Below are 72,089 nucleotides of genomic sequence, written 5' to 3'. Positions count from 1 at the left end.
CTCTATTAGGGTACTTGTTGCTGACAAAACCTTCTGGCGGACTCATGTAAACATATTCAATCAACTTTCCATTAAGGAAAGCGGTTTTGATATCCATTTGCCAAATTTCATAGTCATGAAATGCAGCTATGGCTAACATAACCCTAATAGACTTAATCTTGGCTACTAGAGAAAAGGTCTCATCATAATCCACTCCAGGAATTTGAGATAAGCCCTTTGCAACCAGTCGAGCCTTATAAGTATGTACATTACCATCCATGTCGGTCTTCTTCTTGAAGATCCATTTGCACCCTACAGTCTTACAACCTGGTACATTCTCAACCAAGTTCCAAACTTGATTGTCATACATGGATTGTATCTCGCTATCCATAGCCTCTTTCCATTTAGCAGACTCGGGGTCTGCCATGGCTTCCTCGTAGCTGTTAGCGTCATCCAGACCTACAAGTGTCCCATCACTAATAACTGTCTCACCTTCTGCAGTAATATGGAAACCATAGTAATGCTCAGGTGCACTCCTAACTCTCGTGGAACGCCTCAGAAGTACAGATTCGTCAATTGACTCAACAGGAGTTTCCTCCTCAAGTTGAGGGCTAGCGTTTGAAGTTCCTTCACCACTTGACTCTTGAATTTCTTCAAGATCAATTTTCCTCCCACTGTCTCCTTGGCTTATAAACTCCCACTCTCTCGAAAGACTCCTCTTTAAGGCATCTCCTTAAGGCATACCCCCAATATAGGCGACAGTCTCTAAGGCATACCCCCAAAATGAGATTGGTAGCGAAGATCGACTCATCATGGAATGAACCATGTCCAACAAGGTTCGATTACGCCTCTCAGCTACACCATTCAACTGTGATGTCCTGAGAGGTGTCAATTGTGAGACAATCCCACATTCCTTAAGATAGTTGAGGAACTCTGAACTAAGATACTCACCACCTCGATCGGATCGAAGCATCTTAATGTTCATGCCCAATTGATTCTCGACTTCCTGTTTAAATTCCTTAAACCTTTCGAAAGTCTCTGACTTATGCTTGATTAAGTAGACATATCCATATCTACTGTAATCATCAGTAAAAGTCAAATAATAACTATTAGCATCCCTTGTGGCATGTTTGAATGGTCCACACACATCCGTGTGTACAAGGTCCAACAAACTTTCACCCCTCTCACAAGAACCTGTGAAGGCTGACTTTGTCATTTTTCCATGTAAGCATGATTCGCAACTATCATCTGACTTAAGGTCAAACGACTCCAAGACTCCATCCTTTTGGAGTTGGCCTATGCGTTTCTTGCTTATATGTCCAAGACGACAATGCCATAACGATGCTTTATCCAAGTTATTATTATTAACAGCATCAATACACAATACATTATTTCCTAAGTAATCAACCACAGATACTGTTTCATACACGCCATCACAAGGTAATGCTTTAAAATAAAGAACATTATTAAAGAAAGCATCAATAGAACCAACTTCATTATTAAATGAAAAGGTAAACCCTTGTTTATACAATGCATGAAAGGAAATAATATTTCTTGTCATTTCTGGCGAATAACAACATTTATTCAAATCTAAATTTAACCAACTACTTAGTGACAAAGTATAAACTCCAATCTTGGTGACATGTGTAACTTTCCTATTGCCCATGATTAAGTTTATCCTTCCTTGCTCCACATTCTCACTTCTTCTTAGTCGCTGCAAGTGACAACAAATATGAATACCACAACCGGTATCAAGGACCCAAGACTTAGAATGGGGTGAGTTATTTGAAATGATAGTGTAAATACCTGCATGGTTGGGTTTAACTTTCCCATCCTTCACATCTTGCTGGTACTTTGAGCAGTCCCGCTTCCAATGTGCCTTTTCATGGCAATAGAAGCATTCAGCCTCTTTTGGGTCAGAAGAAGGAGTGATGAAACCTTTCTTGGTTCCACTTGAAGAAGAGTCATCAAGGGTCCTAACCTTGGTACCCTTAGAAGAACTCTTTCTCTTCTTCCCTCGTCCTTTCCCGATTGCCAAGATAGGGGCGGAGTTGATAGGAGTAGGATTAGTAACAACCATCTTACCCTTAAGACCACTTTCCGTGGTCTTTAAGAGTCCTTGAAGTTTACTGAGTGTGACCGCTTCCTTGTTCATGTGGTATGTCATGCGGAATTGATCATAACATGAAGGTAAGAAGTGCAAAATTATATCTATTGCAAGCTCCTCAGGGAAGCTCACATTTAGCTTCAGCAAACGGTCCACAAATCTTTGCATTTTCTGCATGTGGCCCGTGATGGGTTCACCATCCTTCATGCGAGTTGTTATCATGGAGGAGATGATTTCATACCACTCTTGACGAGCACTTTGATGGTATTTTTCCATCAAGTCTTGGTGCATCTCATAGGGGTAGAAATCTTCATAGGATTTTTGGAGATCAGCGGTCATGGTGGCCATCATGATGCATGCCACTTTCGTGGCATCCCTTTCATGTGCCCTAAACTCAATGATCTCTTGAGGAGTGGCAACTGTCTCATCAATCTCCTTAAGCTCCTTATCGAGGACATATTCCTTGTCCTCGTAGCGAGTAATCATTCTGATGTTTCTGATGCATTCATTAAAGTTGGATCCATCAAAAGTGACTTTCCCACACAAGTTCATAAGAGAAAAAGAGCCATTAGGATTAGAGCCAGAAGCAGCAGTGTTTGCAGACATCTGAGAAGAAGAAATGTTTAGTTTAGAAATAGGAATAGTCCTTAATAAAACACCCAAATGTAGTATTAAGGCTAGGACCCAATCACAATATATTATACTTAGAAGAGGTATACCGTAATCTAAGTAATAACATATTTGAAAGGTAGGTGAGTGACGATTCACCAATTTCCACCAAAGTCAAAATATTAAAATATTTAATTTGGTTCTTAGAAACTCCTAGATTCTTTTGAGATTCAATGAACTTTTCAAAGGCATGTTTCAATCTCAAGTGTGCCCTCCAAGTTTTGTGACTGGGATGCCGAGGATCACAAAACGAGGTGTGAAGTAACCATGCAAATTACTTGGTACCCTTAATAAATTACCCCTCAATCGATGTGCCGGTTAACCACACACGCTCCATCGATACTATGATAAATATTAAGTCACCCTTTATCTACCTTTTTAAGTCCAAGTTAGTGTGTCGGTTAACCACACACGCTCCACTAACGACTTAGACAAAGTGTAAAGTGTATTTCTATGGATTAGCACATCATTCACATTTTTCCTAAAGTAACTAAGATTGGGAATTTAATAAAATATTTAGTTACTTTATAATATTCATCATACTTTTAATGAGAATTTATAAGTCCTTGTCTTACCCGTTCGGCTAACGACCCTCCACTAGTCAAGCAAGCGGTGGGTGAGAGTGAACACCCATTAAGTTGCCATTTTATAGCCAACAACCTTATACCCACCTTATAGACTAGCTTCGTGAATGAGGCGTACTAGCGGTAAGACGACTTTGATCTTATATATATATATATATATATATATATATATATATATATATATATATATATATATATATATATATATATATATATTATTAACTTATAATATTATAAGTATAAGGGTTGAATTTTAACTTTTAAAATTCTAAGGGTTGGAACTAAAGTTTAATATGACTTTACTTGTTCCAAAACTTGAGGGCAAGTTTTGTAAACTTTCAAAACTTTTCATTTCTTGTAACTTATGAGTTAAATAGAGTAATAAAAATGAAGACTCTTCATTTTTCTAACTCTTGTGTTCTTTTAATGGTTTTAATTCAAGTGTGACTCTTGGTTTTCCATAACTTGAGGACAAGTTATGGACTCCATTAAAACACATTATGATCAAGAATTAAACTACCACATAGGTTAACAATAATTCCTATGATCATCTAAACATCATAAGATCAAGAACATGAATATGAACACTTTCATGAATAAAAAAAATACACATAAAACTTTGTAATTTTGATAACAAGTTGTTGTAAATGGATTAGCAAAGACATTACACCTTCTAAAACAAGTTTTCAAGTACCAAAACAGTTTAGGGTAATGTTTCTAGTCCATTTCCAGCAACTAAAGTCGAAAATCTGCACTCTGTCACTCTTACTCGTCGAGTGCATAAACCTACTCGCCGAGTAGGTTAAAGATACACATGAACTCGGCGAGTCCCCCCATGGACTCGGCGAGTGCATCTGGCGGACAACAAGTTTTTCGACTTTTTCAACTATATTGCATCTAGTATCAAACAAGCAAGCCTAGGCTCTGATACCACTGTTGGGTTTACAGCATTCTAACACTTCCTAAGTGTACATGCAACTCTAATAAACCTTGGATCTATGTTTGTCTAAGATACATGCAAATAATTATTTTTCCAAGGTTCATATCCTAACTAGCATGGCATGGGGAACATGAATCAAATAAAGCTAGTAGAAATACTTACCTTGTAGTAGTAGTTGATTACTTGGAGTTTTAGAGCCTAGCACCAGTAGTGTGAATGCCTCAAATGGAAATCACAAATCACCACAAACTTGGAACTTTGAGAAAATTGTCACTACTATCTTGAAATTGGCCCTCACCTCAACACATGTCAACTAGTGTGATTTCAAGAACCAAAGCCTCCTTTATATAGTGTGGTGGATTAGGGTTACATCCATGTAAACCTTAATACCCATGTCTCTTCATTTCCATGAGATCCATGGGTTAAAGCTCCATGGAGTATCCATGGACTTTTCCATGCAAGTCTAGCCCATTCCAAATAAGCATTATCCCACACTATATAAATATAGAAGCCCATATTTAATTAGTAATATCTTTGATCTCTAAATTAATCCTAGATTAATTATAGATCAATATTAATTAAATAATATGATCTTATATTAATATATTAGAACTTATAATATATTAATAAATCATAACTTGTACTATTCTCAAATATTATCCATAAATTGTTCGGGTGAAGTGCAACCCAAGTGGACCATGCCGGGTCGGGTCAAGTACATACCAAATATAGTTATGGACTTAGACACTATATCCAATAGCAAGCACCTCGCAGATGGAATCTTTGCTTTGATGAAAAGGTCAAAGAATTTGGCTTTTCTAGGAGTGAAGATGAATCTTGTGTGTATGTCAATGCTAGTGGGAGCATAGTCAGCTTTTTGGTACTGTATGTGGATGACATACTACTCATAGGAAATGGCATCCCAACCCTGCAGGAAGTAAAGTCCTGGCTTGGGAAGTGTTTCGCTATGAAGGACCTTGGTGAAGCTGCCTATATCCTAGGGATAAGGATTTTGACAAACAGTAGTAAAAGACTAATTGGACTTAGTCAAAGCACCTATGTGGACAAGGTGTTAAAAAGGTTCAACATGCATAACTCCAAGAAAGGTGAGTTACCCATTCAGAGTAACGCCAGACTGAGTAAGACACAAAGCCCTAGTACTAAGGCTGAGATAGCAGAAATGAGTCGACTACCTTATGCTTTAGCTGTAGGATCGATCATGTATGCTTTGACGTGTACTCGACCTGATGTAGCCTTTGCTTTGAGCATGGTTAGCAGGTATCAGGGGAACCCTAGCAAGGAACACTGGACTGCGGTAAAGAATATCCTCAAGTACCTGCGAAGGACTAAGGACTGGGTCCTTACCTTCGGTGGGAGTGATGACTTGAGAGTGGTAGGTTATAGTGATGCTAGCTTCCAGACTGATAGGAATAATTTCCGCTCTCAGTTGGGCTGGGTCTTTACCTTAAACGGAGGAGCAATCACTTGGAAGAGTTCCAAGCAGGAGATAGTGGCTGATTCCACTTATGAATCAGAGTATATAGCAGCAAGCGAGGCAAAAAAGGAGGCTATATGGCTAAAGAACTTCATCGGAGACCTTGGAGTTGTACCAGCTATAAAGGAGCCAATGGAGATTTTCTGTGACAGCAATAGTGCGGTTGCCTTAGCCAAGGAACCAAGAGATCATAGGAGATCCAGGCATATTGACAGAAAATATCACTTCATCAGACATCGAATAGAAGAAGGAGTCCTCGTGGCAAAGAGGGTATCATCAGATGAGAACCCAACAGATCCCCTCACGAAGGGACTGAGTAGGGTTAAGCATCTCCAGCATGCTTGGAGCATAGGGCTGAAGGATGATATAAGTTTTAGTAGTTAGATAAATTATGAAATTTGTAAAGTGTAATTGACATTAGATGATGAATAAAAGGTGTTTTATTTATGATTAAAGTGTTACTATCTCTTGTCAATCGTTTACTATATTTCTTTTGCATGTTTTGTCTTCTAGAATAATTATGTTTGGTATATCATATTATTCAAACCTCCACAATCGATCATATGTCGGAAGTAGGTATGAATCAAGACTGTCATGATTGCTTCCAGAGGTCTAAGGTGTTGGACATGGCTACAACAATCATGAGTGCTCATAAGTTCTGAGCATTGGACTCAACCCACGCTCACTGGAATCACTTCATGGAATTTTATCTCGAGTGATCGTGAGACGGTAATATCATATAAGTCTTCAAACCTAGAGATATGATTTGTTACTTACGAGTTGATTATGCATTGATTGTACGAAAACGCATTGGTAACTCGATGTTATAAAACGTGCCTTTGTGTATAATTCAATGAGTGGTAAAACAAACATATGAGTCGAAGTTTATCTGTTCCTTCTAGGATTAGAAGTTGATATCTGGGCCCCTCGATGATTGTGTTTTGACCTATGTACCGGGCCCGGTCAGAACTAAATTGATGTGTTCAGTTAAGTTCTATGTCAAACAAATCGGAAATCGGGAAACAAATGCTGGACAATAAGTAAGACCATGTTCCATGTATTTGTCCGGCTGATATCTTGAGCAGAGGATTATATGATCACTTATCTAAAATGGCACGTTCTAGTTCAACAGAGTTTAAAGAGCTACGATTGCTGATCGGTTCCTGAAGTCATACTTGCAACTATAGTTATTAGACTTATCCAAGTGGGAGACTGTTGGATATAGTGTCTAAGTCCATTACTGTACTTGGTATGTACTTGACCCGACTCGGCATGGTCCATTTGGGTTGCACTTCACCCGAACAATTTATGGATAATATTTGAGAATAGTACAAGTTATGATTTATTAATATATTATAATTTCTAATATATTAATATAAGATCATATTATTTAATTAGTATTGATCTATAATTAATCTAGGATTAATTTAGAGATCAAAGATATTACTAATTAAATATGGGCTTCTATATTTATATAGTGTGGGATAATGCTTATTTGGAATGGGCTAGGCTTGCATGGAAAAGTCTATGGATACTCCATGGAGCTTTAACCCATGGATCTCATGGAATTGAAGAGACATGGGTATTAGGGTTTACATGGATGTAACCCTAATCCACCACACTATATAAACTAGGCTTTGGTTCTTGAAATCACACTAGTTGACACTTGTTGAGGTGAGGGCCGATTTCAAGATAGTAGTGACTATTTTCTCAGAGTTCCAAGTTTGTGGTGATTTGTGATTTCCATTTGAGGCATTCACACTATTGGTGCTAGGCTCTAAAACTCCAAGCAATCAACTACTACTACAAGGTAAGTATCTCTACTAGCTTTTTTTGATACATGTTCCCCATGCCATGCTAGTTAGGATATGAACCTTGGAAAAATAATTATTTGCATGTATCTTAGACAAACATAGATCCAAGGTTTATTAGCGTTGCATGTACACTTAGGAAGTGTTACAATGCTCAAAACCCATCACTAGTGGCCTCCTATAACTCCAGCAAGCTATCGCATCGTTGGGTAGCAACAAACTGATGGACATCAGTCTTTAGCATGCTCAAATAACTTGTCATCTGAGCCTGCTCAGAAGCAAACTCCGGGCAGAACGTCTCCCTCTCCGTGAACATATGGGCGATCTCTGGTACCGTCTCACCATCTTATCTCAACTCCAAGAACTCCTAAGCTAACCGCTCCTGCTCGACCCGCAGAATGTAGTGAGTGTGGAACATATCCTTGAAATGCTCCCAAGTAACCGTATTTCTCTGATCATCAATGTAAGACCCAATCATCAACCTCCACTAGTCCTTTGCCCCAGACCTTGGCAAGTTCAGGGTACATATGACCTTCTAGTCAGTAGGACATGAGGACGTGAAGAAAAAACCCTCCACGTCAGAAAGCCACCTCATGGCTCTGATCGGATCCTGAGTCCCATCAAATGTCGGTGGCTTCGCGTTATTGAAGTCCCCGTACAAAAAAGCTCGACCAACTCCTCCCCCTGTCGCCGTTACAACTATTATAACTGTTGCGGCAGCCGTCTCAGCAGGAGCTACATATCGCTCGTCAAAATACTCAACCATGGCGGTCTTAATAGACCCGAACATCTCTGGCAACTGTTCCCGGAACAAAGTAACAACCTCATCATGCAGGATCTCTCGAATCTTGGCGTCTAGCTCATCCGACTCCATCTGACCAACAACATCGGGCACTGTCGGTCCCTCCTGAACGCCATCTCCGGATCTTGATCTGAATCCAGTCACAAAGCGTCTCGTAACTACCATACTGAAATACACCAAGAAGATATCAGATAATCCAAATAAATAACAGGGAACCAACTCCCAACTAAACCCTAGGGGTTGTGACTTCCTTGATACGCGTATCGGTCCTATGTTTTTAGTAGTACGGGCTCATACTACCTTCCACACCTACCCATATTTATCTCAAGTATCATCACAAAACCCTAACAATATACATAAACATGGCGAGCGCTCAATCCCCCCTCCTAGAGGAATGCTAAATATCTCATACTGGCCTACCGACCTCACACAACCCACCCATGAAACTTCCACCAACCCTGCAGCACTCGTATATGCTAGCCATACATAATGCTAGACCCTATAGACTTTCGAATACCTAATCCTACCCTAATCCCTTCATAAAAAAAGAACAGAAAATAAGGCCAAACCAAACATTCTCAGGCTATAAGATCTTAATTATGTACGGTCGTGATGCATACACTAAGCAGCTACAATAATGATGTCAATTTCATATAAGGAAAACCCTAGCCTATCAGGCATCATATAATCAGACAATTCTATCATGAAATTCCTGGGGATCCCTAGCCTAGTACTAGCATGTTGTTCTAACATATCACAAAATCAAATAATCCGTAAGGTATTTTGGGGTCTATTTGCGAGCTCCAGCTAATCGTACATTTTCATCCTCCTTTAGTATTTTGAAAACCATTTGAAAAATCATTTTAAAATATTCTCCTTAGTTTGAGATTAGAGACACGCGAGTGTTTCCTCCAATCCACTCAAACCAAGGCTCTGATACCAACTTGTAACACCCATAAAATTCATACCAATTTAAAACTTTTTAAATCATTCAAAAACCTATAATTATTACAAACATGTTTTCAAAATGGTTTAATGTCAGAGTATCCCAAAATCAAATCATAAAAACATAAGGAGGTGCACGATCACACATTCGCCTTCCCACGATCATCAGAAGTACCTGAAACAAAATCAACAACTGTAAGCCCGTAGCTTAGTGAGTTTGTAACACCCATAAAATTCAAGCCAATTTTAAACTTTTCAAAAACATTTAAAACCAATAGTTATTACAATTTTTGTGTCCAAATTGTCTATATCAGAGTTTTCCCAGAAATCATGACAATATATGAGGAGTTGTATGATCACGCCTTCGCCTTGCCATGCTCCCCTGATGTACCTGAAACAATAACTGAGACTGTAAGCCCGAAAGCTTAGTAAGCTCCCCCAAAATACTCATACTCACAGTAATACACATAGAATCATAAACAGCATGTTATGGGTCCAGTCAACCATCGGGTTGGAATACCCCAGGCCCACAACCAATAGTTTAGAATGCCAACATACTATGGGTCCAATCATCCTCGGGATGGAATACCCCAGTCCGACAACCAACATGTTGGAATGCCCACATACTATGAGTCCAATCATCCTTTAGATGGAATACTCACTGCCCACAACCAATACGTTGGAATGTCCAGGTCTATTGGCCTCCGCACAAAGCAGGTAATCCTCAACCGCCAAACAAACATGTGCATATATATATATATATATATATATATATATATATATATATATATAACAGATAATCACATATTAGTCTATAGAAAACAACTGATCTAACGGATCATAACACATAACACATAATACCATCCTATCTACTAGGATACTGACCTAACAGATCATACCACATATTGCATAATATTATCCTACCCTCTAGGATATCGATCTAAAAAATCATTCTAGCATAGCATTCCAGATAACAATCCAAAGGGCCGGCCTTGGTGCCTTAGACCCTTAAGTATAGTGAGGATAACTCACCTTGCAACTGTCTACTGGAAATAGAAAGTTCAACTCTCGAATCACCGCCACGAACTTCACCACCTATATTCGACACATCACAAGGTTCATAAATTCCCAGATACCCCCATAAGTCAACTGGTCAACCCTTGGTCAAAGTCAAAGTTAACTGCGAGGGTCAACAGTCCATGTTGACCTGAACTCGTCAAGTGCAACCGGCCACTCGCCGAGTCACCAGAGTGACTCGTCGAGTTCCTAAGGTTCGCAGTCGAAACTCCTTGGCCACTCATCGAGTTTTCCCCTTGCAACTCGATAAGTTCACCCGCATCTAACAGTTAGGAAAAACCGTAACCGACTCGTCGAGTTACTCTACTGACTCGCCGAGTCTACGACAATCTTCATCGGACTCGCCGAGTTGTTCATCCAACTCGTTGAGTTTAGGAGCATCTTCATATGACTCGCCGATTTGACCATGCGACTCGCCGAGTCCCTTCAATCCTTCATCCATACAGATGCTTTTTAAGCCATGCAAAGACTCCATACTGCAGATTTACGCTCTTAGGGCATGTTTATCACGTAAAGTTGCAAACTTTACGTGCATGAAAGATGATAATGGCCCAAAAAAAAACTAAAGGAGTGGCTTAAGGTAAGGGAAAGGTCATATCTTGACAAAGACTGAAACTTTATGACAAAGAGGGGCTAAAGGAGTCCAAATCTGAGGTTGCAACCACAGATCTTGACCCAAATCGGAGAACCGCCACACAAAACCCTAAAAAGGGCCCTAAACCCATAAATGAAGAGATCTATCCAAAAGAGAGCCAAGGTAACAACTTGTTACCTCCAAAATGATGCCAAGACAGAGAAGAATCCAGATCTACAACATCCCCTTGCTCCAAACTTCTTGATCTCCAAGCTTTTTACTCCAAAAATCCCTCTTCCAAGCTAAGAAGCTCACAAATATTGGGAGCAAACACGAATTAGGGTTTCTGAACTCAAGGGAGGTAGTAAGAGAGGCTAAGGAGGATAAGTGATCCTTAAATAGGGTGCAAAACCCCAAAAATTAGGGTTTCATCCTCCAGCTCCTATCCGTCAAGTCTCTTCTTGGACTCGGCGAGTAGGTCACTAAAACACATGGACCAACCTGTTGCTACTCGACGAGTAGGGCAGCCAAATCATCGAGTAGAACTTAAAATCAATACAATTCTCACATAAACCAATACTTGAAGATCAGGGCGTTATAGAGTTTCCCCAAAATACCAATGCCATACAATCATAATCATATCATATAAACAAACTTCATGCATAACGAGCCATCAGCTTGATTGGACCGCCTTGCATGCCTTTAGTCTATCTGGACCGTTCTCCGAGCCTTCGGCACGTCTGGACCGCCTCTCAGGGCCCTTAGTCTATTTGGGCCTCTTGCAGGGCCTTCGGTCTAACTAATATGCCCTCTCAGGTCTGTAGTCGATCCGGTATGCCCAGGGTATGTTGACCTTCAGCACAAAGCAGGTCCGCCTCAACCCAACCCCAATCAAACAACCATGTGTACATAAATATCATATGCTAGCATGTATATAACAGTCAAACTAATATAACAGATCACTAATCATAGCAACATCCTATAACTAAGATACCAACCTAATCGGTCACTAACATAACATTATCCTATAAACCATGATACCGACCTAACTGGTCACTAACATATAGGGGTGTAAGTGAGCCGAGCTACTCGTGAGCTACTCGGAATCGACTCGTTAAAAGTTCGACTCAAACTCGATTTAAACGAGCCTGAGCTTTATTCGGGGCTCATTTATTAAACGAGCTCGAGCCCGAGCTTTTAAACCGAGCTCGACTAGGGCTCGCGAGCTTAAACGAGCCTATATAAATTATAATATAAATATATTTTTCACTCCTTATATTATATATTTATATTATTAATAATATGTTTCCTTAATTTCTTTAATCTTTATATGAATTGAAAGCAAACCAACCGTCTTTGCCGACATTCCCCTTACTCCACACACGCATACGACATATACCCTACAACTACGAGCCTAAGACGGTCGAACATGCCATTACCCATTTACCATCTAGGGCGACGATAATTAATCCATGATTTCCAATTAACGATCGATTGTAAGTACGTAACAATTGATTTCCGAATCCAGTGGATGTATCAATTGACTGATTGAGTATACGACGGTCTGAGGTCGACGTTTCCCTCCCGAATCCATCTCGTTCTCAACAGACAACACTCAACAGCCAAGAGGTATTAATAATATTTCATTCCATCACAGTTTATATTGAATCGATTGGTATCAGTAATGTGATTGAATGGATCGATTGTAAGCACTAAGCAAATAACCTGTTTGTCAATTTTTGTAATTAAAATCGGCACTCCTCAAATCAAAAGGTACCTGTTTGTAATCATATTAATTCACTTGTTTGGAAATTGCAACGTGATTGCATGTTGGATGTTTTCAATTCACATTTTTGACCCTAATGTTTGACCAAATGCTAGAAAATGACACACATATTTTTCAAATCACATTGAGTTATTTACTTTTGCATAAATATTATGTGTACTTGTTGGTGTTCATGGTGTTCCACTGAGTTGTTTATTGTTGCATAAATATTATTTCAAATTGATGTATCTATGATTTGTATTGTTTTCTTATGAATATTCAATGGATGATGGAGGGTCTACAACAAACCTATTAAGTCCAAACAAAGGAATGGGGGTTGAAACAGGTGTTGGGATTGATAATTCGTCATCACAATTAGTACATGGTATGGATCACACAACCACTCCAAATGAAGAAACAACTAGTCAAATCCCTAATGAAAATGAAAGTGTGAGAGAAAAAAATAACGAAACCGATGAAGATGAAGTACAATTAACGAGAAAACAGAAAAAAAGATCAAAAGTATGGGACGACTTTGTTGTAGTTACACTCCGGGATGGTAAGAAAAAAGTCGAATGCAAACATTGTAAGTCAAGGTTGGCTATTACTGGTTCAGGTTCTACATCATCATATAAAAGACACCTAAACAGCTGCATCCCCCATAAACAATCGCTAAAAAACCAACAAATACTAAATTTTCAGCCTAGTGGGTGTGATGTGGATTTTGTGCCACCATTGATCGGACCGGATACAAAATAAGATGAAAACAAGATGAGGGAGGCCATAGCTAATTGGATACTAAGTACTGAGCAACCGTTTGCTACTAAGATGAGGGAGGCCATAGCTAATGGGAGGCATTTGGAGAGTTCATAAAGACTGCAGATTTGGAGAGACCAGAAAAGTCAGAGCTTGATATGTATTTAGAAGAAGGTGTTTATAGGGAGAAAGGACAAACAGGAATGGAATCATTTAATGCTTTAGAGTGGTGGAATGTGCACAAGTTAAAGTACCGTGTTTTATCATTGATGGCTAGAGATGTACTTGCAATCCCAATTTCTACGATTGCATCTGAAGCAACTTTTAGTGTCGGCGGTAGAGTTATTGATCCATATCGAGCTTCATTGGGGTCCGACACGGTACAAATGTTGATTTGCGGAGGAGATTGGATTAGGCAAGTTCATGGAGTTAAGAAAATATTAAAGGTATATTTGAAAAAAATCAAAACCACATTATAATTGTTATTTTAATAGTTTAAATTATTAATTGTCAACCTTTTTATTTTGTAGAAGGAGGAGTTTCCTATTGAGGTTTTACTACCTGAGGTGAACACAACGTAATTGAAGGTAATTAGATGTGTTAAACAACAAATTCTTAATCTGAAAAATATTTCAAAAAATGATTCCTTTGTACATTTTGCAAGTTTTGTGTATCTGAGGAGTGAAGTTGCATAAAGGAAGATTTTTCTATTTCTAGTCGTTCAATAATTAGGAGTTTAACTACTATTTTTGTAATTTGAGCTTTTACTCTTTATGTTCTTTTATTTGGTTATATTTTAGACATTAAATCAATGCAAATGGAGAATCTATGAATGTCTGTTTTGAAGTTAGAATTTGGATTATTCCCTTAAATATATGATAATAAATTAAACGAGTCCCAAAACCATAAACGAGCTCGAGTCGAGCCTAAGCTCATTTAGGCTCGCATGACAAACTAAACGAGCCGAGCCGAGCTCGAGCTTCTTATTTTTCCTACGAGCCGAGCACGAGCTTTGAAATTGGGCTCGAAACGAGCCGAGCTCGAGCTCGAGCCAACATACAATCAAACAAGCTCGAGCCGAGCTTGGGTATGTTCGGGCTCGGCTCGGCTCATTTACACCCCTACGAGTAACATAACACTATCCTACATACCAGGATACCGACCTAACCAGGTCACTAAGCATATCACCATCCTAACTACCAGGATGTAAATCAATAAGCATATCATGCAATAAACCCGGATACAAATCCGAAAAGGGCCGACATTGGTGCCTTCGACCCTATTAATATAGTGAGGACAACCTACCTCACAAGTAGCTCGGAATAATAATGTCAAACTCCTCCAAATACAGCTCCAACTCTAACACCTACATCCACCAATGATCCACTCCCATAAATTCCCAAATTACTAAAATACCCCTAGAAGTCAAACTGGTCAACCCATGGTTAAAGTCAAAGTCAACAATCCATGTTGACCCAACTCGTCGAGTGCAGTTCACTGACTCGTTGAGTCCTTCCGGAACTCGAGAAATCATGAAAACCCTAGTTGACTCACCGAGTTTAAAGACAACTCATCGAGTCCATGCGTGTCCAAATGTCGGGAAAACCCTAACCGACTCGTCGAGTCGTCTCACTAACTCGCTGAGTCCATGCAGAAAACCAACAACGGCCAATCTTCATCGGACTCATCGAGTTGACCATGCAACTCGTTGAGTCCCTTCAGTCCATTTCTCATTCAGATGTTTTTAAGTTAGCGCAAAGCTCCAGATTGTAGATCTAGCTTCCTAAGGCACATATTCCACGTAAAGTTGCAAACTTTATGTGAATGAAAGGTCTTAAAGGCTTAAAACACCAAAACCAAGTCTACAATGAGGTTCAGGGGATGGTGAGAGGTCAATAAAAGGTAAAGTTGATAGCTTTATTAATTTGGGACCTATAGGAGTCCAGATCCAAAGTTACAATTTCATATCACGACCAATACCCGAAATAACTCCATAATAACCTAGAAATAGCCCTAAACCTAGCATGAAGAGATCTAGTTTAGAGAAAAGTCAAGGTAACGACTTGTTACCTTCAAAATGATGCCAAGATGAAGTAGAGTCAGATCCACAAGCTTTTCTTTACTCCAAGTTCCTTAGACTTCAAGCCTTCTTCGCCAAACCACTTTCCAAGTTTCTTAACACAAAGATGGAGTAAAATTGCGATTAGGGTTTTCTGAGCTCAATGGGGACGGTAAGGGATGCTGGTGGAGGCTAATGACCCTTTAAATAGGGTGCATAACCCTAGAAATTAGAGTTTCATTTTCCAACTCCTACTCGTCGAGACAGGGTCATCCGACTCGTCGAGTAGGTCCAATAATCCAAGCGGGCTAACCCGCCTCTACACGACGAGTTGGGCAACCAACTCGTCGAGTAGGTCCATAAACATGTATATAAGGATTTAAAACTTATACCTGGGAGTCGGGGTGTTACAGTATAAATCATATGTTATTAAATACATATAATTACATATTATATATATATATATATATATATATATATATATATATATATATATATATATATATATATATATATATATATAATCACATATTATATCTCATATATAAATGTAGCATATGATTTACAAGGACAAAGTTAACAAAAATAAATATTTTCCACATATGAATGTTATTTTATAGTTTTAATTAAAAAAAATTGTGTGGTCCAAATTTATTATCAAAATTTCTCGAAATAAGAAAGGGAAAACTGCAATAAAGTCCCTACATATTGGCTTCATAATCGATTTAGCCCTTATATATTTTTTTATTCAATTAAGTCCCAAATACCGGTAATCGTATTCAATTTAACCCTTTGACCCGGTTAACATGTCATCCAACTTTCAAAAATTACAATTTCAGCCCAGATTTCAAAATTTATTACAAATTTGGTCCAAAATTTACACTTTTTGCTCATATTTTAAATTTTTTTACAAATTTAGTCCAAAATTTACCCTTTTTGCCCAAATTTTAGGATTTTTATTATGAATTCATCCTAACTTTAGTTTTCTTTACTACTTTTTTTCTCAAAAGTTTGTTTCTAATATGTTTTTTCTTTAAAACTCATATTTATACAAAAAAAAACATATTTTCACATAAAAATCTTATTTTTTCTATATAAAAACTTTTTTGTATATGAAATATCTAATTATAAAAATAGGTTTGGATTATTTGTGTGATTTCTCTTAAAAAAATCAATTAAGAAATTAAAAGTAACCCTAAATTATACTATTAAATTATAGTTTGTCAAAAACTAGTTACACTCATTTTAATATTATTTATTTGTTCTTTAATCAAATTTATAGGAAAAGTTTAAATAATAGAAGATGCTACATATTGAAAACTTCATATTTTTTGTTTCTCGCTTAATACATATTCATACATATAGTTCATCATCACTTTTGATTTCTTTATTTAAACTTCTTTTTAAAATCGGATTCATATGTCAATTTTGTTTGTTGTAATAACAAAAAAAAAAACTATCTAGAATGGAGCAATTGTCATTTGTCGATAAGGAGGTTTTTGGCAGAAAATGGCATTTAACAAATGTAAAAAATTATTACAAACGTTGATAGTTACAACTCCTACTGAAATCAATATGGATTGTCATATATGATATCAGAACAACTTTACATACCTTTTATCACATATATGTGATCGAATGTATGATTTAATTTACGAAGATGTAACAGATTGAAAAATACATATAAACAACTATATTAAAATCTCATAGAAAAAAGAATACACACTAAATAGAACACATATTAAAATATCTATATTAATATTATAATTTAGGTTACTTTTAATTTAGGGTAACTAGTGTAACTAGTTTTTAACAAACTATAATTTAATAGTATAATTTAGGGTTACTTTTAATTTCTTAATTGATTTTTTAAGAGAAATCACACAAATAATCCAAACTTATTTTTATAATTAAATATTTCATATACAGAAAAGTTTTAAAAAAAATTTATATAGAAAAAATAAGATTTTTATGTGAAAACATGTTTTTTTTGTATAAATATGAGTTTTAAAGAAAAAACATATTAGAAAAAAACTTTTGAGAAAAAAAGTTGTAAAAAAGACTAAAGTTAGGATGAATTCATAATAAAATTCTAAAATTTGGGTAAAAAGTGTAAATTTTGGACCAAATTTATAAAAAATTTAAAATCTGGGCAAAAAATGTAAAATTTGGACCAAATTTGTAATAAATTTTGAAATCTGGGCTGAAATGTAATTTTTGAAAATTAGATGATCTGTTGACCGGGTCAAAGGGTTAAATTGAATACGATTACCGGTATTTGATTGAAGTCTCTCTCTCTCTCTCTCCTCTCTCTCTCTCTCTCTCTCTCTCTCTCTTTATATATATATATATATATATATATATATATATATATATATATATATATATATATATATATATATATATATATATATATATATATATATATATATATATATATATATATATATATATATATATATATATATATATATATAAAATAAACTTACAAAAAATTGATTTTATTAACTATATCTTCGGTTACAGAGGCATAGGGTATTGAAGAGTTTAGCATGTATGCGGCTCTTCGATTAAGTAAACAAGCTCCAACAAATAATGAAATAACGATACATCAACTTCAAATAGCAAACTAAAGTGGGGTGTCAAAACTTTTACTCAAGAATCCATTTTTTAAATTGTTTATTTAATAAACAACTTCTTATTTACGTATTTTTAACAATCTTATATTTTCATATACCGAGAATTTAGTGATTGTTGTAAATTTTGTAAATTTTTTATATTGTATGTCTTATTAAGAATAAAATTTTATTGCTAAACGAGTATCCATCGGGTTTTCCAAATCCAACCAGGATTTTTTCACTTAAAACCATCGAACATTTAGTGGGGTTGGGACGGAGATGGATATGAGGATCGGAGGTTCGGTTTGAGGACAGATATTGCATTCTCAACTAGTATTCGTCATCATAATAGTGAGAACCGAATCAAAAGTTTCTAATATATGATATCAAACATTTTAATCTACCTAATGATACTAGACTCTTATAATATACAATAAAAATTTATCATACAACCTCTAACTTGTAGATAAACAAGCTTCTAATTTACCAAACATGGCCTGCTTTAGAGGCCGTGAAGCCTAATGGATCATTGGCCCAACAATAAAAGCATGATTCGATTGAGATTCCTAATTTTCTTTGAAACGAAATCAATTTTGGGGTTTCTTTCGAAAGCAGATTTTGGTTTCGATCTCTCTTGCTCCTTGGCCATTTTCAATTTCAAACCCTGATTTTTGAAGATACTAGTTTTGATTTCATCAGATCGGAGCAATTGTAAGATGGGGAAGATTCCGGTGAAGATCAAGTCGGTTGTGTACGGCCTGTCACCGTTCCAGCAGAAGGTGATGCCTGGTCTTTGGAAGGACTTCACCGGTAAGGTTACTCACAAGGTCACCGATAACTGGCTCAACACCATCCTCCTCGTCGGCCCTGTCGTCGGCGTTTACACGTAAGTCTCAATAACAATACCAGCTTCTTCATTTCTAACCGATTTATATTCATATGTTAATGTATGTTTCTATACATTTGAATAACCTAAATCTCCAATTTATTTGCTTTAGCTTGAACGTTCTCTCCTGCTTCTGTACTTTCAGTTTATTGTAGTCTGGTGAATTTCTATGGATTTGTGATGAGTTTATTATACCATATAGCTATGTATTTGTATATGTGATGCATTTTGAATTGTACCCTTTTCCTTGGAATTGGCTAGAAATAGATTCAACTTAGCAATCTACATAATCTATACATGGTACTCATTTGCAATATGAGAAAAGGGTTAATGTCATAAATTTGTGCACAGGCAGTAGAAAATGCAACTTGCATATAAGTTAGCACGAAGTTTATATATTAAACAAATTAATTGTGTGTATTTGAATTCTAAAGAGAGAATTTTTGTATGATTTGATCAAAAATTGTCAAAAGATATACGCATCACAAGCAATGTAGATGCTTTTTTATATCGTTTAGTTAGTAAGTTTCTTGATGATAACATCAAGAAGGGATTAAAAGAAAAAAGAATCTCTTTTTTTTTTCTTAAGAATTTTCATGTCCTGGATATTGGTATTGACTATCCTATGTGGGCTTGCAGGTATGTTCAGAGTTACCAGGAAAGAGAGAAAATGCACCATAGGTACTAAACACATTCTACAATGGTGTCATCATTCTTGAAAACGAGAAAGAGAGAGAGATTAATGCCTCTTTCCATTAAATAAACGAACATAATTTCTATTGGGGATTAATAAGCTTTTTTTTTTTTTTTTAAATTGTGATGAATGGAGTCGTATTAAGCTCCTAAACAACATCTTTTGTTACTATTCAATTTGTTTTCTCTATTCCTAATTGTCATAATTGAAAAAGATTCCTTTTGCAACATGACCAAGTGTTTATGACTATATATATACAATCCTAGGGGCTGTTTGTTAAATTGCAATGAATGTTGAACTGAATGGTTCCAATCCCTTAATGGTTAAGAGAAGGTAATTTTGCTTAATTGTCCAGAAGCAGTTCCAAACTCCCTAAATGCTTACTGATTCAGATGCAACCTATGAACCGTTTCATTCAGAGGTTACCGAATGGAATTTTTCATCTTTTTGCTTCTCTTTATTCTGTTGCCCCTTGTGTGTTTGATAAAAAAACATAGAACTTACTAGATTAATTCATGTGTCCCCATTAAGTTGAATATAAACCACACTTTACAGGTAGGTTATGTTAAAGATTATTGTTCATAATCATAATAAAAATATTAATTATATAAAAAAATCAAGAAAAGCTTTGAAATGCCAGCCTGAATGTTTTGATACAGATTTGAAAAATGATATATTATGATGATGCGAACATATTATTTAACGAGTCTGTCTATTTTTGGCATTTCAATTGTTCTAAGATGATAAATGCTTATGAAAGAAAAATTCATGGAATTTTTGGGTGCATTATTTCCCTTCAAGATGAAAGAGGCACTTTAAAGGTTCATTGTCTATTTTTATTTTTGGCATCTCTATTGTTCTCTAAGATGATAAATGTTCATGAAAGAAAAATTCATGGAATTTTTGGGTGCATTATTTTCCTTCAAGATGAAAGAGGCACTTTAAAAGTTCATTGTCTATTTTTATTTTTGGCATCTCTATTGTTCTCTAAGATGATAAATGTTCATGAAAGAAAAATTCATGGAATTTTTTGGGTGCATTATTTTCCTTCAAGATGAAAGAGGCACTTTAAAAGATCATTTTCCATGTTAAAAAAATGTGAGTTAAGGGTCGTTTAATAGATGTTCTGATAGGGTCCTAAACTAGGACTCGGTCCACATTTTTCAATCATAGTTTTTGATTTGCTTCAAAACATCTTGACTCGGTCGTAACTTCTGATCTTGTCTACCACTTCTCTTCTAATTCGGTTTGGAAAAAAAAAATCAGACTTACTCTTCAATTGTGGACTCGATCCTTAGTCCAAGTGTTTGGTATACATTTTTGTTTCTGACTCTATCTAAATTTCGTGCCTCTAACTCAGTTAATTTCTAACCCAATCTGTTTTAATCATGTTAGTGCCTATCAAACAGCCATTAAACTCTATTTAGAGGTGTTTGAGATTTGTTTACTTAAACTTCTTGTTAGCATATTCGGTATCATTACTATTAGTAAGATAATTTGAATATTTTGATTACTTAAAATCAATTGTGGTTATTCTGGTAATGGTAATAAACATTTATGAATTTATGAGTTAGCTGTTTTATCTTTAACTTATTTATGATTGATATTGCTACATAAAGACTTTTGTAATTCATTTACTATTTAAATGTCATGTATTTGTATCAAAAAGGAGAAAAATTATTAGTACAATATTTATGTTCACGATTCTTATTTCTTTGGGAGACTAGCCATCTCAAATTGGTTCTATCTTGAAGATTGACCATCTCGAATTGGTCTCTATCACACCTCATAGTCTGATAGTCTTATGCATTATGTTTTTAAGAGTCTAAATAATAGCATATGACTAATCCAAAAAATATATCGTGAGCACAACATTTTTGAACTCTGTAATATTATGTTTTACTACAATCTAACAAAATAAAATAAAATATATAAAAACCGCAACATATTCCAAAAAAGTCGAATGCGCCCATCTTAGATTAAAATAATTGAACTTCGTTTGACTGGGTTTGTTATATTAAAACTTATTTTCTAAAGCATGTTTATAATGGAATGAAAACAATAGTGATTCATTTTAATTGTTGATATAATTGCATAACGAAAAAAAAAAAGAAAAAAAACCGATGCCCTACGAAATTCTTAATTGACTTTATTCTCATTATAATAATTAAAGTTTTCTTGTATTTGAACGTTTTAAGTGTATATCAACAAATGGGTAGATCACTTCAATAGGTGTTGTTTACGTGTATATTATGTTATATATGTGCTCTTAATTTTTAGAAAAATAAATTAATTGAAATTTTTATCAAAGATAATTATGGATGAATATTTATAATAGAGTACAAAACACAATCCACCATTTTTTTTAATTTATTATATTTTTATATATTTAAGCAAAGTCATTCATTCCGTAATTAAATAATTTGTAGGTACAAAGGAGACATTTTACTTGATTGATGAAATACAAAACTATGAACAGTGAAACTAGATGGCTTTGGACTCTGTTCGTCCCACATCGACCAGGAGAAGAACTTGATTATCGTTTATATGGTGAAGCTCTGCAAGCATTATTGTCCCTTTGGGGATATTTGATAAAAATGGAACGATATAGAGAAGATTAGCATGGCCACTGTGCAAGGATGACACGTACAAATTGAGAAATTGTCCAAAACTTTTTTTCTTCCTCTTCATCGAAACCCTAATTCTTATTTTCTTCCTCTTCGCCGAAACCCTAATTCCAACTGGAACGCCTGGGAAATTTCTTACAAAAACGACTGAAGTTCTTTTTATCCCTTCTTCTTCACTGAAACCCAAATTCCCCTTTTTTTTCTTAATGTGATTTCAGCGACCGTTAACAGTGGGAACATCCGTCAATGATTTTTTTTTAATTCGTTATATTCTTATCATACCCCCTTATGTTGTATTAGCACTTTTAGAATGAAACACTAGTGGAGAGGCCTTTGGTCGATTTTGAATGTGTGTACACTTTTTTTGGTTCATCCTCATGTGCACCAGGTATCATTTTATGAAGCTATGTCTGTATGTGTTCGTTTATGCGCTGATGTTTGCTTCACTTTTGAAACTTCAGTTTCTTAGTGTCATCTAGGTAGGCAGCATCAGACGCATCTTTGCTTAATTGATATAGGAAGGATACTACCATGCATTTTAGGTATTAAATTTGTTGATTTGTGTTGTCATGCGACCATTTGCCCAATTCCCACTTGTTGTTTGATAGAATTTATGTATGAAATGTCCTTCTTTGGCACGATTTGATTGTGTGTATGATTGTAGTGATTGTTATAATGTTGTGGTTTTGTTGTATACAAAATAATTGATAATGGGGCATCATCTGCAAGTTCATGTTGGTTTTACATTTCTATTCGTTTTCAAATGTAGACATTGATGGGAGATATTAAAATGAAATTATTTTTGTACACATGGATGTGTTCATGTAAACATTTAAATGACAAAAAACGAGTTATAGATAAAATGTTGCATATTTATGTAATGAAGATCATCAATCATGAGTTTTGGACCTTGAAACATTAGAATTGATATTGTAGTACCATGGCCTTTAGGGTTTGATAAGGAATATAGAGGAAAGTAGAGGTGGCAAACTGGAAGAGTTGTGTAACGAGTTCAAATGGAGCAAGTACTTCCAATCAAACAAGTCAGTCACATTGATTTTTTAGCATGTTATCTAAATAATTAATGTGTTATACCCGATTGCATAATTATAATATTAAAATATCAATAAACTTCTTCAATTAAATGATTTATGATGTATTTTTTTTTTTTTGAAAGAGTGATTTATGATGTAAATATTTGAATACACTTTGAGTGATGTTTGACTAGTTCGATCCATTTGACCAATTTCATTCTTAGTTAAGTTCTTAAGTTTTAACCATCTTACTCATTGAATATGCAATATAACCCACATTTAGATTTTTTTGTAATATGTTGGAATTGCTACCTTGGAAAATGTTTGTAAGCTCTTCTTGTGGCTTATGTGAAAAGTATATGGTATAATTATCAACTTCTTTTTCAATAGATGGGTAGAAATATTTTCATATTTCGAACAAAGTGCTTGTACAAGTCTTTTTGTGACTTATGTAACACACCTAAGTTTGCTCTTTACTTATGTTGGGTATCTCAAATATACTAACACGTGATATAGATATAGATATAGATATAGATATATATATATATATATATATATATATATATATATATATATATATATATATATATATATATACTACCTTATAAAAGAAATCTTACTATTTCTATAAATAGAATCAATATAATAATAATAATTTTTTAAGACGTTCAAGTTTTTAAGCTTAAAGTACAACCAACTATTAATATAATAATATTATAATATATATCTTACAAATGATAATGCTAGGGATACAATTATTAAAAACACATTTAAATTAATATTTCCTTATTTTTAGGGATTGAATTAGTATTTTCATCAATTTTGACCCAACTTATACTACTAAAATATCTCTTCTCTGGTATCTGGTGCATTCAAAATCTGAAACACTTCTTTTCGACAAATCGTTTGAAATTTAAAAGCTCATTCAAATTGGAGTTCCCTAATTTTTTGCATAAAATATAGTTGACTGAAGACTAATTCAAATATTGATCTCCTTTTCCTCCATGGAATCCACCACCACAATATTTTTTGATTTTGGCATTGCACTTTTTATTTTTGTGAAACCGATCGATAATGGTGCAAGTGTTCTTATAAATATAACATGTCTCCGAATGGAACTAATTGCTTGAAAGAAATTATTCACCGCCGCCGCTTTGCGCGGGCAAACAGCTAGTATATATATATATATATATATATATATATATATATATATATATATATATATATATATATATATATATATATATATATATATATATATATATATATATATATATATATATATATATATATAACTTCTTTGGGGTTTCCCTATAAACTAATTTATCTGATCTATTAAAAAATCTTTTTATGGATTAAAAAGGAAATGGGATTTAGCAGGAAATGGTACGTGGCCAATATGGGGCTCTTTTTGGCATTCTTAGTTTCCTTTTACTAAAAATATTGGTTGTCATGTATGCCATTTCCATCATCCATAGTAAGTATAAATTTTTATGTGTTAAGTGCTATTTTCTGTTTTGATTGGTGGCGATCTTCTTATATGAAAATATAACTACGTAATTAGTTAATCATATTAACGAATATATGATTAAGAAATATTAGAAACAATGGATCATTAATTTTGCTTGTCTAATTTGTTTTAATTAGTAAATTATCAGTAAATATTTGTATGTATTTTGGTGTTGATTCAATTTTGTCTCGGATTATGTTTTAGAGGCAAGTTTTTCTTTCTGAAGGTTGTATCTAAGGTTTAGATCATCATCAAACGGATATATATCAAAGGAGTTTTTGGAAACATCATGTATACATAGTTAGGCAGTCTTTGGTATGCATTAACCAAAGAGGGAAAAGAATAGTATGTTACTACGGAATGAAAAAAAATCATATTTGTTTACCACACAGAAAGACCCAGATTTGCATTCCATGGGGAAGGAGAGTTTTTTTCTTAATCATATTTGTTTACCACACAGAAAGACCCAAATTTGCATTCCATGGGGAAGGAGAGTTTTTTTCTTCAATTTCATCCGATTGGTCGTTCAATCTCGTCGTAGCCATCACAAAACGCAACGACCACGACCCATGACGACACACCGGGACGGTAACGATCGTTGTCTGTGGCCATGTATACCACTGACATTGCGTTGTTTGTATATTGTATGGTCTAAGATGATGCTTGGCTAAGCTTATTTAAAAGGGTTTATATTTTTTAACTTATAGTTTATTAGCTTATAGTGGTGTTAAAACAGAGTTTTTTAAAAAGCTTTTGGATTAGTTTATCTGGTATAAAAAATGTTATAAGTTGATAAGTCCGTTTTAGTGTTTGGCAAAATGACAAAAAAAAATGATAAGTTAAAGGTTAGTAACTTATCAAAAATGATTTGTCTCCGTCAGGGAGAGTTTGAAGTGTTGATTTAGGAGGGGTTAAGATCAAATTTTAGGACTAATATGTAAAAATTTTAATAGTTAATGGCTAGTTATGAAAAAATAGGGGAGGGTGCACAACCCCTCCTGGCCCTATACAAGCTCCGTTCCTGATCTTTATTATAAATTATATTTAAAAAACAGTCTATCTAAATACTAATTTTAACTTATATCGGTGTGAAACCAACAATAAGTTTAAAAAATCATTTTTTAAGCTTAGTCAAATACCTTCTAATTATGCACAACTTTTAAAAACACTTTGTGATGGTCCTTACGGTTTCATTTATTGAATGAGTAGTCTGGTTTATTTTTTTCATAATTGATTTGAAATTTCGATTTTACTTTTTATTAGATTTTTTTATTAATTTATTAGTTTTTTTAGTTTATAAAGAGTATATTACAAGATTCGTCATTGGTTTAAGTGTCAAATTGTGTGTTTCATTTTTATTTTCAAAAGTTAATTAAGATCGAGATTTATTTCCAAAGTTGATCCATGCTTAGCTCATATCATATATAAATGACTATATTGGCCTTTTGTAATTCCTTTTTCATTTATTTTCCATATGTTTATAACTTATCTTATATATTTTTTATTTATAATTTTAGAAAATAAAATGACTTATATCATTGTCATCTTTATATTCTCTATCCTCTATCAACCTTTGGGTACCACCTCTTTCAAACCTCATCTTGATCACAAGAGTATGTGATTTTATCGAATTCAATGACCTCAAGAGAGTAGAGAACAAACCAAATAGGTGGTGAATGTTCAAAGGAAAATGAAGGGTTTCTTTTATTTATATATATATATATATATATATATATATATATATATATATATATATATATATATATATATATATATATATATATATATATATATATATATATATATATATATATATATATAACGTAAAGTAAAGAACAAACCAAATAGGTGGTGAAGGTTCACAGGAAAAGAGAGGGTTACTTTTATATTTTTTTTAATTGAAAAAGAAATAAAATAGTAAATTACATGATTTGTCGTCATTCAAGTATCAAATTGTACGTTGAGTCTTTATTTTTAAAAATTACATGCTTAGCCCATGTCATATATATAAATGACTATATTGGCATTTTCTAATTATTATTTTCATTTATTTTTCATATGTTTATAATTTATCTTATATATTTTTAGTTTATAATTTTAGAAAATAAAATGGCTTATATCATTGCCATCTTTATATTCTTTGTCATCTATCAACCTTTGGGAACCACCTCTTTCAAACCTCATTTCGATCACCAGAGTAGGCGACCTCATCGAATTCAATAATCTCAAGAGAGTAGAGAACAAACCTAACAAACCAAATAGGTGGTGAAGGTTCAAAGGAAAATGAAGGGTTTCTTTTATATATTTTTTTAATTGAAAAAGAAATAAAAGAGTAAATTACATGATTCGCCGCCATTCACGTGTCAAATTGTACATTTAGTTTTTATTTATAATAATTAACTCGGACCATCTCTTACATCATTAAAAATTGCATGTTTCATCTCTTAAATCATTTACAAGACATAAAATGATGATTTTGCCCTTATTCCTTTATTCATTTGTTTATTTTTAGATTGTTATTATTATTAATTACAAGTTTTAAAAAATCAATAAGTAATTAGGCCCCACCTTCATATATCCCTCTTCTTAGTTCTTACTCTTTCTTTCAAGAACTACCACCCACCTGTGTATTCTCACTCTCATGCACTTCACCGTCTCTGACGAGATCGCCATCGGCGCTCCACCACTACTACATCGTCGGTGCTCTGCACCCACTAAATATATTGTCTGACATCGTCTCCCTTTTTTTCACCAACTCCTGACAACAACCTAAAACCCTAGCTAACCTGTGTCGACACCGACCTTCCTCTTCGACCTCATTCACCTCTATCACCATTGAACATTGGCGACACCGCCTCCGACCAACTTTACTTCTATCACTATTGAATGTCGGCAACAACGACTCATATCAGCACCATCTATAAAAATGTCGCCTCAAATATGCAAGTAATCATCGCGTCCAAGCCTCCGTCAGCCAAGGTTTCAATCTTTGCCTCCACTCCGGCTCATGTTTACACTAAGCCACAACCATCGTCCACCAGATCTACACCTTTATCTGCACTTTCAAAAAAGATATCATCCATAGTCGATCTATTGAAACCACCAGAGACAACCGTCCATCGTCATTGGATTTGTTGGGTTACCACCGAATATGTAGAATTGTACATTAGTGAAGACGGTTTCGGAAAGAGAATGCAACGTCCCAAATAATATGACCCAAAACTTTTCATTTTTAAATTACTAAAATAGAACATCATCTCATTTTCATAATTCAAAGTAACCAAAGCTTTAATAATACATCCTCGTTATTAGAGTAAACCATAGAATGCGGAAACATGTGGTGTGTGCTCTGCAATCATCCCAAGCTCTGCCATTTGAAAACTGAAGTATATGAAAGGTAAACTGAAAACCATAAGCACAAAGGTTAGTGAGTTCCCCAAAATACCACATATCATACATATAACGGGCCCCGCCCACTAAACATATAACCATATAATCATATAAACATGCAAACACATGCGAAAATCACAAAGATAATAGCATATTGTACAATCATCGGGCCCCGACCACCTACAAATCATATATGTATAACCAGACACTAGCATACACAATAACCATTAGGCCCCACCCAGTAAGCATATAAACACATACGCATGCAAGAGTCACGCAGACATCTAGCACCCTACATAGAAAACCATGGGCCGACATTGGTGCCTTCGACCCACTAAACATAGTGAGGAAACTCACCTCGCACTGCTGAATCTCACAAAAAAAATCTCTGGCTGCTAGTCGGCAAGAATCCCCGCGCTATCAATCACAAGTTAATCACCCATCAATAATCGGTTCTAATGTACCCTTTACCCAACATGACCCAAAACCTAGGTCTAAACCAACAATCCAAAGGCCCAAAATCAAAATAAACACCCAAGGCCCAAACGTGGTCCAATTTTCCAAATTAGGCCCAACCTTTTCAAGGGCCTTAAACCAAGCTCCAAAAATGGTGGTTGTCGAGGCCAACACAAATAATAACCATAAGTATTACACACTAAAATAGTGTATAGTGGTAAAGGGATCGAATCCACGGAGATTGGTTCAATTTGATAACTCTATGAAAAATCTCTTTGTAAAAATACTTGTGAAATAACAATAAAAATAAAATTGGGGGGGGGGGGGGGGGTTGATGTTTTGAAATACTTGAAACAAACTAGAATTAACTATGATTTAAATAGACAATTGCACAAAAAATACGAATTTGATGTAAAATCAATAAGGGAAAGATGGTTGACTTAAAGTTTTCTCACTTTGACTTTTGATGAACATATCATTAGAATCCAAAAGTGCAATACTTTGATTTAAATCCTTAATTTGGTTATAGTAATCCAAGGAGCTTGAGATTACCTAGACTTTTCTTAATTGTTGAAATGGCTAGAGAAGCTCATAACAATTTCCTTAGTCAAAGTCACTAATTCCAAATAGCATGTAATTAGTGAAAGTCAACTAGCATTAAGAACCAAAAAATCACCAAATCCAAGAGGAGTCAATTGCTTTCACCACCATGTTGGAGGAAATGTTTTTATGATTGTGTGAAGCAAAAACAACACAATAATCACTTGTTGCTTGCTAATTTGAGGATCATTTACTTAATCAAGAAATTAGCCAACAAATCACCACAAACATATTTAAACTCATGAATAAAAACATACTAGTAGTGATAATATGATGAAACACAAAACATTTCCATAAAGATTCAAGAACAAGATCATAGATTCTTCAACATCCAACAAAATTTCAAAGGATTCAACAAAAAGTCAACCAAGATTTGTTTAGCCAAGCATAGCTAAACTCAAATGAACAAAGTTAGATAAGATTGTACCAAACATTTGACAAGATTCAAGAGGTGAAAAGAAGATGTTCTTCAAGTGTTCTTGGCCTCAAAAAGTGCTCCAAACTCCAGAGAGAAAAGCTAAAAATCGGACCTCCAAGATTATGCTAAAGAGGCACACCAACCTTTCCAATATAGAGCTCTAAGCAAAATCCCGAAATTGCCCTTGTCAGGAATCCACGTGGGCCGCGGGTAATATTACGCGGGCCGCGGGTACTGACAGGAATTTTTGGGCTTCTTCAAGTCTTGGGCCCCCACAGCTAATCCATTGGCCCAGTTCGAGTCCAATCAGCTTCTAGCCCATTTTTCTTCAATGTTTCTTCAATTTGAGCCCAATTTGTCTTTCCACATCACTCAAAACTTCCGCAAACTCCCAAATATTGATCTTGCATACTCAAGAATTCTCCCGCATCTTTTAAATTTAAAGCTCAATTCTTCCAAGCCTTCAAGCAATTGACAAGTCCACCCCATGAATCACCTTCATAGCCATCAAGCATGAAATCTCCAATTCCCTTCAAGCCCAATCGCCTCCTAAGAGTGCCGCCCCGCTAGTTTCCAAGAAAAATCTGCAATAATGCTCAAGAAACTAGAAAGTACCCCGAAATGGTCATAAAAATAACAAAAAGGGAAAATATGCATGGAAGTTAACTAAAATGCGAATGAAATGTACTAAAATAAACTATAAAAAGAAGTAAATAAAATGAAGCTATCAAATCACCCCAATCTTAAACCTTACTTGTCCTCAAGTAAGACAAGACTAAATGAACTTGGGATGAACTACCCTAGAAATAAAAAGAATGGATAGAATCATGGAACCTGTTCGATGTTAGTCAACATGGTCAGAATTGATTTCGCTGCTATCTCACAACTTTTTCATCCGATGACAATGGAACCATAAACCACAGCCAGGACAACTCCTTTAGGTGAGTAAGGAGGGATGAGCAGTCGCAGCCTCAATGGAACATGTATACAATGAAGAACATCTGTAGTAGGGAGAAAGCAACTGGATGGGCTCGGGTGGAGCTCTTCTTTAAGTGCACACTCTGATCTCACATCTGCCGGTTTCTCTCTTGTGTAACTAGGTTTAATCGCTCGGGCACCGTTGTAGGAATCAGTTCACTTAGTGTTGGCCCAAACCTCCCGTAGTATCCGACTCGACAGTCTCTCTAACATCACCAATGTGTGAGAAAGAAAAAAAAAATAACAACTCGATCTATATACAATAAAACAGACCTATACAAATGAATATCAAACGTCGGGTGACCAAGATGTTGGGAAATTTGTTCAATAATTGAATCGGCCACCTATCTAAGATAGTTGCAACTGAAAATTTGCATGCTTCATTTTGTTTTTGTTTTTGTTTTTTTATTTTTATTTTTTATTTTTATTTTTTTTTATGAGAAAACCCTTTGACTCAAAATTTGGTTCCCAAAGGTGTGTCGGTGGAACCGAAAGGGTAATGATATAATCCGAATGGCCTAAGTGTGAAAATGACCATGCGTGGAGCATAAAGATGTAATGTAAGCTCCTTTTCAAACGTGTGGTTTTTCAAAGATAATGAAAATGTCCAAATGTGGACTAAAAAAAAAAAACTCTCTAAAATTCTAAGAAAATCGCAAAAAGATATGGTGATGTAAAGAGACCGGATATGGATTCTACTCGGGGACAAGCACCAATGCTTCATCCTAACAGTTCAAACATGATCAAGTGTGATCCTCTCCGCGGTAGTGATCGCAAGGCTAAGAACACCCATTGCTATAGTATATCCTACAGTTGTTAGTATTGTATGCATAATTCTTCATGAAACTACCTGGCCATGATCACTTACCCCTTTAAGCTACCAGCATCTGTTCCCAAGTATGAAATCCCAAACTGCAGCTAGTGGTCCCGATTCGATGGGTGAGATAGCAACAAGATCCTGGACCAATAATGATACAATAACTGTGAACCTGTTCCATGGCATCCAAGAGAGGTGAGAATAAACAGACAACAAAAATGCATGAATGCTAATGCCTTAAGCTAAATGTTATGCAAAAATAAAAAGTGGAAAAGAAGAAAATAAAATCTTTTTGAAATTTTAAAAAAAATTAAAAAAAATGAATGTAAATTAACTTAAACTAATATGTTATGCAACCTAACTAAAAATGCATGAAAAAAGTAAAAAAAAAATAAGGGAAATGCCCCACCCCAAGCTTAAGAACAAGCATTGTCCTCAATGCTTAAGGAAAGGGCGGAAAGGACCTAAATCGGTGGGTCGGGCGGCGGGAAATGCCCGTGACGATAATGGTAGTCCCACATATCTTGGACCTGGCGGGAAGTGGGAGGGAAGGAGTGCTCCAATCGTTCAACGCGACTCGCCACATCTTGGATGGCTCTCGTATTCTCTTGCGTTTGGGTGTCGATACGCTGCACCGTGGAGAACATTGTGGCAAATTGGTCAAAGAAAGTAGGGGGGAAATATGGTGGAACTTCGTATCCCCCCTGCTGCTGTGGCTGAAACTGAGGCTCGACGAATTGCTGTGCAGGCTGAAATTGGTCATCCTCATCATCTACAGGTGGAGGGTAGTCTGATGGAATGTTCCATTGATCGGGATCGGTCGGCTCAAAACTCCCGATATACTCATGGGGGAGAATGAGGTATGGTTGGTTGTCAAGGATCCACATGGGCCCGACAACCGAATCCCGGATGAGTTGCATTCGGAGAAGTGCGTTGCCGTCAAGACTAGAGGGGCCGGAAGCCTTCTCGAATGGAAGAGTAGAGAGATGAAGTTGAAGCGGTGGCCGGGATGCAATAAGGGTGATTAATCCCCCAATGAAAATGTCTCCTTTGTCCATAGTTGTGAGGTTGTAACACTTGGTGAAGAAAAAGGAAGCAAAATCCAGCCGCGGACCGTTCTCACGAGTCATGCACCAAAGAAAAAATAATTCCGCCTTTGAAATCTGTCCCACTTCGGAGCGGGCGAAAATGGTGCATGTGAGAACTCTATGCGCTAGGCGCAAACATGGGTGAATTATGGAGGAGGCCTTTGACGAAGACGATGAATATTGTGGCTCATTGGTAATTCGTTGCCAAAAGTAATGTTCATTGAAGTTTTCGGGCCATGGGTCTTGTTGGTAATATAGGTTGTCCACGGGAGCACCCATCAAAGCATTCACGACTCGATGTGGTAGAGATCGTTTCTCGCCGAGGATTTGGAAGGTGACGGTTTGGGCTTCCTCCTCGGGATTGAATGTGGTAAGAAATTCCAAGGTGGGTTCAACATAGGTGGCGGCGCGGTTATGGAGGAATTGACCCCACCCGATGTTGTTAAATAATGCTTGGACTCCATCGAGCACCCCAAGACTAGCAAAAGATTCCCTATGGAGGAATTTTGTTGACTTGACTTGACGCTTATTTGAAACGAGAAAATCATAAGTTTTACGATCCTCACGATTCAACAAACGAAACGGGGGATCCTTGGATTTTCCCTTCGATCCTCCTTTAGAGGAAGTTGCTCCCGTCCCCGTTTTTGCGCGCTTGAACATTTATTCGGGACAAAATTTTACCGATAATAACTTTCAACCACAACAAATGCACACAATACCAACAACAAATGGGAAATTGAGGTATGAACAATCAAGTTAAAAGAATGAGATTACCCAATTTCTTAGACCCAGGATGAACTAGTGTCACCAAAAAGATTTCGTCAAGACACACCCCAAGCTTGCAATTTTGCTCCGTATTTGACGCTTTAATCGCTAAAACAACCCCACAAACTAGCTTCAAGATGACTTTCCGGCGAATGGAGTAGCGGCACTCGGAATTTGACGGAAATTTTTCGTGAGTTTTTGCGGAAAGATTTGTATGACTAGAAAGCTCTTGATGAGAGAAACAAAACCCCGTGCTCGGATTCTCCAATGGTGGTCGGAGTTGGCCGGAAAACGCGAAAATATGTGGTGGTGGGTGGTGGTGGCGCCCGGAATTCCGGCCACAGATCGGACCGGAATTTAGGTGGGGTTTGTAGAGGAAGAAAAATGGAGAAGAATGGCGGTGGTTTCGTGAGATTCCGACCGGTAGAACTTCGGGAAAATGGATTTTTGTGAGAAATGGGTTTAGTGTTCTTGAGCTTCTAGAGAGAGAATGGGGGAATTGGTTAGGTTAGAATGAAGAAGAAGAGTGTTGGAGGTGTTTAATCTTTGTTCAAAGAGGGTCAAACCCGGTCAATGTTTGGTCAACTCATTAAATCTCTTGGTCAAAGAAAGTCAAGGCAGTCAACAGCTCAAAATCTCAGTTAAACGGCCAACACGCGGGCTGGGTGCGGGCCGCATGTTGGCCGCGTCTAGCCTGCTCGAAAACTTTCTGACCTTACGCGCAGGTGGAGCTCCGGCCGCGGGCACTGGTTACTCAAAAAAAAATCTCCAAGTCTTTCGAAAACCCACGCGGGTGAGGCACGGGCTGCGTGCTAGCCGCGTGTACTGAACTGAATTTGAGCTTAACCCCACGCGGGCTGGACTCGGGCCGCGGGCTGGCCGCGTCTACTTGCTAGAAAACTTTCTGATCACTCACGCGGGCAAGGCTCGGGCCACGAGCTGGTCGCGGGTACTTCTGCACATCAAAAATGAGAGTTTTCCAAAACACTTGATTTTTTAAGCCAAAACGATCCCCTTCAGGCCCGGTAAAAAAAAAATTGACAAAATTTGGAGTAAACGGGGAACGTTTGGTGAAACCTTTCAAAAATTTATTTGAATTCCAAAAAAAAAAAAACGCTTTGCAAAATGGTTTATTTGAATTAAAAACAATGGTGAAAGCACATTGCTTTCCAAAAATGCCCTTCTTTATCGTCTTTGGCGAGACGTCCTTCTAGCTCTCTTCAACACATCGGGACATCCAAATTGATGACTTCAAGGGCATTAGCATTGAAACCTTCATAGAATGGCTTCAGCCGGTGCCCATTGACTTTGAAGGTTTGTCCCGTCTTTTCGCTTTGAATTTCCACTGCCCCATGGTTAAAGGTCTTAATCACAACGAAACGTCCAATCCATCTTGACCTTAGCTTGCCTGGAAATAACTTCAATCGTGAATGGTATAGTAAGACCCTATGCCCCGCCTCAAAATGCTTCCGGGAGATGGACTTGTCGTGGAAGAGCTTTGTTTTCTCCTTGTAAATCCTTGCGTTTTTATAGGAGTCATTTCTCAATTCTTCTAGCTCTTGAAGTTGAAGTTTCCTATGCCTTCCCGCCTCATCAATGTTGAAATTGCATTGCTTGACCGCCCAAAATGCACGGTGCTCTACCTCGACGGGAAGGTGACATGGCTTTCCAAAGACCAACCTAAATGGGGACATTCCTATCGGGGTCTTGTACGCAGTCCGATAAGCCCATAAAGCATCGTCAAGTCTCAAACTCCAATCCTTCCTTGTTGGATTCACTGTTTTCTCTATAATGGACTTCACTTCACGATTTGAAACCTCCGCTTGACCATTCGTTTGAGGGTGATAGGCTGTGGAAACACGATGGGTCACGTGGTACTTCTTCAATAGAGCCTCCATCATTTTGTTGCAAAAGTGTGTCCCTCTATCACTAATCAAAGCCCTAGGCACACCAAACCTTGCAAAAACATTAGACTTTAAAAACTCGATAACCGTTTTGGCATCGTCCGATCTTGTGGCTTTTGCTTCAACCCATTTAGAAACATAGTCAACCGCGAGTAAAATGTAAACGTTGCCAAATGAGACGGGAAATGGGCCCATGAAATCGATCCCCCATACGTCAAAAATTTCACAAACAAGGATTGGATTTTGGGGCATTTGGTTTTTATGCGAAATGTTTCCCGTCCTTTGGCATCGCTCACAACTTTTGCAAAACATGTAACAATTGCGTGACATGGTTGGCCAAAATAATCCAAACTCAAGGACTTTTCTCAAAGTCCGGTTAGGTCCAAAGTGTCCCCCACAAGCGAATTCATGGCAGAATTGCAAAATGGATTGGTGCCCTTGTTAGGGTACACATCGCCTAATGATTTGATCGGGACAATGTTTCCACAAATAAGGCTCATCCCACACATAATATTTTGCATCATTTTTCAACTTATCTTTTTGAGCACGTGTGAATGTGTCGGGATACCTTTTTGTGACCAAAAAGTTAACGATATCGGCATACCAAGGAATAGATTGAGTAAGGGAAAAGAGATGCTCATCCGGAAACTCGTCCCGCAACGGGAGAGGAGTTTCGTTTGAAGTGATCCGGCTTAGATGATCGGCCACAAGGTTCTCGCACCCACTCTTGTCCCGGATTTCCAAGTCAAATTCTTGTAACAGTAGGATCCATCGGATGAGTCTCGGCTTTGCATCTTTCTTTGTCATCAAGTACTTGAGAGCCGCATGATCCGAATACACTATGACTTTGGTGCCAAGTAGATATTGTCGAAACTTCTCCAGAGCAAACACTATGGCCAATAGCTCCTTCTCTGTGGTAGAGTAGTTGCTTTGAGCATTGTCTAGTGTTCTTGATGCATAATAGATCACATGGGATGCCCTCCCATCCTTTTGACCCAAGACGGCGCCTATCGCGTAATTGCTTGCATCACACATGATCTCAAAAGGAAGATCCCAATTTGGTGCTTGCATGATGGGAGCGGATGTAAGCAACTCTTTAAGCTTGTCAAAAGCTTCTTTGCACGCCTCGTTGAACTCAAAATCAACCTCCTTTTGCAAGAGCTGGCACATTGGTCTTGTTATCTTTGAAAAATCCTTGATAAACCTTCTGTAGAAACCTGCATGGCCCAAAAAAGAACAAACTTCCCGAACACAAGTCGGGTAAGGTAAGCTTTGAATAACATCAATTTTGGCCCTATCTACCTCAATTCCTTTTTTAGACACAATGTGACCCAAAATGAGACCTTGAATCACCATGAAATGACATTTCTCAAAATTCAAAACCAAGTTTGTTTCAATGCATCTTTTTAAAATTTTTGTGAGATTGGTCAAACATTCTTGAAAAGAGTTGCCATATACCGTGAAATCATCCATAAAAACCTCAATTATGTTTTCAACATATTCCAAAAAGATGCTAACCATACAACGCTGGAAAGTGGTCGGGGCATTACACAATCCGAATGGCATTCTACGGTATGCGAAAGTGCCAAATGGACATGTAAAAGTTGTCTTTTCATGGTCCTTCGGTGCCACCGGAATTTGGTGAAAACCAGAGTACCCGTCTAGACAACAATAATGGGATTCCCAGCCAACCTTTCTAACATTTGGTCAATGAAAGGCAATGGGAAATGATCTTTTCGTGTGCTTGCATTGAGTTTGCGGTAGTCAATACATACTCTCCACCCGTTTTGCACACGGGTGGGGACCATTATACCTTTGTTGTTTTCGACCACCGTGATCCCCGTCTTCTTTGGAACGACTTGCACCGGGCTCACCCATTTTCTATCCGAGATTGGATAGATCATCCCCGCATCTAGGAGCTTCAAAATCTCTTTCTTGAACACTTCCATCATCGGCGGATTCAACCTTCTTTGTGCATCCCGTTTCGGCTTGCATTCATCCTCCATTAAGATCTTGTGCATACAAGTGGAGGGGCTCAATCCCTTGATATCCGCAATCGTCCATCCCATGGCTTCTTTATGCTCCTTCAACACCTTGACGAGTTGTTCTTCTTCAAATTCGGTTAAGTGAGTTGAAATGATAACTGGAAGGGTTTCATTCTTCCCCAAATAGGCATACTTCAAGTGTTGAGGTAAGACCTTCAATTCCAATTCAGGTGGTTGAATAAGGGATGGGGGCAATTCAACTTGCTTGACATCTAATCTTGTGGATTTCTTCATCTCCATTTATTTACTAGCTTCTCAACTTCCGGATCCAAATAATAAAGCTTTAATAGCTCGACTAGCTTTCCACAATCGAACCCTTTGCTTAAGATCATCTCCAATATATCACCGTTGGATAACTCGAACAATTCTTGAGTAATTGGCTCGACAACATCAACAAAGTACAAAGATGAAACATCACTAGGATATCTCATGGCATCATAAATATTAAAACTTATTGTTTCACCATCAAACTCCATTGTCAAACTTCTCGCATACACATCGATCTTTGTCCTAGCCGTCTTCAAGAACGGTCTCCCAAGCAAGATTAGAGCCGATTTGGATGATACTTGCTCATCTAGATCAATCACATAGAAATCCGCCGGGAAGACCAATTGGTTCACTTGCACTATGACATCTTCCAAAACACCTCTAGGAAAGACACTTGATTTATCCGCAAGAGAGATAATGACACCGGTTTCACTTAAGGGTCCGACATTCAATGATTCATACACCGAGTAGGGCATAACGTTGATAGAGGCACCAAGATCAAGCATAGCACTACTAAAAGTGACATCCCCAATCTTGCAAGGAACCGTGAACATTCCAGGATCTTTGCATTTGGGTGGAAGTTTCCTTTGTAAAACCGCGGATGCGTTTTCATTCATCAAAATTTTCTCATTTCCCTTCAACTTCCTCTTGTTGGTGCAAAGTTCTTTCAAGAACTTTGCATATCTTGGAATCTGCTTGATCGCATCAAGTAGACGGATGTTTACTTCCACCTTTCGGAAGGTGTCCAAAATCTCTTTCTCCTCCATATTCTTCTTTGAAGTTGCAAATCAGGAGGGGAATAGTGGTTGAGTGGCTATTGGTGTTACTAGAGGGATGGACTTCTTTGGAACTCCGGCTTTTGCATCGTTCTTGACTGTAGGTTCTTCAATGGGAATGATCTCTATTTCTTCCTCTTCTTCCCTTGGCTTCTTCTTTGAACTACTTTCTCCGGCTTGCTTGCCACTTCTCAAGGTCACCACATTGACATTTGGGTTCTTTTCGGTTTGTAAAGGGAGTTTACCACGAGATTCCAACTTGCTTATAGATGTAACTATATCTCCCATTTTGTGCTTCAAGGTTGGAGATACTAGTCCTTGTCTCTTTTTGGAATTGTTAGGTACTAGTGGCTAGAGATTTGACAATGTCTTCAAGAGACATTCCGGAGCTACTTGGTTGAGATTGAGGAGATTGTTGATGATGATGTGGAGGGTGCGGTTTGGATTGATAGTGTGGTTGTTGATGTTGGTATTGAGGTTGTGGTGGTGGATAGGACGGTCTAACCAATGCATTGTGAGGCAATGGTCTTGGGTTGTAGCTTCCGTTGGGATTTGGCTTCCAACTTGAATTATATGCATTTTGGTACCCGGATGGTTTGTTGTGGTAGTTTTGGAATTCTCCCGTGGCATTCACATGCTCCGCATCTTCTTGAAGGATGGGACACATATCCGTAGGATGTCCCATGGTTGCACATATTCCACAAACCATCACTTGTGGAGTTTGTCCCATGGCTAGCTTTTGGATGACGGATGTTAGATCTTTTATTTGAGACTCAAGATTCGATGTTCCCACTTCATTAACTTTGTGTTCTGTGTCTCTCTTCATGTCTTGGCGAGGGGCAAAATGTTGTGAATTTGCGGCTATGGTGTTGAAAAGTTGTCTTGTTTGTTGTGGGGTTTTACTAAAGACATCTCCACCACTTGAGGCATCAACTAGTCTTCTCTCCATTGGCAACAATCCCTCATAGAATTGTTGAATGAGGAGTTGTTCCGGAATTTGGTGTTGTGGGCAACTATAGCACAAGTTGTTGAACCTCTCCCAATAATCACGGAAAGTCTCATTTTGACCTTGGCGGATTCCGAAAATCTCATTTCTAAGACTCGAGACTCTTGAGGCGGGATAGAATTTATCAAGGAAAGCTCTTGCCATGTCGGTCCATGAGTTGATCGACCCCGGTGGGAGATATAATAACCAATCTTTTGCTCTATCGGCTAATGAAAAGGGGAATGCCCTTAGCTTGATTTGGTCATCGGTTGACCCTTGTGGCTTCATGCTAGTGCAAATAATGTGGAACATCTTCAAATGCTTATGAGGGTCTTCATTCTCCAATCCATGAAAAGTTGGTAGATGATGGACTAAACTTGACTTCAACTCCGAGCCTCCTTCCAAAACTGGGTAATTGATACCGGTTGGAGTTTGTGTAACATCGGTCTCCATCATTTGCCTCAAAGTTCTTTCGGGAACTTCTCCTCCGTCCGCCATTTCAATTGGTTCAATAATGGGTGGATTTTGTTGTAGAGGTGGTGTTTCGGGAATTTCTTGGCGAGGGTCGGGACTGGAATCGGGTTCTATATCGCTTAATGAAACGGTTTCAACCTCCGGATCCCCATGGGGGTTAGAAGTTTAACCACGTTCAACTTGTTTTTCCTTCGCCAAGCGCCTTGCTTCTTTTTCGATTTCCGGATTGTAAATCAAGTCACCTGTACGCTGAGATCTGGGCATAGAGAAACAAATTGATTAAAAATAAACCAATCCCCGGCAACGGCGCCAAAAATTTGGTGGTTGTCGAGGCCAACACAAATAATAACCCTAAGTATTACACACTAAAATAGTGTATAGTGGTAAAGGGATCGAATCCACGGAGATTGGTTCAATTTGATAACTCTATGAAAAATCTCTTTGTAATAAGAATTTGATGTAAAATCAATAAGGGAAAGATGGTTGACTTAAAGTTTTCTCACTTTGACTTTTGATGAACATATCATTAGAATCCAAAAGTGCAATACTTTGATTTAAATCCTTAATTTGGTTATAGTAATCCAAGGAGCTTGAGATTACCTAGACTTTTCTTAATTGTTGAAATGGCTAGAGAAGCTCATAACAATTTCCTTAGTCAAAGTCACTAATTCCAAATAGCATGTAATTAGTGAAAGTCAACTAGCATTAAGAACCAAAAAATCACCAAATCCAAGAGGAGTCAATTGCTTTCACCAGCATGTTGGAAGAAATGTTTTTATGATTGTGTGAAGCAAAAACAACACAAAAATCATTTGTTGCTTGCTAATTTGAGGATCATTTACTTAATCAAGAAATTAGCCAACAAATCACCACAAACATATTTAAACTCATGAATAAAAACATACTAGTAGTGATAATATGATGAAACACAAAACATTTCCATAAAGATTCAAGAACAAGATCATAGATTCTTCAACATCCAACAAAATTTCAAAGGATTCAACAAAAAGTCAACCAAGATTTGTTTAGCCAAGCATAGCTAAACTCAAATGAACAAAGTTAGATAAGATTGTACCAAACATTTGACAAGATTCAAGAGGTGAAAAGAAGATGTTCTTCAAGTGTTCTTGGCCTCCAAAATTGCTCCAAACTCCAGAGAGAAAAGCTCAAAATTGGACCTCCAAGATTATGCTAAAGAGGCACACCAACCTTCCCAATATAGAGCTCTAAGAAAAATCCCGAAATTGCCCTTGTCAGGAATCCACGCGGGCCGCGGGTACTGACGGGAATTTTTGGGCTTCTTCAAGTCTTGGGCCCCCACAGCTAATCCATTGGCCCAGTTCGAGTCCAATCAGCTTCTAGCCCATTTTTCTTCAATGTTTCTTCAATTTGAGCCCAATTTGTCTTTCCACATCACTCAAAACTTCCGCAAACTCGCAAATATTGATCTTGCATACTCAAGAATTCTCCCGCATCTTTCAAATTTAAAGCTCAATTCTTCCAAGCCTTCAAGCAATTGACAAGTCCACCCCATGAATCACCTTCATAGCCATCAAGCATGAAATCTCCAATTCCCTTCAAGTCCAATCGCCTCCCAAGAGTGCCGCCCCGCTAGTTTCCAAGAAAAATCTGCAATAATGCTCAAGAAACTAGAAAGTACCCCGAAATGGTCATAAAAATAACAAAAAGGGAAAATAAGCATGGAAGTTAACTAAATTGCGAATGAAATGTACTAAAATAAACTATAAAAGAAGTAAATAAAATGAAGCTATCAAAAAACATTTCCAATTCAAAAACACCTGAATTCTAATGTCCCAACAAGGCCAAAAGCATCAAGACCCATAATAATGGACCAACCCGAAGCCCAATGATCTGAGGCCCACTCTGCTTAGTACATGGGGCGTACTCAACTCGTACACGTAGCGTAATTACCTCAAGGATTGTACGCTAAGCGTACCTGCTTGTTCCCAAAAACATTCTCATCGCTGATACTACCGGTCTCGCACCTGGTCCCGCCACCAGCTTCCCAAGAGTCAAATGATAATGCTACTCAACCTAAACATCCCTCTACACCACACACTGACCACATACTCAATCCTGCAACCCAATATCTAATACCTTGGCCCAACGGTCTCTACCAGGTCCCACCTGTATTGCCATAAACACACAAGCCTCGCCCATAGGTCCCACCCAAACTATGTTGTAACGCCCCGATTCTCATGTATTGGTTAAATAAAAGGTTCTTTGGTTTTAAGTCCTACTCGACGAGTTGGTTGCCCTACTTGTCGAGTAGCAGCGGGGTGGGATCACGTGTTTAGTGACCTACTCACCGAGTCCAAGAAGAGACTCGACGAGTAGGAGCTGGCAGATGAAACCCTAAGTCCCCAAGTTTTGCACCCTATTTAAAGGAGCCTCAGCCTTATTTGGCCTCTTTACAATCTTTGAGAAGCTCAGTGAAACCCTGATTCATGTGGTACTCTTCTTGGTGTGATTTAAGCCTTGGAAAGAAGGTTGGCTAGGAGGGAAAAGCTTGAAGAGCAAAGGAGTTGAAACAAGGAAGGTGTGGGAAGCAGAACTTACCTCAACTAGCATCTCCTGGAGGTATCAAGTTGCAATCTTTAATTCTCTTTCCTTCTAGATTTCTTTTCTTTTGGTTGAGTTTTAGGGTTTTATGGATTTTGAGTTGATATGGGGAGCTATGGGCTAGATCTAAAGTTGTAACTTCAGATATGGACCCCTCCTAAGTCCTAGAGTCATAAAGTTGTGGGTATGGGGGTGATTGAAACCCTCCTTATGCATGAAACCCCATTAAGAGCCTTTTTAGCCATGCATACACGTAAAGTTTGCAACTTTACGTGAAAAGCATGCTCTAGAAGCTTGGATCTGTAATTTGGAGCCATTGCATGGCTTAAATGAGTATGTATGGCTTGAGGGCTGAAGGAACTCGGCGAGTCGTATGAAGATGACCTTGAACTTGGCGAGTTAGATGAGAAACGCGTCGAGTCAGGTGAAGATTGTCATAGACTCGGCGAGTTGTATGAACAACTCGGTGAGTCGGATGAGTTTTCTCCAGTATATGTATGCGTGTGTATCCATCGAGTTGCTTGAAGGAAACTCGACGGGTGGCTTAAAAGTGTGTTCAAGAATCGGAGGAACTCGACGAGTCACCTCGATGACTCGGCAAGTTGGATAGTGCTTCAAGGAACTCGGCGAGTAGTCGAGGGTGCTCGACAAGTTAAGGTCAACATGGACTGTTGACCTTGATGGAGGACTTTGACCTTGTCCAGTACCTTATAAGGTTAAGGACTTATGAGTATATTGTACTATGGTAATAGGTGGTGGAGCCCGTGTCAAGTGACCAGAGAGTTGGAGTTTATCTTCCGAGTCGACATCTGCAAGGTGAGTTATCCTCACTATATCGATAGGGTCTAAGGCACCAAGGCCGACCCTTTAGTTGTTATCGTTATGGTATGCTACATGTGGATATGATCCGTTAGATCAGAATCAGGATAGACTATATGTTATGTTCTTATGACCCGTAGGGATTGATATGTTAGTGACCTGCTAGGTCAGTGCTCTAGTTATGAGATATTGCTATGTTTGGTAATTAGTGAGATAGATTTGTTTGATGTTTTATATATGCCAGTAAATGTTTGTTGTGTACACATGGTTATTTGCTTGTTGCATGGGTTTAGGCGGTCCTACTTTGTGCTGAAGGCCAACACACCCTAGGAGCGGTCCGGGAAGACTGTAGGCCCACGTGGCAGTCCAGTCATGCCGAAGGCTCGATGTAGATCCAGTTGGATTGTAGGCCCTGTAGGGCGGTCTAGTTAGGCCGATGGCCCAGTATGCATGTTGATTAATTGGTTATTACAGATACGGTATTATCAGTGTTGTATTGATATTTTGGGGGTAGCTCACTAAGTCCTCGGGCTTACATTTTTTTAGTTTATTGTTTCAGGTACCTCAGGAGTTCATGGCAAGGCGAAGGCGTGACCATACCGCTCCTCATCCTTATGATCTGGCTTTTGGGACATTATGATTGAATACTGAATTGAAAACACTTTTGTAAACAATTACTATTTGGGTTTGTTTATGCTTGAAAAGTTTAAATTTGGCGTAAAATTTATGGGTGTTACATATACCATGGAGTGGCCTCCCCCACGGGTTCCACCCAAACTAGAGCTACACAAGCCCATATCCGCCTCGGACCCCAATGGTCCTCAACCTAAAACAAAGAAATTCTCATCGACAATCCTGTCCATTGTGCCCAATTCACAAACTGATCCTCCTCTAAACTCATGACCACCTCAACGATAGACTACCTAAACTGGTGAGTGCTACGATCCAATCGCAGTATTACAACACTTCTAACCAACCATCGTTACCACCCATTGTTTCACCAAAACCAAACCATCTCAACCCCAATTATCATGAATCGAACCCGCATTCGACTGAAATCAATCAGGTGTTCAGGTGATGCTTTGAACCCTAAAGCATTCATTAGATGAGAACAAGCAGCGAGGCTCTAACACAACCCTCGACCTGGATTCAACCACAAGCCTGTTATACATAACAAATAAGACGCCGACCAACTGTTAGAAGTTTCCTGAACTCCCACTTACACATCCTCAATCCAACCGACCACTTGGGTCGTCTCTCCTTCTAACAAGGATGTGAAACTTGCCCTAGTTCCACACCCAATACCATTCTCGGAAATTTTGATCGATTCTCCCCCACTTGGATTCGGAAGCTCTCCCATCCCATAAATCTGATGGATTCCCAACCCATCAAACCTCATATAGCATAAATCGCATATAACATGCACTTACCAATACTAGCCAATCTCGATGATCGCCCAATTCTTGAAATCCAGAAGAATATTCCCTGAAATATTAGCAAGTCTGATAGCTCCAATCACTTCCCATGATACCACACCAATTCCTTATGTTCTTATGGTGGGGACTAAAACCATAGCCCTTGCTCTAAACTGGCGAATCTTCACCTCAACTTCCATCCTCAAAGAATTACTGAATTCTAACAATTTACCACCCATGCGAGATATAAAAATTTCCTCTAGCACTTCCAATGACCAAACAACTCATACAACTACACCACCATCTTCTTACTACCGCTCCCCCTAGAAACGGTTGTGTTTGAACCCAAAAGTTCTTCCATAGACGATTGTTGATCCCACCAGATCAAAAGATAAAACAATTGAACCCTAACTTCATTGGAGACTAACTCACTAATCCCTGACCCAAGATCCTCCAAACAATACCCCTTAATTGATCCCATCAAATAACTGAAATAACAACTGAACACAGTGAAACCCGCCCAACAAGATACGACCCAATAACGATTCATTAGGGAGGAGGGAGTCATTTCCTCCCAACCCACTTTCACATCAGTTTTTTTCTTTTTTCTTCATTTGTCTCAACCCACAACACATAAAAATCATATTTTTTTCAACCCACTCAATAAAAAAAAAAAAAAAAAAATACAAAACTAAAGTACAGGTCTAGAAACACATGGTACAAGAGAAATGAAGAGAGAAAAAATAGAGAGAGATGATGAAACAGGTTAGTGAAACCAATTAAACAATCAACCACTCCTAACCCACTAAAGATGGAGTGGTATCTTGGAGGTACCATCGGTAGCTTTGTTATTAATTACGACTTGTACTTTAGTTTTTTTATTTTATTTTATTTTATTTTTTAATTTAGTGGGTTTTGAGAAAAAATAGGGTTTCCATGTGTTGTGGGTTAAAAAAGATGAAGAAAAAAAAAGCTGATGTATTAGTGGGTTGAGTGGGAGTGACTCCCTCCTCCCTACGCCTAGTTCCTGAATTTAACAAAAGAAAATAAAAGAAGAGAAAAGAGAGTCACTGGAGAAAATAATAGAACTGAAAGGAAAACAAAATTTTATTTTATGTTTCCGAGTTGAAAAGAAGTGGAATGAAAATTAATAATTTCGTTATTTTTTTTCAAATCCTCCCAAATCAGAAGGAAAATTAGAAAGGAAAGTGATTATTTCATTTCCTTCCGCTTCCTTTCACTTACTTCCTTTACATCCCGCTTCCGAATTGTAGCAAAGAAAAGAAAAGAAGATAAAAAAAAAAAAATGAGAGAAAAGAAAATAAAAGAAAAGAAAAGAAAAGAAATTTCTCTTTTGTGCTCCCGAGTATGAGATAAATAAAAGAAAAATTAAACATTTTGTTATTTCTTTCCAAATATTCTCAAATCGGAAGGAAAGTTATGAGGGAAAATGATTTTTCCATTTCCTTCTACTTCCTTCTTTTAATCAAAACTCGAGAGCATCAATCTCTCTTACTTTACTCTCATTTCCTTCAATTTCCTTTCTTTTCTCTTCTTAAGTTGAACTCGGGAGCGGGCCGTTAATGAAACTCGAAAACACTAAGTTTTTTATTTATTTATTTTTATTTTCTTTTCGCTTGAGTTCATTTTCTTTATTTTCTATGGTTAAATTGAACTTGAGAAGTAGATGTATATACAATGACATATAATAAGTTAATAACCCTTGATACTATAATCCAGACCAAACCCAAGCAATACAAATTTATGTTTATCAAATTAAAACATCCAAACACGTAATTTTGATAAAAATATTACTTTATATCGACCGTCATGTTTTGCTATTTTTGGATTAACCCCATAAAACCCTAACCCATCTTATCATCCTGCTTATATATAGACGCATCGACCTGATGAAGCTTTCCGTCTTCTCTGATTTTCTCCTGCGATTTCATATTTACTTCTAATCATTATTCTTAAAGGTTTGGTTTTTCGAACGATTATTTACAGATCTTGCTAGTTTCTTGCCTCGATTTCTTTTAAAATTTCGAATTTATTTCTTTGATGTTTGCTTCTTGAATTTTGACGTCGATGAGATTCGAAAAACTCGACGGATCCGTGTACAAATAAGCCGATGCTCTGGATATATTTGATGAAGGTAGCATGGTAATGTGCACGGAGATCAAGTAACTTTTAGGTCGTCATGTCTGCTCCCTCTGATTTTCTCTGATTTGGGGGCCTGGATTAAACCTACATTTGCTAATTTTATATATTCTATATTTTCCCAATTACTTCTTGATTTATATATTTTCTGCTTAGATTCATGTAAACTTGTTCGATAAAAAAGAAACCGATTTTTGTCAAATTCAAGTAGTTATCATTGCCTTTCTTTCTAAAATTAACCTGATGTATAAAAGCAGGGATCTATTGCCAAATATTAATGTGAATCGATCTCCCGTAAACATCAGGGAAATAGAGCTGGGCATCGTTATTGGGTGAACCTCTTGAGTTCTTATATGATGGATAAGGTTCAGTAAACGAAGCTATATTTTTTGCTTTTAAGTATCCATATATTTAAGAAACCCTACAGAGCTTTTTAAGATTGATATTCTACTTATATCTAAAACGAAAAGATTCGTCCGTAATAACAAATTTAACTGTTTATTTCTTCTTCTAAAATCCCACTTGATGTTCTTACTGCACATTTGTTGGAATACTGGAATTTAGGTCTTTTCTTAGAAGCTGAACGATGTTTTATTCTTTAAAAATGAAAGGTATTAGTATTTTTTAAAAGATTTTGCGTTTTTTGTAGAACTGTATATCAATTTGAACTTCTAACAAGAACGTTGGAATCTTGGGAATTAGAAAACAATTTTTCAAAATAACAAAAGTCATGTAATTGTATTTTTTTTTTGGCATTTTAAAAGGTGAAAATATTTTAAAAACCATGAAATGTCATCCAAACAAACCAAACAAACCAACACAAAATTTTAAATCACCCGTAACCTTGAGTCTTGACTATGAGAAATAAAGCGGAAAGAAAATTACAATCGAAGAAACTGTATCCTACTTAACTTCGCCTGTCATGACCATTTTCCATAGGACATGTGAGCAAAATACATTCATAGCGTAAAAATAATTAAAAAAAACTTAATCATAACAGAAAAACAAAATCGTTTTTAAAAACATTTTTTCCATTTGGTTTTGAGTTAAATATCACTAAAAAAAACATAGTTACATGGACCATTTGTGTATGTAGATCAAACATGTTTCGTAGTGGCAATTTTTTGTAAATAAGACATAGATGCTAAATTTTGGCTAGATCGTTTGTGTCAATAGAGCAAATATGCTAAATTTGTTCTTAAAACTGGAGGGAGTGGTGCCACCGAAACCGCACTTCCTCTCCCACTGCATAAGCATCATGCCACACAAGGGTGTGGTGCCACACTTTTCATTTTTTTTTTTTTTTTTTTTGATATTTTAATTTAATAAAACTTTTTTTTAACTATTTTAATTTAATATAACTTCTATTTTAATAAAAAAAACATAATTTTTCATTACTTGAAAATTAAAAAAAAACAGTACATTGCGTTACTTTAAAAAAAAAAGAAAAAAAGAAAAAAAAATCCCCACACACATGACATTTAAAAAAAAAAATGAGAGAGTGGTGATTTAAAAAAAAAAAAATTGAAAGATAGAGGAGATTGTGTTGTGAAAAAAAATAAATTGATATGTATATATATATAGGAAATAAAAAAAAAAAGAAAAAAAAAGTTTAAATGCTGATTGGACTACCTTCCTCAACCAATCAAAATGCACGGTATTGAAGGACCGCACCAGACCGCGGTCTGGGGGCGGTGTTCGCGTCCGATGTGGTACGAGGTGCGGTCTTGAACTACACCCATACCCAACCAACCTAAGAATAAAAGGAAAAGATAGGAAAAAATATTATATAAATATTCCACCTATTTTCTAAGACTTACAGGTTGGTCCGTGGCCATATGAAATTATTATTTTGCTTTTTTTTTTTTAATAATTTCATTTACTTATTTTCTTAATTAAATTTAACCCAGAAAAAGAAAAAAAAAAAAAAAAAAAAAAACACCTCACTCTAACCTACGGGTAACCCTACCGTCATCCATCTCTCATTCCTTTGTTTACAATAAAAATTACAATTGAAGAAACTGTAACCCACTTAACTTAGTTTGTCACGACCATTTCACATAGCCTAAGAATTTCCCGGAAAGAAAACACTAAACGACTCATTTGATTCACATTCCTGAAGAAAAAAAAAAAAAAAGTTAAGGTGACCAAAAAATAGTTAACGTGAGCAAAATACTTAAAAAGTATAAACCGTAAAAATAATCAAAATAACTGAATCGTAACAGAAAAACAAAATCGTTTTTAAAAATATTTTTTCCATTTGGTTTTGAGTTAAAAATCACTAAAAAACTCACATTGTTTATATATGTACTAGTTGTGAGACTCGTATATTATACGGGTTGATTAAAACAAAATGTTAAGTATGAACGATTAAATAGAAATTTTATTTGAATTTGAAATTGAAATAAGTGAAAATTATGTGAAAAAAACATGCAAAAAATAAATTAATTAAAATTATGTTTTTAGTGTACTAAATGAGTTAATTATAACAAAATATTAAACATAAAGGTTTAAACTGTAAATTTATTTGAAATTGAATTAAAATTTTAAAATTTAAAATCAATAATCATTATGGTAGGTTTAATTTGAAACTAAATTAATGATAGATTGAAAATGAAAATTGAAGCAATGATAAGTGGAAAATAAATATATATATCTCAAAATTATGACAAAATTACATGTGGTTAATTTTATGAGAGAATGACATGTGACAAAGTCATTTTCATTTATTAGGGTAGATATAGGCCTCACAATGGAACGGGTTTTGACAATTATCCGATCCTAATCCATAAAAATTATAAGGTTTTGGATTGTGATTTGTGATTCCTTTATCCGTTAGCAACCGATACATGTTAACCCTTTTATTAAAAGGGCCGGGTATAGATCACTACCGATCTCACCCGTTTATAACTCGCCATGTATATATTTTAATAATATAAATTTATTATTTATTTTATATATTTATGATATCTATTTGTTATGTAATAGATTTTTTTTATGGTTTTTGGTACATTGTTATCTGACTATAACTTTATAAGATTTTTTGACATTCATATTCATCCATTTATCTAACAATGTAACCATATGATGGAGTTTTATGATACTATATTGAAATGTTGTTTTCGATTATCAATGGTTTTCTAACCATATGATATTCCCCAGTCAACGTAACAGAAAAGTCGTCCCCTTTGTCGTCTATTTCTCAGTCACAACCAAAATTTACTAATCCTTCAAAGTTGTCCCCTTCATCTAATGGAATCATAACTAAAAGTATGATATTAAACAACTTCAAGCTTCAATTTTAATTTCAGATCAATGATTTTTAACCATTCATCAACATTGGTAATTGATTATCAACTGATATCGAGTTCCATCAGATTGATGATTCGAGATTTACTCTTAAATCATGTGTTTTATCAATTTAAATTCATCTTAGATCTATTATCATTCCAAATATTTGATTTCAGCCAACGATTATCAATTTCAAGCTTTTAGTTTTTACTGCTAATGAAGAGAAGCAAGCAAAAACAACGTATCTTCGAGTTATTTTGTGTCCATTCTATAAAATCAATGATGTATGTACATAACTATTATTGTTATTGAGTCAAACTCGTACATTATGCATGCACTCTAGCTTTTTGATTAAAGTCTTGAATGAATAAAGAGTATGATGTAGAGTTTAATATATCACTCCTTCCTTCCCACCCTTAAACTTTGTTACTATTTAATGATATTGATCCCAAATTCCAAGATGATTTTTCTTAACTTAGTGATGAGTGGTGTATTTCTTCTTTTTTTCGGTGATTGAAGGGCATATAACTGTTTATTGATGCATATGTTGGAAGAAGCATATAATCCATAACTTGCCACCATTAATTAATGAAGATAACTTCAAGAAGTATTTTGACATTTTGATTTCAATGGTGCTGGTTCCATAAAGATTTAAAGTGGCTAAGAAGTTTATATATCACAATACCCATCTGATCTGTGACAACTCGATACTTTTCCAGTAAACAAAAGTTAAATCCGATAAATAAAATTTGAGTTTTATTTATTCCATTAAGTTCGTTAGGGTTAGAAAATAAATTAAAAGATATAAATAAAGCTTATATAAAATTTTCAGAACCAAAAACTCTCAAAAACTAAGATTTTTCCACGAAAACCAGCTAATCTCGTTCAGCACCTCGTTCTCAGCCGAAAAACCTTGGGCCGAAAACAGATCTCGGCCGATACCTCATCTCCGGCCGAAAACCCAACCGGTATAAAAGTTTTTTATCCGAAAAACCTGCATTTCTCACTCTTTACATCCGAAAACTCTTCCATTTTACTCCTAATGATCATCCAAGAACACTCATATTTTCATGAGGAAACCATCAAATCTTCATATTTTTCCTCACGAACACCAAGAACAACCTTCATATCTTCAAAGGGCCGAAAACCAGTGTTCAGCGGAAAACCAGTTTCCGGCCGAAAACTCATCAGATCGAGAACTTGATTTTCGTTTTGAACTTTGACCAAAAACCCTTCCTTCCACTTCAAACAACTCTCGGTAACATTTCCTAACATAAAAACAAGTGTTTTTAACACTTTAAATTAATGACTCCGCTAATTTTAAATACAATTATGTGTTTAATTATCATTAGGATACCGTTAAATCCCGCGTACATCAACTCAAGGGTCATCTTTCCAGTCTCGTTGTCCAACACGTGCACAAACAACCGTGAGTTCATATCCCTACATTTTCACTGTTTTTGATGTTTTCAGAGGGGGGGGGGGGTGGAATACAAGTAAAACACAAGGATTTTTGTGTTTTTTCAGGCAAATGATTTCAACGAATTAAAAACTTTTGCAATTGATACAAATCGAGAAACCACTACAGTTTATAAAAATATTTAGATATTTTTATCACTTTTATAACATGTTGAGCATAAGGGTAGTTTTAAACATTCAACCATAATTGCAAAGTTTTCAGTACGATACCTAACATACAATCAAACTATAGTTGATATAGTTTGGGAACATTACAGAACTTTACAGAATTCATTACACGAAATGAGAACATACACTTAAACTATAATATGTATTGTTTGGGATACAATACACTGTTTTACTAATTCGAGAACATTATACAGAAACGAACACATATAAACTATGGTAGATATAGTTTATCATATACAATACTATTTTCCAAATTCAAGAGTACGTTAATAAATAATTATTGAAGTATAATTAGTTTTACTCTACAAGTTATACATACGATTTCGAGTACAAGGGAACACTACAACACTACACATAAACTAGTTAATACAAGGTTGTGAGACACTACTTCAATTGTAACGCCTGCGTTTCCAGGCTAGGCATTGTTGTTGATGTAATAGTCTAGGTTAACTCTTGTAACTCTTTTTGAAGTATTAATGATGAAATATTTGAGTATTATGTGATTTATGTGTTTATTTTCTCAATTATTATAATTTAATGAATTAAGAATAAAATAAGCGTCAAAATTAAAGTGTGAGATAAGCCCTATATCTTTGCATGAAGATGTAGTGGTTGAAACAAGGATTCCGGAGATATGAAGAATGCCGAAATCCGAGTTACAACGAAGAAGTTATGACATGTCGAAGTTTCACGACAGAACCGACAACGCTGAATGACGTAAATAGTGAATTTACGATAGAGCGATATTTAGCCTTAGTAATGTAAACGAAACGCGTATAATACGTTAAATTGAGAGCGTGCATAAAAATAACGCCCAAATCTGACTTCGTATGAGGAATTTATGATTTTTCGAAGTTTTGACTTAGCGGTATGCAGCCCGAATACTTGATTTGAGATCGAGCGCTTTTTAGCCGACACAATCTAAACGAGAATCAAATATATCGTCGATAGTAGTCCAACGGTAAAAAGACAGACGAAAACGGACGTCGGATGAAAAAGTTATGAATTTATAACGGAGTTTTCCTGTCCCGACCTACTAAAAATAAATAATAAAAATAAATTCAAAATTAGCCGATAGAGTCTAAATGAAAGTTGTAGGGCGTAGTCTCACCTATGCATGGATATAAATAATTTCGAAAACGGAGTTCGTATGAGGAAGATATGAATTTTTTGAAGTTTATTAAATAATTAAAATATTAAATTTAATTATAAATACCCGATATTATTCGCGGGGGGGAGGGGGGGGGGAGTCAGCAACCTTATCCACATTACGCCTAGCATAACTTAATTTACGCCCAACGTAATTCGGGGTTTCAGCCCCCTATAAATAGATGTCGAGTGCAGCCGAGTTCTATTGCTCATGTCTTCCTTTCTCTCGTGTTTTTACCTCGTTTTGCGTGCAACTTATACCTCGAAGCCCCGGTATCATTCCCGAGAAGTGCAATTCCCGAGCCGAAGCTCTGCCCGCATGAAGCCTGATTTTTGTGAAGATCTTTCAGATCTACAAAAAAATACTACTTCTACAAGCCGTAGTGCTGTCCGATCATCTTCTGATCAAGTGAGTGTGTAGTTACTTTCGTCTAACGCATAATTATGAAGTATTTTATATAAAATACATGTTATGTGTATATTTTGTTGTTATATGTGTGAATGTACATTCACTTTCTTCTATATCATAGATATGATTTGTTCTCTATGATATACGTGTTATGTGTATGTGTCTCATATGTTGTTTGGAATATGTATTGAATGAGAATGCTATACATGTTTTAAACTATATATAAAAATATATATTTTTATCTAGTAATATGTTGGGTAGAACATGGGTAGATAGTTGATGTGTGATAAACAAATGAGAGGCCTCGATGTTATTGTTGTTGATCTAGTTATTCAGCGGAGTATGGATAACAACCACAAACTTTTTTTAGACAGTCTTGTGGAACGCTAGCAGACTCGTAACTTGTAGGTGTTGTGAACGATATATTCACCGGTGTACTTTATCCCCCTCATAGTTGCCTTTAGGACATCTATTGTTGAGGAAACCCCTTAGCAGTAATGTCCGTCCTGATGAAAATCCTAGATTAGGTCCCTTGAGATAGATGTTGTTTTAGGGACGTAAAGTGAGGATAACGGGAATGAGTAATCGAGTTATTTTTGGTTGGTAAAAGTAAATATAATTTTTTTTTACGGGTTGAAAACCCTATATGCTCACCAGGCTCCCAAGGCTGACCCACTCAGTTTATTTGTATTACAGGTAGTGGCGCGAGAGCATACGATGGATGAATCATTATGTTATTTTGTTTATTAGAACAGTTGTTATATGTAACTTTTGTATGGTCTATCTTTTGTTGTTTATGCTTTTGTGTCTGTATCAGAACATGACATCCCGAGTTTTGATTATATAATGAAAATACATTTCTTTATGAAATGCTTTGGTAAATATTATTTTATCATATTTTGTTTTTGGGAACAAATTCCGCAACTCTATTAAATCAAAAATATTTACTCTGAAATTATTTTAAAAGCACAGTTGGTATCAGAGCATTAGTTAAGCAAACTAGGAATTTGTAGGATTTCTAGACTTAAACTTAGAGTAATAAGTGGAGATCGTGAGATGTGTGTCTGTTATATTATAGACACGAGCACTAGTTTATTTTAGGAAGATGCCTAAAATGCTTTTATGTGCTAAATGTTATATGTTGCCATATATGATATTATTTGTTCGGATCTACGGTTTGTTGCCAACCGGTTATGTGTTTAAAAGTCTAAGCGTATGTCTATGGTATTAGAACTAGCATGTAAACGTTTCGGAGTGATATGGAAGATCGTAATATCTATCACGATTAAAGATCTGAATTTCACCTTATTCGGTGTATAGATCAAGAATGGCCAGAACAAGAAGCGGTGTTGGAAACGCAAACGGAAATAGGAATCAAATACATGTAATAGAGCAAGTAGCTATTACAGCAGCAACACCTAAGCCAATGACAACGGTTGGGGTGCAAGCCATGAGACATTGGGTACTCGACCATAGAGGGCTTCGAATGGAGCAACCTTGACCCTAGTAATCCCTCTACAACAAATCGAGACCATAGACCGAGAAATCAAACGTACGAAACAAAGCCACGTCCCGATAGTGAAGGTTCGCTGGAATTCCAAGCGAGAAACTAAATTCACTTGGGAGCGCGAAGACCCAATACAGCAGAAACACCCGCATCTTTTTTCCATAACTTGTATCTTAATTCTTTAATTTTGGGACAAAATTCTCTCTAACGGGGGGATAATGTGACAACCAGTAATTTATTCCGTAGCTATAAATCATTCCCGGTAAATAAAACCGTTCGTACTCAATTTTTTCCGTTAACCTTAGAGTTAAATTAATTTAATTGCGACTTTTAATTCAGATTCATAAATATCGGGATGTGTTATAAACATTAAAATATTTTCCATATTTATTTGGAAAATTATTAGTTTCATCTAAGTCGTGATTACGACAATTTATCGGGTACGACCAAAAGCACAGTCTAACGACAATATCGGGTAGAATTCCATCGGCCATAAACTCAACCCCTATATAAGGGATTGAGTGACATCATTTGAAGTTTTTCTCTCTCTCTCTAAACACTTTCTATCACTACTCTCTCTCTCTCTCTAGAATTCGAAATTCATCCAAAAACCCCATTTCAAGCCTCAATTCGGTAAGTACTCCATCCTAGCTTGTTGTTTAACTTAATTGGCATGCAAATTCATGTTTGAAACTTCCAAAAACACCCAAGAATAAGTGTTTATGGTCTAGGGACCCTCCCAAAATGGTGAACACCCCTTGAGAGGGTTTTGAAACCCCAAAACCCCTCCAAACCCATTCTAGTGCTTAGAAATGGCTTAGAAACTTGCATGCATGAGCTTAGGACCCCAAATTCATGCCATTTAAGTATTGGACATGAGTTTATGGTCCAAGAACATTCTTGGACCATAAAACCACATTCATGGACCATAAACTCCTTTTAAAGTGTCAAAATGCCCCTAAACACCTCCAAATGCTTCCATGATGCTTCTATGAGAGTGTAGAACCTTATAATCCTTCATGTGATGCACCAAAACATATGTAAATAGATCAAACTTGAGTTTATGGTCCAAGAACATTCTTAGACTGTAAAATCATCTCCTTAGACCATATACTCTTCAAATGGGTGTTAAAGTGCCTTTAACACCTTGTATGGCTTGGAATTGAACCTAGAACCTTGTATACTTAACCTTCGACCACAAAAATGCATGATTCATGGACAAACATGAGTTTAAGTTAGTAAACTCATGTGTTTAAGTTAGTAAACTCCCCAAGAACATCTTCATAAACCTTAAACTCCTTTTCCAAGGCCCTTTCAAGTCCCGATCACTTCCTAAGCCATAAAATCAACCCTAGAACTTTCCTTTGTGCATTGTAAGACCATTTAGCATCCAAGAACACAACACCCATGAGTTTACGGCCTTAAAATCATGGGAATATGGTCATAGGACCGTAAACTCCCCTAAGGGCTTACTTTTGAAGAGTAAACTCTTTATCTAGGCGCTACACACCCTTAGATGCTACCCGGACCACTCCTAACACCTAATTAGAGTGTTTTCAAGTCTTGGGGTGTATAAGCTTATCTAATTAGTGATTTAAAGTCTAATTAGATAAATTTGTGTATCGTTTCATATTACATAGGAACCTCGCATGTTTTCAAGCCTTGATCCGACGTTTAGCATCCTATTCGACACATTTCCTCGTCCGGTGAGTTCATACCCATACCCTTTTTCAATGTTTTTCACTGTTTTCAGGGGGGATTACAAGCAAAGTACAAGTAATACTTGTACTCAAAACTTATTTTATATGTGTTGTGTTTCATATTACATATGTTTTTTAACACTGGCAATCATAACAGATAACCGTTTGAACTTGCAGATCACATTATCATAGTATTTGTGAATAACGTTATAAATTGTTGTACTTTATATTTTTCACAAATGGTTTTCCACATTATAATAGTTAAAAACATAACCTTTGAACTTTGAACATGAAACTTAGTATATCGTTTTGTCCTCGGTAACACTCCACAAAGATACGCGAGTGGAGGATCGTCTTTGTAGATAGAACTTAAACAGGATATTCCGCATTATTACTTCTAGATTTGTTATTCCTATAAATTGGAGACATGTCCTCGGAGAACACTCCATAGAGATACGCGAGTGGAGGACCGCCCCTGTAACCAAAATCTCTTAGATAGGGAGCGTGACTTGAGTGTATAGATCTATACGGGGCTGACTACCCCGCACTTGGCTGCTAGCTACAGCCGAACCAAAAGGTTCGAGGGTGACAAAAGTCATAAATGATACTGACCTTCCTTTTCCATATCTCGTCTATAGTATGGTTATAGAACTCGCAATTTGGATAACAGAGATTTACTTTTTAGTAATAATGGATATAGTAAATTAATAACCTTAAGAATTAGTTTACTATGTTGATAGTTTTATATATGTGTTAAACTAACACACACTTCACAAGGATAATCATGTTTTTAGTATAGATCTTTTACATTACAATTTGGGTTGGTAAAGTAATACACACTTCACAAGGATAATCAAGTTTTCAGTATACATCTTTTACATTACAATTTGGGTTGGTAAACTAACACACACTTCGCAAGGATAATCAAGTTTTCAGTATACATCTTTTACATTACATTTCAGATTGGTAACCAACTTTTAGGAAAATATAGGATTTTCCTGGGGTAATAACTATTCATAACCAGAATTGTGTAACATAACGGAAAACTAAACATTACTTTTAAGAAAATATGGGATTTTTCTTAGATAACCATTTTTCCAGAAAACTAAAGGAATCTTGTTCATTTTCATAAAACAAACTGCTTATGAACTCACCAGCTTTATACTGGTTTTTAAACTGCTTGTATTCTCAGGTTCTCTTTAGGCAGGTATTCCCGCGTTTTTTTGCAGAAGACGGAGCATATGGACTCACGTCTTTCTTTTGTTTAAACTTATGTATATATGAAACTTGTATTACTTTACTTTCAAACTGATGTAATGAAATCTATGTAATGTAATATTTTGTGTTTACTTCGCTTACTATGCACATTGGTTATGATATTCACATGAAGTCACCTCCGCCCTGGAACGTTTCCGCCTTGGGTTTCGGGGTGTGACAGATTGGTATTAGAGCCCTTGTTTATAGTGAACTAATATACCAAACCTTACATGGTATAATACTATAAACATTAAGGGGCCTAGGTGCTCTGAACTAAAAGTATACTTTAAAATATATGTATTTTCAAAAACGTACAAGTATACCTAACCGCCGAGATCCGTAAATACAAGTAGAACAAAACATAAGTATGTTGGATTTTGAGCATTCTAACACTCCTAAGTGTGCATGCAACCCTAAATACCTTGGATCTATGTTTTCTCTATTATACATGCAAATAAGAACATCCAAGGTATTATCCTAATCTAGCATACAAAACAATGAGTGTAACAAGATAAAATACATACCTCTTTGATGTTGAAAGTCTTCATGAAGCTTGAGTGCCTAGCCCCAATAGTGTGGAAGCCTCAAATGGAATCACAATCATCAAAACACTTAGAATAACTTGAGAGAGTTCTACACTTCATGAAATCGGCTAGCCCTCTTCTTCACTTTCTAATGTGATTCTAGTGTAATACTAGTGGCCGATTTTTGTCAAGAATAAGATCATTATATAGTGTTACAATTAGGGTAAATCCTTAATTGTCATGGCTTTCCATTTCCTTGGATCCATGGGTTCAAATACACCATGGAGCATCCATGGACCATCCTATGGGTTTTAGCCCAACTTAATTATCCATGGAGCATTAGCCCACTATATAAGTATGGATGATTTACACAATCAACCCATATATTTAATTAGTCTTCTTTTGATCACTTAATTAATCCTAGATTAATTCTTGATCAATACTAATTATTCTTATTATTAATATACTACAACTTAATAATATATTAATAACCATAAGTGTCTTATTTCTCTCGTTATAGTCTATCCAAGTGCATGATGGTATGCAATCCAAATGGACCATGCCGGGTCGGGTCAAGTCTTACCAATTATAGTTATGGACTTAGACATTAATCCAACAGTCTCCCACTTGGATAAGTCTAAAACTATTATTGCGTATGACTTCAGGAACCAACTGGCAATCGTAGCTCTCAAAAGCTTCTGTCGAACTCTGACCTTGTAGATGAACTCTGATCTTGTCAATGACTTGTCCATTAGATAAGGGATCATATAATCCTCTGTTCTCATGATATCAGCCGGACAAATACATGGAAAAACATCGTACTTATTGTCCAGCAGTTTGTTTCCCGATTTTCGATTTGTTTGACAAAGAATGTAATCGAACACATCAATTCAGTTCTGACCGGCCGGTACATAGGTCACAACAAAATCATCGAGGGGCCCAGATATCGCTTCTATTTCTAGAAGGAACAGATAAACTTCGACTCATATGCTTGTTCTACTACTTGTTGAATTGTACACAAAGGCACGTTTTATAACATCAAGTTACTAATGCGTTTACGTGCAATCAATGCACAACCAACTCATAGGTAACAACTCATATCTCTAGGTTTGAAGATTTATATGATATTACCGTCTCATGATCACTCGAGATAAATTCCATGAAGTGATACAAGTGAGCGTGGGTTTATTCCAATACTCATAACTTATGAGCACTCATGAATGTTGTAGCAACCATTGCCATGACTAAACCCATTTAGCCATCTACAAACCCGATTCATGACAGTCTTGATTCATACCTACTTCCAACATATGAACGACTGTGGAGTGTTTAAATAACTTAGTCATTCGAAAAGAATAACCTAGCTATTTTGGAAGTCAAAACATGCAAAGTGAAACACAATAATAATCGAATCTAATATGGTCTCAGAACCCTTTTGAATATAAATAAAACCACCTTTTATTTATCACCATATTGATTACACATTATTCAATGTTTCAAATAATCAACTTAAGCCTTGAATAAAAACAACAGTCGTCCCATGCTCCTAGCATGTACACTTTGTTTTCTAAACAATAGTTATGCCATACCCCAAGTATGCACACTATGTTTGTCTATGATCCTTACATTGTGATGTAGATCAATTGAACATGATTCCAATGATACTCATTTCACAATCCCAAATCCTTATTGTAAATGTAAGAATCCCCGATTTCTATCATTTACCAAAAAACTATTAGACTTTAAACTTATATGCATTGTTTCTCTTGTAATGATTATTCACAAAGTCACCAAAACCTTGTCACCAGTCATTATAGAGTATTCCAAAGAAGGTCAACTTCTATGGAACGAAAGTCTCATATTCAAAGTACATTGCTTTGAACATCCTTCTTGCATTAAGGTTTTCTAATCTTACATAGATTAAATAACTTCCTCCTATGGAGACATTTCCATAGTCCCATTTTGACTATCACTTCTGAACAAGAGTTACCTCTTTTCAGAAAATGTCAATATGGTCCTGCCAAAATTAACACTATACTTCCAAATGTCCTTGAGCAACCAATCTTTGGCAAACCTCAGATTTTCCTCGACAATTGCTTAATAACTTTTAGTCATATCCAGTTCTAGACTTTTCCCTTCTAAATGCCTTAAGCATTTGGAAAATTTAGAAAGGATAAATATTATAGCACGTGAAATCGATCCTATATTCGAAGCATATGGGACACGATTCATGATGTTTGACATAAAGACATGATACTAGACAAGTCTTTTGCTACAATATTTTTTATTTGCCATGTTTTCAAAATTTAACTATGAAGAGGGATGCCGTAATCATAATCGAATTTTGAAAACACAATATATTTAGAATTTTCTTAAGTCAAACCATTCAGACATAAAATTCTTATATATATTCTTGACTAAAGATGATTAAAATCTCAATCTATGCTTTAGAATTGAAATGAAGTATAATTTCCTCTCCCTTAATTATAGCAAAACAAGTTTTCAACCCCTGCAACTTCACGAATTGAAACTTTGTTTTCTATAATTAACATTGCTAGCTTGCAATACTAATCATAATAATCATGCTCCCACTAACATGATGATTATCAGCATAACACTTATGCTCCCACTAGCTCTGACATATTTTTAGAAATCTGCTGGACTTCTGAAATTTAAATTCATACATCCATTCTTAGATAGCTCACATGTGTGTCTAAACAATTTTCAGAACTATAAAAAGGGATGCCGTAATCATAGTCTCAATTGCTTAGGAATTTGCCATTTCTCACAAGTTCATGTTGGTGTGCCGGTTAACCACACGCGCTCCACTAATGACTTTTGAGAATGCAAATAACACAATTGATATCTACATAAAATCTACTTAGTGAAAGTGTTTCCTCACCATCATTTTCATGAATCGAAGAGAAAACTTATGACACTTGGATTTTATGGTGTATGAGTTCCTATCCATGCGAATTTGTCAAAACCATAATCACAAGATAAGGTTAGTGAAAAATTCAGCCTTATATGGATTGAACTTGTTCAATCTTAATTTCTTGTCACCTTGGTAGCACAAGGCCCACCAATGCTTCCAAGTTTAACTCTGATAACTCACATGCAAATCCAATCTATTTGAAGTAGGTACAGAAATAATAATTATGTCAACACGATAGGATGCAAACCTTAAGTCGTGTGCTAGTGATAAATTACGGGTTTTATCTTGATTAAATCATGAAACTCTTTCAGGATCTTTAAGGCTCCCACTGTCCCCTTGACATATAAGTTTCCCCAGTCAAGAACCATTCCTTGACAAAACAAATATTCAAGGGATAGTGTGGATTCTTATCAAGACTAACACTTTACACAATTGGTCTTAGTTGGTCTTTGTCTCATCCAAGACATCACAACTTACCAATCTCAAATGTACAAAAGTAGAAACATTTCACACTACATTTGATAAGTGTTTTAAGCCTTACTTTATGTCACTCAATGTTACAATCTTGGAGTATGACTCTAAGAATTGTTTTGGAACGAAGTATGACTCATCTCCTTGATCTTAACCAATCCAACAATTCATGACCTCTCTTCTTAGCCATAACAATGCACTAAGACGTCCTTAGATTATGAATTTGTGATATGGTTTCTAAATCATTAAGATGATCATAAAACTGATACTAAAGTACTCTCCCATCTTTTCATATTTGAGAAACTTTTATCCTTCTGCCTAATTTGATTCTTCTTATTCGCTCTGCCATACATTGTAACCTTTCCAATGTTATAGAATTATACTTAACCTTATAAGTATAATCATATTTACTAATCTTTAGTAAATCATGACAAATCAATCTTTGTGGTGGACCTTGACCAGTGCACACCCAGTGTACCTAATTCCTTAGTCCTTCAATTGACTCACATATACATGTGATCAAAGAATTAGTCTTAATTTTCAAAGATGAAAATTCTCATTCATCATACAATACAACTTGTATGATTCCAAGTTTCTGTCCAATTGAAACTTGGGTGATGAAAAACTTTCTTCATTTGGTAAATTCAGACACTACCACAAATGAAAGAATCAAATCCACTTTCCAATATTGCTATTACTGGAAACATATAAGCAACAATTTTCCACAGATGCCATTGTAAGGATATATTTTTTTTTAAATAAACAAAATTAAAACCCCTTTTTTTCTTTTATTTTAAAACTTTGCGGAAAAACTTATCCTTACAATCCACATGAAAACCTTGTTGTTATCTATTTACAAGCAATATATTATAACTCTTAAGCAACAGCTCAAAATTCTGATTACCGAACCATGCGATCGAAACCCATCTTCGCAATCAAAATCAGCATATACTTCTTTAAGCTTCCTATCTTTTCTTTGATTCTTAAAAGACATCAGCATGTGACCCATTCACATTATGTAATAAGAATCTCCAAATAGAAACTTAGCAGAGTTAGATAGTGGACTTTACCTGAAGTAGAGTCAAACTTATCGACTTTAACATCCTTAGGTAAATTATGGCAGCTTTGCAACCAATGCCCCTTTCTTTGGCAATATAAACATATGGACCCTTTTGTAACACCGTGATTTTCAAGGCCAAATTTTCATTTAATTAATCAAATTAATATTAAAACACTTGTTTAAAATCTCATACACATTTGAATTACAAAAACATAGTTCCATTTTCACTTAGTAGAAAACCAGGATCCTCCAGAATACAACTCTTTCGTTGGTGTGTACAATCGAGCCGGTGCCATCCCGCGTTACTGAAAGAACCTGAAACAACATACATAAAACACTGTAAGCATGAAGCTTAGTGAGTTCCCCAATATACACCTTACGCACTTATGCCTTTCCAGGCCTTGACCTTCCGGTCCACTGCACAATGCCTTCCGGCCCATGAGATAATCGCCTTCCGGCCCATCACGTGTTGCCTTCCGGCCCTTAGAACATTGCCTTCCGGCCCATAACATATTGCCTTCCGGCCCATAACATATTGCCTTCCGGGCCTTAACATATTGCCTTCCGGCCCAAAAACATATACGGCACATAATACATTTACTCTAACACATAAAGCACATATATCATATATCATACCTGACCCTTCTGTCACATAACACTTTGCCTTCCGGCCCATATAAACATGCATATCACACGTAGCAACTAAATTTCCATTTATAGCATATATATACATAACACATAACATATTCGACCTTCCGGTCACACAATCAAACCCTTCCGGGTACAGTATAGTGAGAAGACTCACCTTGTGGATGCTGGAAGTTAGCAACTCCTGAAATCACTTGCACCTGATCCGCCGAGCTACAAGCTCCCTATAACAATATATCTCTTATTAATACTTTTATCTTCCACGTTAACTGACCCTAAGAAATCACACACAGGTCAACTCTGGTCAACGGTCATCTCGACTGGACTCGGCGAGTACCCTGGCGACTCGGCGAGTCTAGTCGTCCTCACAAATTCCTGGATGTTCCCTTTCTACTCGTCGAGTATCTCTCTTGACTCGACGAGTTCCTCGTGGAAGAATCGCGGGGCCACCCCGACTCCACTCGCCGAGTCTGAAGAACAACTCGACGAGTCCCAGCTATTCTTCAAGCTACTCGCCGAGTCTGCTCATCCGACTCGGCGAGTCCATGCCATGCAGTCGATCAAACTGCTTCCTAAGATCAGAATCGTCCCGACAAATCATAGGTCTGGTCCTCCTAAGCTGGTCCATCACAAAAGGCCTTCATTTAGGTGCTCATGCTACACCCCAAGACTCATAATTCCCATGTTAACCTAAGGCATAAGGATTTCAATCCAAAACCTTCACCAATTCCCGAAATGCACAGACCTGGGATCTTCTGGACCTCCAAGGGTCCCAACACAGGGTTACAATCGTTTGGGGGACAAGGGTAACCATTAATCTAATCACAAAAGGGTTCCTTAAACCCTAATCCTCTAAATATATCAACATAACAGAGTATACCTGAATTCATACCTGAATAATGTATTCTCTGTGTCCCCAATCTTCAGCATGTGACTCCCTTGCTGTTCCTTTAGCCAAAACCTTCCCTTCCTTGCACAACAACTCCTTCACAATCACTCATGGCCTCTAACCTTGCTCCAGATGCACACACTCGGTTTAGGGCTCCTCTCAGACGGCTAAAAGGGAACAATGACGGCCAATGATCCCCTTTATACGTCCCAAACCTGAACGGTTAGGGTTTTCGCTAAACAGCGCAGACTCGCCGAGTCCCTATCTGGACTCGTCGAGTCCAGTCGCGAACCCGCGACCCGATCTGCGATCCTACTCGGCGAGTCTGGCTCCAACTCGCCGAGTCCCCCCTTTAAAACACCCCAAAATGTAATTTTAACAATACTTGAGGTTTCGGGCTGTTACAATTCTCCCCCACTAGAATCAGACTTCGCCCTCGAAGTCTCACTCTGAAAATAGTCCCGGATGCTGCTCCCGCATCTCACGTTCCGGCTCCCCAGTCACTTCCGATCCCTTCCGAGGTTGCCACTGAACCAATACCAGAGGTACCTCCCTGTTCCTCAGAACCTTGATCTTCCGATCCCTGATGGCCACTAGCCTCTCAGCGTAACTCAGGCTCGCATCCACCTAATTGTTCTCTAGTGGAACCACTGCTGACTCATCGGCTATACACTTCTTCAATTGCGACACATGAAAAGTGTCATGGATCTATCCCAATTCCGTTGGCGGCTCCAAACGGTAGGCCACCCGTCCTACCCTCGCATATTCACGAAAAGGCCCAACATGCCGGGGCCCCAACTTGCCCCTCTTCCTGAATCGAATCACTCCTTTCCAAAGAGAGGCCTTCAAGAGTACGAAGTCGCCGACCTGAAACTCATGCTCGAAACGTCGTATGACTGCATAACTTTTCTGTCAGCTCTAGGCGATCAATAACACCTGTTTAACCTGCTGAATCTGCTCTGTCGACTGAAGCACTATCTCTGTACTGTCCACCACTCCCCGTAACCGAGAATTACCCAAGATGCAACTCTGCTCCAAATCTCAACGATCACTCGGCCCATCAGGGTTAGGAAACCATGAATCACCGGATCCCCAATCCAAAGCCCACTTTATCCATTTCGAAACGACTGCGAGATCCATTCTCACTCTCAGAGCAATTCTCACGAGTTCTCCTCTTGCAAACACATACACATGCTGCACTAGTCCCAACATACCTTTCTCTTCCCTTACCTAGGGAATCCGCTTGACAACCTTGCCACTACTCCATGCTTCACATGCTCTGGATCTGCTCGCAAGGACTCTCGGGTCCATGCATTACCCTTCCTCAGTGAATGAGGGTCCAACATTACTTCCTATGCAACAGCTCAAAGGGTGGCATCCAATGCACTAATGATGGCTGTTGATATGGGGCAACTCAACCAATGATAAATACGTACCGCGGCTCCCTCCGAAATCTAATACACATGCCCGAAGCATGTCTTCGAGCATCCGTATCGTTCACCCACTCTAAAGTGTCCTCAGATGTCATCATGATAAGCTCCTTTCCCATATCCCTCTTCAAGACTGGGTACTGGATCAGCTTTTGGCTCCACATCTGAGCCCCCAACTGTCACCCATCTCATGACCCAAATATTCCACTAACTTTCTCACCGTGACCACTATCCCGACCCAGTGACACGCAAGTCACAAAATTCTCTTTTCCTCGTGCGAGCAATACAATCCAACCGAGGATCGTCTCAACTCTAATCTCTGGGTTCTGCTGCGCATATTCGTCGCGTATCTCCCCGCATCTCCCGACAGGTACGGATACCCCCGTTTTGCCCCCGACTCAACATCTAGGCTCCAAAAACTCAATAATAGTACTACTCAATCCAAAACTCTTCCACACCATAAACTGCTCGGAAAACATTCCAACATCGTATTCTCTTGCCATTTAATGAGTACTGCGACTCCACGCGATATCACAACATCTTCTGAATAGTGAGTACTGCGACTCGAATATCTACCACAGACTATGGAGACAATCAACATAACACATGCCCATCTCTGCGATTATCCACTCCCTCAAATAATCTCCCTGGATACCCATACCCGAAGGGCTCCCACTAGATCCACAGATACTTGATATGCCACACGTCGATTCAATTCAGGATTCATGAGTAACTCCGAATAAAGATATCATACCCGGATATCTCAGAATACCTCAACCGAACATTACAAGATCCTGCCACGACCACTGATCTCCTGCCCCAAGTATCATGTAGATACAATAATACATCTCCTCGGGATTCCATAAATAGATCTACATTTTCCCACATTACAACTCCGACGCATATAATTTCCCGATTGGAATACGAGAAAACGCTGACGCTACGAAATTTGCTGGTAATTCTCCGAAACCCTTCTTCCGACGCTCAAAATCCAAACAAGGATGCGCATACCGACCCAAACATTCTCTATCTACTTGTAACGACACCAGACACCTGCCATGGATACATTTGTTCTCCTCCTCGAGTACTTCCCATATTAACTCACTCTGACCCTCTTCCTCAATCACCGACACCTCTGGTCTCATGATTTCTTATAGCATATCTCTATACTTCACTTATGACCACTCTTGGAAAATCCTTGCTTTCCTACATACTGCACCCGGTTCTCCCCCACTAGGGTTCGAACCATCACCAATTAGCACGCACCCAACCCACAACTATTTTCACTAGTGAAATCGCACCTGCTCCAGGAAAGTGCTACGCAACGCTCGGTAATTCCCCTTTAAGGAAATCAATCAACCCTCTATACTCTGAACCTCTGATTAACTCTCCAAGAACTTCTCATCACAATCGCCTCTAATCGATCCAAATCCCATGCCAATCTAGCACTAAGCATCTAAACTGTTCAATAACATCCCTGGCTCATATACTGCACTGCCAAATCATCGTTCCTCTCACCTCGAATCATCAACCAATGTGCCAACACCGGAATTGTCCCAAGGACAAGGACCCGCTCCCAACATAGACGAAAACTCTCTGCACTGCAAAGCTCGACTGAACTCCCCGCTGCTACCATAATAACACAACCTACTATTCCCAATTAGGTGTGGTGTGGTTCTCGACTACCTCAGTCCCAAACTGACTGTCTGCTCTCAATAAGTCACTGCCTTGTGGCACACCTGCTACCTGATACTCTGAGGGAAATCACTATCGATAACTACCTGCAGGGTGTACTCCCAAATCCAAAACTGAAACATCAGCCCTCTCGTGTCGTGCTCACGAACATAAATAGCACCACCCACCTAGAAGATGGCCTCTCCCTTATCGCCTGATTGTTTGACTCAACCGAAATTTTCCTCTGTCTTTAACTTCTTACCAAAATACTCTGGTGGGCACTTGCCTTTCCTCTCGGGGAATGCCTCCCCACTCTCAATCATGGTCTACAGGCATAAAACCCATAGCATCCAATCTCTACCTCATCGATCATGACCCGATAGCAAGATAGTCACAAGCATCATCCGCTACGAACCCTGGTACTCATCCCATGACGTCCCTTCTCAATCTGTTCCGGTGTATGGTACCCAAACCATAACATCACTCCTCAATCTGCTCCGATGTATGATACTCGAACCATAACATCTATCCTCAAGCTGTTCCGATGTATGGTACCCTGACCATAACATCACTCCGTACTCCGCTCCGATGTATGGTACTCGAACCACAACATCTATCCTCAATCTGTTCCGATGTATGGTACCCGAACCACAGCATCACTCCTCAATCTGTTCCGATGTATGGTACCCGGACCATAACATCACTCCGCAATCTGCTCCGATGTATGGTACTCGAACCATAACATCACTCCTCATCCCGTTCCTAAGGACCTTCAGAATGCTCCCTGTATCAAGTATGGGTCCTCTGCTTTCAGTAGTACGGGCCCATACTACCTGCCACATCTAACCCTACTTTCCACACGGACCATCCCAGAGTTCCTAAGTAGCTGATCGACTTGCTCTTTCACCCATCTCATCGTGCATGCTCGCTCCCCAGCGAAATCCTCTACTCTACTAGCGCACTCATCTGGCTAGGTTTACTCCCTAGTCCCTTCCGCCGTCCTCCCGCTTCTTTGCTATCAGCTGCTGAAGAGCTCCTAATGATGCCAACCATCTACCTCCTGAATATCGTCATACTCACTTAGTAGCTGACTCCCATCATCGAGAATTCCACAAAGCACAAAGCAAGCAGCATTCGAGCATCGAAGAATACATAGGACTCCCTATCTGTGATAGCTCCACCTTCTCGGCTCATCCTCGGAAGTACCACTGAACTCTGTAGCTCTACCCCCCGTGCGTTCTAACTAGATATCCTCACTCATCACATACATACAAAAGCATAACGCACATATAACAACAAACCCTAGGCTAAGGCATCACAAATCAGGCCACTCTAGTCCTAAGATATGAAATACCTAGCCTGTCTCTAGCATGCAATAATATCTCATAAAGTGCATCATAGATATTTCATAACACAAAAGTAAGGGTATTTTGGGAAATCACCGTTTGGCTCTGGCTGATTGTACACACTGCTCTTTCTTGCTTTCTCTTTGAACTCTTATTCACTTTTAGAAAACTATTTATTTGAAAAATTTTTCTTATTTCCTCAGTTTGAGTCCAGATTTACCCGAAGGCGCATCCGAATCCCTCAAACCAAGGCTCTGATACCAATTTGTAACACCGTGATTTTCAAGGCCAAATTTTCATTTAATTAATCAAATTAATATTAAAACACTTGTTTAAAATCTCATACACATTTGAATTACAAAAACATAGTTCCATTTTCACTTAGTAGAAAACCAGGATCCTCCAGAATACAACTCTTTCTTTGGTGTGTACAATCGAGCCGGTGCCATCCCGCGTTACTGAAAGAACCTGAAACAACATACATAAAACACTGTAAGCACGAAGCTTAGTGAGTTCCCCAATATACACCTTACGCACTTACGCCTTTCCAGGCCTTGACCTTCCGGTCCACTGCACAATGCCTTCCGGCCCATGAGATAATCGCCTTCCGGCCCATCACGTGTTGCCTTCCGGCCCTTAGAACATTGCCTTCCGGCCCATAACATATTGCCTTCCGGCCCATAACATATTGCCTTCCGGTCCTTAACATATTGCCTTCCGGCCCAAAAACATATACGGCACATAATACATTTACTCTAACACATAAAGCACATATATCATATATCATACCTGACCCTTCTGTCACATAACACTTTGCCTTCCGGCCCATATAAACATGCATATCACACGTAGCAACTAAATTTCCATTTATAGCATATATATACATAACACATAACATATTCGACCTTCCGGTCACACAATCAAACCCTTCCGGGTACAGTATAGTGAGAAGACTCACCTTGTGGATGCTGGAAGTTAGCAACTCCTGAAATCACTTGCACCTGATCCGCCGAGCTACAAGCTCCCTATAACAATATATCTCTTATTAATACTTTTATCATCCACGTTAACTGACCCTAAGAAATCACACACAGGTCAACTCTGGTCAACGGTCATCTCGACTGGACTCGGCGAGTACCCTGGCAACTCGGCGAGTCTAGTCGTCCTCACAAATTCCTGGATGTTCCCTTTCTACTCGTCGAGTATCTCTCTTGACTCGACGAGTTCCTCGTGGAAGAATCGCGGGGCCACCCCGACTCCACTCGCCGAGTCTGAAGAACAACTCGATGAGTCCCAGCTATTCTTCAAGCTACCCGCCGAGTCTACTCATCCGACTCGGCGATTCCATGTCATGCAGTCGATCAAACTGCTTCCTAAGATCAGAATCGTCCCGACAAATCATAGGTCTGGTCCTCCTAAGCTGGTCCATCACAAAAGGCCTTCATTTAGGTGCTCATGCTACACCCCAAGACTCATAATTCCCATGTTAACCTAAGGCATAAGGATTTCAATCCAAAACCTTCACCAATTCCCGAAATGCACAGACCTGGGATCTTCTGAACCTCCAAGGGTCCCAACACAGGGTTACAATCGTTTGGGGGACAAGGGTAACCATTAATCTAATCACAAAAGGGTTCCTTAAACCCTAATCCTCTAAATATATCAACATAACAGAGTATACCCGAATTCATACCTGAATAATGTATTCTCTGTGTCCCCAATCTTCAGCATGTGACTCCCTTGCTGTTCCTTTAGCCAAAACCTTCCCTTCCTTGCACAACAACTCCTTCACAATCACTCATGGCCTCTAACCTTGCTCCAGATGCACACACTCGGTTTAGGGCTCCTCTCAAACGGCTAAAAGGGAACAATGATGGCCAATGATCCCCTTTATACGTCCCAAACCTGAACGGTTAGGGTTTTCGCTAAACAGCGCAGACTCGCCGAGTCCCTATCTGGACTCATCGAGTCCAGTCGCGAACCCACGACCCGATCTGCGATCCTACTCGGCGAGTCTGGCTCCAACTCGCCGAGTCCCCCCTTTAAAACACCCCAAAATGTAATTTTAACAATACTTGAGGTTTCGGGCTGTTACACCTTTGATAATGGTACACGGGACTATCACAGACTTAGTTTTTCTCTTTACCATTTGGTCAACCGAGTTGACTATGGCCGATCCCTTTCCATTGGGAAGAGAATGATTTTCTTGATTTCCTGTGTCACTATTGTCAATGTCCATCAAGTTTTGATGAAGTTGATCTTAACAAATAGATAAAATCATTAAGGGCCTTGTCATTCTTTTTTTCATAGGTGTTCCAGAAGAACTCACTATGTCACTTAGAAAGTGATTGAACCACCAACTTTCTCAAGACTTTGACACCCAACTCTCCCGGCTTGTCAATATGTGACTACATCTCCAAGATGTGACCACACCAAGACCTTTACCTGCCAATAGGGCTCGAGTGACCTTAAGCTTTTCAAGAACTTATGGGGTAGGGAGAATAATTTGAGGAGATAGAGGAAGTGAAGCATGATGTTGAGGAACATCATCTTCAAGAGATTTGGGAAGATCATAAATGTCTAAACCAGACATGTTTTGGGAGATATTCAAGATCGTTGATTTAAAGTCCTTAATATGACACCCAATATGAAATATTAAGGCTAGGACCCAACACAATATTTTATAATTTGGAAGAGGGATGCCGTAATCCAAGTTATAAAATATTTGAAGGTAGGCGAATGACGATTCACCAATTTCCACCATGAAAAACGAAATGATTTATTAGGTTTTAATTGGATTTGAAATTCCTAGATCTTTTGAGATTCATTGAACTTTTCAATGGCATGTTTCAATCTCGAGTGTGCCCTCTCAAATTTTGTGACTGGGATGCCGAGGATCACAAAACAAGGTGTGAATAACCATACCAATTCACTTGGTACCCTTAATATTATCACCTAATCAATGTGCCGGTTAACCACACACGCTCCATTGATCTATGACAAACATTAAGTCACCCTTCGTGGTCCTTACTAGTCCAAGTTAGTGTGCCAGTTAACCACACACACTCCACCAACGACTTGGTAAGGTACAAAGTGTGAATTCCATGGGCTAGCACCAAATTCACATTTTTCCTAAAGTAACTAAGATTGGGAATTATTAAGATTTTAGTTACTTTAGTATTTATCATTAATACTTTTAATGAAGGGAGAATTTAAAGTCATTATCCTACCCGTTCGGCTAACGACCCTCCACCAGTCAAGCAAGCGGTGGGTGAGAGTA

General features: G+C 37.4%; 1 protein-coding gene and 3 non-coding genes across 4 annotated transcripts; all 4 read left to right on the top strand.

Annotated features, from left to right (window-relative positions):
* Positions 1-18,748: 18,748 nt before the first annotated feature.
* LOC145048385 (cytochrome b-c1 complex subunit 8-like) lies at positions 18,749-19,990 on the top strand. Its single transcript, XM_078996851.1, has 2 exons — positions 18,749-19,067; positions 19,707-19,990. The coding sequence occupies exons 1-2, from the start codon at positions 18,898-18,900 to the stop codon at positions 19,753-19,755; spliced, it is 219 nt and encodes a 72-aa protein (XP_078852977.1). The 5' UTR covers positions 18,749-18,897; the 3' UTR covers positions 19,756-19,990.
* Positions 19,991-22,333: 2,343 nt separating this feature from the next.
* On the top strand, positions 22,334-22,436 carry LOC144998951 (U6 spliceosomal RNA). The gene has a single exon (XR_013660484.1). It is a non-coding gene; the product is annotated as a U6 spliceosomal RNA (small nuclear RNA).
* A 24,423-nt stretch (positions 22,437-46,859) lies between these two features.
* Positions 46,860-46,967, top strand: LOC144999312 (small nucleolar RNA snoR100). Its single transcript, XR_013660824.1, has one exon. It is a non-coding gene; the product is annotated as a small nucleolar RNA snoR100 (small nucleolar RNA).
* Positions 46,968-47,119: 152 nt separating this feature from the next.
* LOC144999317 (small nucleolar RNA snoR74) lies at positions 47,120-47,260 on the top strand. The gene has a single exon (XR_013660829.1). It is a non-coding gene; the product is annotated as a small nucleolar RNA snoR74 (small nucleolar RNA).
* Positions 47,261-72,089: the final 24,829 nt, after the last annotated feature.

This window comes from Lactuca saligna, chromosome 5 (genome assembly GCF_052625555.1).
Source record: "Lactuca saligna cultivar CGN05327 chromosome 5, ASM5262555v1, whole genome shotgun sequence".
Lineage (NCBI taxonomy): Eukaryota > Viridiplantae > Streptophyta > Magnoliopsida > Asterales > Asteraceae > Lactuca > Lactuca saligna.
This window is presented reverse-complemented; position numbering and strand designations above follow the sequence as displayed.

Coding starts and splice junctions, on each gene's coding strand:
- LOC145048385 (XM_078996851.1), top strand. CDS start 18,898: ATGGGGAAGATTCCGGTGAAGATCAAGTCGGTTGTGTACGGCCTGTCA. Junction 19,068..19,706: donor CCTGTCGTCGGCGTTTACAC/GTAAGTCTCAAT, acceptor GTGGGCTTGCAG/GTATGTTCAGAGTTACCAGG.